Source organism: Jaculus jaculus, chromosome 7 (assembly GCF_020740685.1).
Source record: "Jaculus jaculus isolate mJacJac1 chromosome 7, mJacJac1.mat.Y.cur, whole genome shotgun sequence".
Lineage (NCBI taxonomy): Eukaryota > Metazoa > Chordata > Mammalia > Rodentia > Dipodidae > Jaculus > Jaculus jaculus.
Genome location: NC_059108.1, coordinates 131,608,915 through 131,681,003, shown reverse-complemented (window position 1 = coordinate 131,681,003; position 72,089 = coordinate 131,608,915).

Below are 72,089 nucleotides of genomic sequence, written 5' to 3'. Positions count from 1 at the left end.
CTAAGATCTTCCATTTATCTCTATTGTTCCCAATTCCAATGCTTCTAAAGTTAAGAAATGATAAGTATGTCTTGTGGGGGTGGTCCAAACATATTGCCTGTCACCTAAGAGAAAGAATCTATTTGTAATCCATTTGTTTATCTGGAGCATTAGTCACAGTGCTTGGCAGAGAAACTACTGAATACAATGAGAATGAAATGTGCCTCACATTGCTGATCTCCCTCTCCAACCTACTAAGACTATGGCACCCTGGACAAGCACTACACCTTAGATATTTAGAAAAATCTTGTCTTTTTAATTTCACATGTTTAAATATGACTTTCTGTGGCAGGCGCCACAGACAAGAATTCCAAAGATGAAGGATGAGTAACTGCTAAAAATGTGCGTGTGTGTGTTTTATTTAAAGAAGCAGGAGAGTAGACAATAGTTTAAAAAAAAAATCTTCCCCATAATAGCTGGCAATTTCAATTTTTTGAAGTTACTACTATGCATTGTGCCATAAAGTTAATTTTCTTAAGATTTTATTTGTATTTATTTATTAGAGACAGAGAGTGTGTGTGTATATGTGTGAGAATGGGCATGCCAGGACTTCCGGCCACTGCAAATGAAAGCCAGACACAGGTGCCACCATGTACAACTGGCTTACATGGGACCTAGAGAATCAAACCTGGATCTTCAGGCTTCACAGGCATGTGCCTTAGCTGCTAAGCCATCTCTCCAGCCCCATAAATTTAATTTTAATTCATAGGTATATTACTTAGATCATGAACATAGATCAAGGAGTATATATAAACATGCAAAGTATCTGAAAGGGACTTATGGGAATTATGAAAAGGAATGTATAATTTTAGTGAATACCTTAAATATTGAGTATGGAATGTTCATCAATTTCCCTAGTAGTAATTATAATAACAGCAATTATTATACAAGTCAAAAATTCTTAGGACCTGCCTCATTCCAGGCTCTATTCTAAGCAATATACTTGTGTCAGCTCATTTAATCTTTTCATGGACGCTAACGAATTGATTATTTACCCCTTGGGAAGTGGTGGAAATTGGAGGTCAGCTGGGTAATTTGCTCAAGGTCATCCAGCTCATATCTGCAATCTACAAGCTCAAAACAGCCAAATACTGAGAAACAAAAATAACTCATTACACAACCAGAAGACATCAGTTCTTAGAGTCACAAGCAGCTGCTCTCAGTGTCTACATATGCAATATGAAAACATTTGGACTGGAAGGAAATGCTTCTAAGCCTAAAAATCAAACATACAACTCAAGATTGAGTGGTTATCTGCCCTGGTCTTGAGAATTCCTGAAGGAAAAAAATGGAAAATTTCCTCTGGATTTCCCAGTTATTATATTTATGATTATTATAATCTTTAGATTTTTTAAGGCAGTAGTGTTTTATATTATAATCATTAGATTTGTAAGGTGGTAGTGTTTCTTTTTCTCTAAAGTTTCTCCCTTCTTCAAATAACAACGGATGAAATGTCTATTGTAACAGGTGGCTCTTTGTAGAAAAACCAAAACAGAAGCAGCAGCAGCTGGGGTGAGAGTGTTTCAAGCCACAAATTCAAATGAAGCTTCATTTGTTTTTATAAAGAGATGTTTATTTTGTGATAATGGATACGATTAATAGCAACATATGCTGCAGGGTAATACCCACCAGTAATTAATGTAGCATCAATTTAGATGCTTTTTAAAGAAAAATGTAATAACTTTGAAAACGAAACAGAGCTTCTGGTCTCCCCTCCAACACACACAGGCTTTGTTGTGTTAACAAAGCCTCCATCTTATTTCTACATCTTGTATTCCATGCAAGTTCTTCTACCTGAGCCTGCTTCTGATAACAATGATGAAGAAATGTACTTTATGCATGTAATTGAATATTGAGGGCATTTCAGACAGAGGTTCAGGGGAGTGAGCAGTAATTATTTAACTTAAGAACAGCTGTTAACTGACACCATTAATGTTCACCAACTTCATTAACACTCACAACAATATGGCTGTTTTCAGCAAAATTTAAATTAAAGAAAACTGAATTTAAATATGAAAGCAAAGATCATCTCGTGAAAAATGATACCATCACTGGTCACAGACAGCACATCTGAGACAGAGCAACTGAACTTTAAAAGTGGAACTCCATAATTCAGAGGTGGTGAGACACATAAATAAATCAGGGGTTGACAGAGATCCCGGTCACCCTATAAGAACTAAGAACAAGAACTTGGTCTAATATCTGGGGTGTGTATCAGTCAACGCCTTTCCACTTCTCTTTCTCCTTTCCCACTTAAGTTTATTAATTACTTCTGATGCAATTTTTTTTCCTCTTCAAATACGACCAAGTGGCAGTTTGTCCCAGGATAATATGAAGTTGAATAAGCTCTAGGATAGAAACATCTCATGTGTGCTGACATTAAAGTACTTGAGTCTGTTCACTGTTGAACTCACATGTTCCCAAATGATGCATGGTAGAAAATTTGGGGTGTAGCCAGAAAGCACTGGATTATTAACAGGGACACATTGGGCTCTATCATTCTTTATGTCAGCTCCCATCCTCAGCTGTTCAGTTTCTACAGCAATGTACCATAAACTGGGTAATGAATAAGCAACAGAAATTTGTGTAAAAAGCTCTAGAGATGGGGAAGCCCAAGGTCAAGGCACTAGTGGCTTGGGTGTGTCATAGGGTCAACATTTTAATTTGTATTTGGCTATCATTTCACGGTAGCCTCACTTGGGAGATGAAGGGAGAAGAATCACTCTGGAACCTTTCATTCAAGAGACTTATTTCAGAACAGTTTATAATTTTAAATATTTGCTTATTGAACATTTAGACATGCATATAATATAATTTGATTGCACATACCCCATTACCATCCATTGCCATTCTCTAACTCCTGAACACCTTCTTCTTAACTAGTCCCCCTTCCAGTGTATGTGTGTGTGTGTTTTCTACTGAGTTGAATTAGGGATGCTCTCATGTGCACAGATGAGATCTCTCAAGTGTGTGTGCTAATCCATCATGAAGGCACCATCCTCACGGCTGAATTACTCTGGAAAGGCTCCGTGCCCCATGTCATCACTGCAGAGACTGTGTCAATATACGAATACTGGAGATAAATGTTCAGACTATCTCAGCTCAGTTGTGGAAAAAAATGGGGGCTCCTAAGAGCTCACACTGAAGTAGATTTAAAACTCACCCACCATAGCTCATGAAATTTTGCAGAAGAGGGGTCAGAAGATTGTAAGAGTCACAGGTTGAGACATCATTCCCAGAGGCATTCCAAAATAACTGATTGCTTCTTCCACAATGCATAAACCACAACCCCATGGGGAATACCTGCAACCCCACTGAGGAGCATCCCCAGTGGAATGGGGACATGGATGAGGGAAAAGAGGGTACCAACACATAGTGTATCCATATTAAATATGTTTAATAATAATAATAATAAACAAAAAAGAAAAAATAGAATATCGATCCCTAGTTCTACTTGTAAGATCTGAAAAAGCCTATCATCTGGGATCCTACTACAAAATATCTCACTTGGATTTACTCACAGTTTCAGGTCCAAATTCAATATGAATTGGTGAAATGAACACTGAGCAAAGAGGAAAACTCCAATTTCTAGTTCTTTGATACTCAAAGTACTTCCCAACATCAGCAGCCACATTACATTATTTGAAATGAGAATCCAGCCACCATCAGCAGCATAAGTCAGAATATGCCAGGTCCCCCAAAGGAGCTCAATTAATTGATAGAAGCATGAGCATCCCTGCAGCCATTCTTTTCCTACCTTGCCTCAGGATACCCAGGATATTGGCCACTTCTCAAGTACCATTCCTATTATTAGAGAGAAGCCAGTACCCAAGAAGGCACTTGGCTAATGAGGCAATACCTATGCGAGTCTCTGAAAAGGCTGTCAGAGTGCTAGTCTGACCTGGAATATTCTCAAATTTTTCAAATGAAAATGAACTATTATGCTTGAAGTTATTTTTCAAATTCAGATGTGAACCCTTCAAATATAATGTGGTCCCCTAGTTCTCAAACCGACATTGTTGGTTGCATATGAATGAGCTGAATCTTCCCATTTCTTACAGAAATCTGGACAGGTCATCCCAAGCTCCCGAATCCAGTATCAAACTGCCTTTCTGAGAGGGAGAATGGAGCAGATAGTGAGTCACACACAACCTTAAGCAATAGTTTCAAAATATGAGAAAAGCAGCTGGTGAAGAGGAAGACTGAGGCCGGACAAACCTGACCCCTGCTCAGATGCTGCTCCTCTAGAGTGTCCAAAAGTGGGTGAAAGAAGACTCATTTTAATACTAAATGCACATCTTTGTGTTGAGGTTTATGGTACTGAGGATGTGTACATGAATGGACTGGTGTATGTAAAGCTACATATAAGAGTATGCACAAGAAAGCCCATGCTAAGGAAATGACCCCCAAAGCCCCTTATCATTTGTTCAGGGGCCTTTGACCTGCTCCATTTTCTTTTTGCTCCAGCCAAATTCTTGTCCTTGTAATCTATCCCTGTTTCTGCTACAGTTTGTGTCTCTGTTTAACTCTCTTTATTTAGGAACACTAGAAATTGGAACTCCTTCGGAAATTCCGCTTAAAAACTCCAACATCAATCAACACAATGGTGAAGGGCTGACAGGTTTTCCCCTGGCCACCTCAGGCTTCAAATGCCCTCCGAGAAACCTGTCTACATCCAGCCCCACAGCTTCCCCAGCCCCTGCCTCAGCAAACATCCCATCTGCTACCTACTTGATCAAGCCAGAAGCATTGCATCCATCACCACAAAATCTCCAGTTTTTAATCATGTGTGAGTGAGTGTGTGTGTGTTTGTATGATAGTGATGATGAGTATGATCGTGAGTGTGCCAGTGAAGGTGCCAGGTGCACGTGTGGTGCATGTGTGTAGCTCAAAGGTCAACTTCAGGGGTGAGTCTTCACCTTCTCCCTTGATTGAGACTGGACCTCTTTTTATTCTCCAATGCACACACCAGGCTGGCTGACCCACAAGCTTCCAGGCCTTTTCCTATCTCCACCACCCATATCATTGTAGGAGCCCTGGGACAGCTGCATGCTGCTCCATCTGGCTCCACTTGGGTCCTGCAGATATGAACTCAAGGCTTTGTGCTTGTGGAAAAAAAGCACTTTATCCACTAAGCCATTTCTCCAACCCCACATTTGTTTTTGCTTTGCTTCCCAACATTGCTTCTTTTCACCCACCTTCATATGCAACTTACTGTTTCCTCATCCCAGGAAAGACTATATCTACTCTGCCATCTCAGTCTGAGCCCACAAGCCACAACAATCGTTTCCAGCAAAGCTCTGACACTGTTACTACTTTGTAGAGGAGCCCGAGCCAAGTCACTTGCAGTCCTCTGAAGCAAGCCAAGCTCCCCTGCTTTAAATTCACCCTGGGGCTTCTTCTGTGGCTGGTATTGTCTTTTGTCTTTTCTCACTGCTATTATCTTCCACCAAATCTTCACCTTGCCTGACACTATCCAACCTTCAGGATTCAGTGCAAATGTCCTCTCTGAAATTTGAAGCCTTTCTCTGACTCCTCACTCCCCAAGTCACCCATTTTCATTGTGATTGCAGTCTTTTGAATTCGCCCTGCCTGACCTTTGGAAGCAAGGTAGTTAGAGAGCCATTATCAGACTTAGCCACTGAGGATGAGCATCTCCCTCATGATCAGCTTCGGCCCTCACCTACCTTTTACCTGGTAAAGGGAGGCGGATGGAGCCATCAGTGCTTTGTAGAGCTGGAAAGTGACTTCCTCCTGGTCAAAAGAACAGAAGTTGACTTTTATCTCTCATTCAGAATGGGTCTATCTCCAGACGTTGACAGTACTCTTCACCAGCTATGTGAACAACCACTTGGTGACGCAGTTTCCTTATCAGGATATTTAGAATTATGACAGTAGTCCCGTTCTCCAGTTCTCCAAGGGAGTGATTATGTGGAGGAATGAAACCAAACATATAAATACTTGTCTTGGTACTCAGACACATGGTACAAAAGAAGCACCAGTATCTTTTATCCATCTAATCATGCATTTTTCTTTATTTCTTTTCTTTTTCTCTCTTTCTCTCCTTTTTTTTTTTTTTTTTTTTTTTGGAGATAGGTTTCATGTATCTCAGGCTGGCCTCAAATTTGCTATGTGGCTGAGGATGACCTTGAACTTTGGATCCTCCTGCCTCTACCTTTTGAGTACTGGGGTTACAGGCAGTGTGTGCCATGAGGCCAGTTTCTTGGGGTGCACAGAATTTAACTCAGGGTTTGGTGCATGCTAGGCAAGCTCTCTCTTTCATGAAGGCCCAGCCATTACGAGATCTGGAAGGTGAACAGTAAGAGAGATCCAGATGACCTGGTTCTCATTTCTTTAGAATTTTCTAGCTATGTGACAGTAGACAAGTTACTTCACATATCTGAACACATTGGTATAGAAATAATACTTACTTTTAAAGTTATCAAAATTAATCCTAACCTTAGATCATTCCCTCAAACTTAGCAAGTGTTGAGTGGAAAGGATTTTGCTACTAATACTGCTTTCACTGTTGTTGGTAAAGTTCTTTTTTTTTCCTTTGGTTTTTGTGTTCTCGAGGTCCTATAAAGTTAATAAAGATGTTCAAAGATGCCTTATGAATAAATGATTTAAACATTCCAAACTAACAGCAACTCAGGATGAAGTCTGAAACTGATGCAGCTGGGGGACATTCAGCTTCTTCCCGACTGCAGCAGACAGTGGGCAATACCGAGACAGAAGACTTCTCCTGCCTCAAAGCAGTCAGACAGAACTGTCCCTCGGGAATCAGACTTTAAGGAAAACCACTGATCCATAAATCCTTGGAGGTGGCTGTTCCCTCAGGGCCAGCACTAACATACAATGTCTAGTTTCCATGAAGACATTATGCTCTGAACAACATCTTTTTTTAAAAATTTTTTTATTTATTTATTTGAGAGAGCGACAGACACAGAGAGAAAGACTGATAGAGGGAGAGAGAGAGATTGGGCGTGCCAGGGCTTCCAGCCACTGCAAACGAACTCCAGACACGTGTGCCCCCTTGTGCATCTGGCTAACGTGGGACCTGGGGAACCGAGCCTCGTACCGGGGTCCTTAGGCTTCACAAGCAAGCGCTTAACCGCTAACCCATCTCTCCAGCCCTGAGCAACATCTTTTTTAAAGGCTTCAATAAATACTTAAGTCAAATCCATTGCAATCGAAACCATACAGTTTGATGTATGAAAATAAACCCACAGGAAACTTGGAAAACTACCTTGGAAAGGTACAAGAAGGTGCTGATTTTTGCATAAAAATTATGCTCTCATTCATCTGACGCCTCATTTAATTTCACACCATAGGGAGTGCTGCATACTGCCAAAGGGGGGAATGGGAATTTCTTACATGCTAGTATGTTAGTGGGTATGCATGCACATATGTGTATATGTAAGCATGTGACTGCCTGTGTATGTTGACATGCTGTGAAAATGAGAGAAAATTGTCTGTGGTCAAGTATTATCGTCCTCCTGCTAGAATGTACATTATATCCTTTATATTATCCTGCATTTGATTTTATTTATACCTCTTTAAATGCACCACAAGACAAAGAAAATCTTTAGTTCCTTTACTGTACCCACTTCTTCTCTAACTTTTGGCTTCTGTGAAAGCTTCTGGAAAATTCTCACCATCTCCTACTAACTCATTATAGCATCCCCATTCCTCCTTCCTAGGTTAGCTCTCGTGTCCCATTTACTCTTTTGCTTCACACCATTCTCCACTGTTAATACTGTGTATCTATGAAGCGTTTGTGTGTGAGTGCAGGCGTCTTTGTGCCTAGACGTGCACAGAGGTCGGAGGACAACTTCAGGGGCTAGTCTTTAGCTTCCAGCTTCTGTTGAGCCAGGGCCTCTTCTTTACCACTACATATGCTAGGCTGGCCAGACTGTGAGCTTCGTGGAATAGTCCTATCTCCGCCTCCCGTCTTTCTGTAGGTACACTGGGATTACAGGCACTTGCTACCATGTCTAGCTGTGCGTGATCTGAACTCAGGTCCTCATGTTTGTGTAGCAAGTGCTTGACCCACTGAGCCATCGCCTCAGCCCCTTTACCTCTTGTTTAAACCATTCACAAATGGCTCACAATTCACATGTCACTGCTCTCATTTATATTTCTGTGATTACATATTGCTCAGGCCCAGAGCCAGTGGTTCTTACAGCAGGAGCTCGAGCACCAGCCCTGTACCATTTGGGAATGAATGAACTCACCTATGTGCCTTCACGATAACCTCAAAGTCAGTGAAGGAGAATCGGGATAAAGTCAGCTTTTTTTAGGTAGTTTCAGTTAGGGAGAGGATCCCGCAGGCAGAACTAAAAGATGCCACCTTGCCTTTGTAGGAATGGAACTCATAGCTGATCCAGTTTCAGCCACAATGGCTGAAGTGCCTCCTTCTGCACCCACATTCTAGTACACGACTCAGGTGGGCTAACCTGTGGGGTCAGCTCCCTTGTATCTGAAAACCAATCAAGGTCTTCCCCTTACATGCCTGAATAAGATGCAAGAATGCATTTTCCTTTGACTATAAGGACGTGTACATACTAGTTCTATCTCTCTCTGGCCTGTTATCTCTGTCTGGAGATGTATAAGTCTGTTTTTCCCCAATCCAGTCTGGCAGGGTAGGAGGGAACACTGTTTCTTGGCCTGAGTAGTTTTTGGCTTGCCTTCTGTCTGTTTTATGTGTTGAGGTAACCTCTCACTTTCAATACATTTATGATTTTTCTTCAGCCTCTGAGTCTACCATGTGAGTATTTCCTTTATACACTAGATCCACCACGTGGGTTTACCTCTAAACTCTGGGCCTGGTACCTGTGGATTTTCTCCAAACTTGGGGTAACCAAAGGTATAATTCTCCCTCCTACTAGCTTTGCATCGGAATCTCCTGGACTCTACTCTGGTACTTTCCCTCTGCTATTCTTCTTAAATCCATCACCGTTTTCTCCCTTAACTTTCTTCCATGGAGATCAGGAGAGATGCTGTGCCTTCCACATGTGTGTCTCTTCTACATCTCCCTACATAAGCTCCTAGTTCCTATCTTCCATATGTCTGTGGCTCCTCTCCAGCATCTTCCTAGACCTCTATTTCTCTTAAGTGAATCTCATGGACTGTGCTGTGCCTTCCACACCAGTGTGTGTCTTATAATCTCCCACGTACTCCAATCTGTTCCTAGACCACAATTTCCCTTAAGTAAACCCCACAGTTGTGATTGATTCTTAAATAAACTCAATGATTCATAATTCATCTTTCTTGTGTCCATTTTCATCAACATTTTTAGACCTCATAATTTTTAAGGACCCAGAATTGGGGTTCATAAGTTTGAAAGTTGTTACCTAACACTTAAACCCTGCATCAGCAGGGCATGGGTGTATGCTGTGTACTTGCACTTGTAGCAGACATGGTAGTTAGTGCCACCAGGACCCAAAAAAATGTCTGGCCTCAAATGTGGTTCATGGAGGACACCATATAGGACATGAGATTCTAGATGAGCCTAGAACTCCCAAGTATCTAACGTCATTTTTAAACGTGTTTGATTGGTGTTTGCCAGTACAGAATAGGTAGGGTCAGTATTGTATGCATAAATCCTATACTCTTCCCACTACAGTATTAGTTGCCCAACTTCTACTTCCTCAGCATCTCTCTAGTTTGTCCTGAAGTCACATTATATACATAGATAATGAATATATGTATATATTCATAAGACAAGAGTATGGTACAATTAATTCCAAAAACTGATGGGAGATGTTTAAATACTCCTAACCCCTTGTCACTCAAAACATGCTGGTGTATGCATTCTCTACTGGCTCTCAGATTTGCTCAGCAATCTTAGACCCTATGCCAGTCTCTGGAACTGGTGGTGTCTGGACCAGGTAAACTGCAACATATGTAAGAAAGCACAAGACTATGGACTGCTACCTTAGAACCCGAAACCTTGTGGGAGTGATAAACACACAAATAGAGAATTTTAGGTGGGATACAGAGTAGCAAAGACAATGGTAAAGGTATGGGCAGAAGGCTTGAACTTACAGTAGATTCCTGCGGAATGTCTCACTAGCAGCCACCCTGGCATCGCTAAGTTCATAGAAAATAAATCTTTAAGATCTGCATCTGCTTCTACAGGCAAAAATCACCTGGTACCATCTGACAAAGAGTCCACGATGGGGAAAGAATAGAGCAGGGTTAGTATTCAATGATGCTGAGGAAAGACTTGAAAAATGCTAGTTTCAAAGTTCCCTGGGGTATGAGAGGTTCTTTTGAAAAGCAGAGAACAAGTGAGTTTTTTTTTATTATACAATATGAACTATCTGCTTAGTTCCCCTGCCTACTCCATTGAGACAGCTCATATAATGCTTTCTTTTTCCCCTCAGTCAGATCAAGGCATTTAACTCATCTTGAAATCGCACTTCTATGATCAAAAAATTTTAGAGTCTATAAAAGGCTTTATGTGGCTTCAAAATTCAATGACAAACCTAATTCAATATTGAGCAAATTAAATTTCTACTGAGAGATTTTGAAAACATGAAATGTTGTAACTTACAGCTCTGCATAACATAAGCTCTATATAAATAGAATACAAAGGGATTTTTTTCCTGATTCAAACTACATGAAATGCTTTTAAAGTTATTTCGACATGTTGTAATTATTTCTAGATTTCATTAAATTTCTGGGCACTGAGTTTTATTCTCTTGTTAAGCATTTGTCAGAGTGTAAAAATGGGGATAAAGATATTGATTGGAATAGGGTGTGAGGGGTATATTATTTTCCTGTGGCTGCTATAGAAAATGGGTTTCAACAATAGAAGGTTATTGACTCTCCATTTTAAAGGTTGGAAGTCAGAGGTTGCTGTCAACAAGTTGGTTCCCTCTGATGACTCTGACACAGGATCCAATCCAAGCCTCTTCCTTGACTTCTGAGGGTTTCCTGGTGATCTTTGGTGTTCTTTGATATAAAAAAATAAAAGCACCACCCAGATGTATGCTTTGGAGTTGACATGGCATCTCCCTGTGTGTTGACTGTCTCTGAGTCCCCACCAGTCATAAGTATGGGAGCCCAATCTAAATGACCCCTTTTAGTTTGATTACCTAACCAAACAGCCTAAATCAGAGTAAGGCTGTGACTTCAGCATAGAATTTGCAGAATGTGCACACTATATGTAGTGTGGTGGTGGTGGTGTTGTGTGTGTTATTGTGTATGCACATTTATGCACTGATGCGGGGCCCCATGGGCTCAAATGCCAGAGCAAAACATCAGGTGTCCTCCTATATAACTCACTGCCTGTTTTGTCCTTACCTACCATGGAATCTCAGACTGTTTCTGCACCTTGCCATTCAGGAATCCCAGCAATCCTTCAGTTTCCACCTCCAACACGACTGGGGCTGCAGGCACGCATGACCATCTTCAACTGTTTATGTGCATCTGGAGAGTCAGTCTCAGGTCCATGCAGGCACCTGTGCTGGAATATAAAGCTTGCTTAACTAATAAGCCATCTCTCCAGCCTTATTGGTATATTCTGAACATTGGTATCCTCTGCTAAATTTCAAATGTTTCCATTTTGACAGACTGAACACAGAGCTATGGAGTGCTCTTTATTCAGTCCCACACTTGAGTTTCTTTAGAAAATGGCAGTAATGAAACTCCAAATTAACAAATAAAACGGAACACTTAACTGGCTGATAAAAAGTAAAATATGCTTCTTGAATTCTATTCATTGGTATTTTATTCATTTGTACCATGGAAATATTAGTAGTATTAAATAGACTATATATTTTTTAAATGTCTTAAATGGGTTATATCAGAGATTAGACCAGTCCAGCCCCAATGTCTATGGTAGCTTTTTTATGTAGATATTTAATATAAATGTTGAATCTCAAGGCTGATGAGTTTTTCATTTGTTTCTAATGAACATGATGTGCTTAACATTTCACCACACTATAGCCCAGAGTTTTATAAAATATGATTAAATGATTCAACTACAGAGAATTAGACTAGAAGGTCAGACACCAATCTTTTGAATCTACCTCCAGCTATTTAATAAAAAGTCTTGGCAGATTATTATGCCTAAATGTGCAACCATTCACCTTCTCAACAAGTATTTTAAATATACACTTGCTATTATAAACCATATGCCTAATAATTAGTCTTGTGTTAAAATCTTAGAATTTGTTTCCCCAGCAAAAGACAGAAGTCTCATATTATGTAAATTTGTCTCCCTGAATGGAAGATACCACATATCCAATGTGATGATGAAGGGGGAGGGTAAAAAGTCATCTATCAATCCATAAGATGAAGAAAGCTTCAGAGTCTCTGTATATATAATGGTCAACTACTATGTGCATTTTAATCAGTTTTTGTACTTAGAAAAACATTAAGGGTTATGTTTCATGATACAAACAGTGACAATATTTCCACAACTTAGATAGATTTCTAATTGGTGATATTTTTATGACTGAGAGATATGGGGCTGATAAAGATAATGAGTGTCTTGTAATTACAGGGGCCTTTATTACTACACACTTCTTTTTTCCTTTCCCTGAAATATGTTAGAACAATTATTTATACGTGAAGGGAAATAAATGGTTATTAAACCTTTATTAAAGAGGTTTAGGACAGGTTATTCTTCCAATAAAAAGTTTAATGGTTTTTAAACCAAGCAACCTTTAAAGTCTAGTGACAAATTGGTAGACTAATGAGACATTGTAAGATAACTTATAGGCTAGTTACAAATGGTGTGACGCAGCAACCTTACATGAATTACTCTTTAGATTCAAGCCCTCTAACCTGAAAAATTCATTTGAAACCAATACTTTTCTGCATAGTTTCTTACTAATTGGTTTCCTATACATGCCTAGCATCATCACCTTCAGAGAAGACAGCAAATTGTATTACTTTGGTTTAAACACTCTAGACATTGTTTGGGAATAAACAACATTCTGATACTATAAGCTCCTCATACCAAAAATATGACATGAAGGGGTATAGCCTTTCTACAGATATCCCTCATGATTTTAGGCTCTTTTCATGCATTTCAATTCCATTGTCCTCTTCTGCATAAATATTATAATAACTAATAAACCCTTGAACTATAACTAAACTGCTTCATTCATCAATGAGTGTTATACTCCAATTACTGTGTTTTTGAGGCCTATAATTCTTACTAATTCCTTTGACATCTCCTGGGTAATTTTTGATAATTTTTATCCATTTTTAATCTATTTACATATCATATATTTAAAGGAATGTCACACATGATTATTTTGTATATGTCAAAACTGTAGAAAATAAAACAACCTTTGCTTTCTTGGTCCTCCTGTTTTACAATTTTTTTTTCTATTTTTCTCCCTTAACACTTTGAAATTTTCATTGGTAAACCATTTTTTAGTTGATTTTCTTAAGAAGACTTTTTTTCTGACTCTCTAATGACTAAAGATAGCATTGTGGTTTGAATATGAACCACCCCACCCACCCATAGGCTCATGGGTTTGAACAATTGGTCCCCACCTGGTGGCTCTGTTTGGAAATCTTTCAGAACATTTAGGAGGTGGAGTATTTCCGAAGGAAGTGAATCACTGATGGTGGGGGCCTTCCGGTTACCTATACTGATCCCACTTCCTGTTAGTCATTTGTACTGCCTGAAATGGCTGAAACTTATAAACTGGCATCCTACTCCTGCTACCATACCTTCTCTGTAATAATGGGAAGAACCTCCTCAAAACTTCAAGCCAGGCATGGAGAGACAGCTTAACAGTTAAGGCACATGCTTGCAAAGCCAAAGGACTCAGGTTCAATTACCCAGTACCCACATAAAGCAGATGCACAAGGTGACTCATGCATCTGGAGTTCCTTTGCAGTGGCTAAAGGCCCTGGTATACTCTCTCTCTCTCTCTCTCTCTCTCTCTCTCTCTCTCTCTCCCTCTCTCTCTCTCTCTCTCTCTCCCTTCCTCTCCTAAATAAAGAAATAAATAAAACTGCAAGACAGAGTAAACCCTTTCCTTCCTTGAATTTCTTGTTGTCAGGTCACAGCAACAAGAAAGTCACTGAATATTTAAGGTTTAATTTTTTTACTTTAAACCACCATTAACTATAGCAGAGATTTACAAGAAAACAGCTCTGCCTATGCTTTCCCCCAATGTCTGTGGCTGCTTTCATAGAGCTCAGCTGAGTTCCAGAGTTACATGGCAATTTTAAGACCTTCTGATACTAAATTATATACTCTAATATAAGTAAAATGTCTTTGGATTCTGGATCTACAGAATCAATCCAACCTTAAAATTTAGATGTCCAATGATTTCAAGAAGACTTTCTTTTTTTGTCCTGCTCTTTACTAATACAACAAAAACTTCAATCAAATTTCTTAACTAATAACACAGAAATCTAGGTTTTCTATGTGAAATATGCTCCCGTTTGCAACTCCCATCCTATCCATTTTTCTAAAATTTGACAAGTCCTCCAGGGCTCTGTGTATATCTATTTTCACAGATAGAGCCTTTTAACAACCATCTCAGCCCGTAGCTTAATTCACATTATAACTCCCAAAGTATTAGGCCAGGCACTGTTACATCTTGACATCGTGCTACTGATGATTTCCCTAACAAAGCTACAGCTCAAAGCCTTTGACTGCTCAGCACCTGGGACAGCGCCCTCTTCACAAAATGAAAATACTAGGGGTAGAACCTAAATATTTTGAATTCAGATAGAGCTGGGGACTGAAAGCAGTTTCTATCACTTACAGGTTTCCTAGCTTACCATGTCCCAGCTTCCTCATTTATAAAATGTTGACATGATTATACATCTTTGGCTCTCAGCATTTCTCTTCCCTTTTAAATTACTGATTTACCATGATTCATTCAATACCTACCATCAGTCCAAAGAAGGAACCAAGCCTGATTTGTTCACTGTAGTGTCCTTAACTGTGGCACAGAGGTCAGAAGTTGTTAATACTAGAAGGTTTTCAATCATTACTTGCTCTTTTACCAATTTCCTTTTCCTTTCCTATACATTACATAGTACAAACAAAATAACTAGCAATTCTCTGTTGGCAAGGATGTACAGGAAATGAAACACAATTGAATTTCTTATAAGTAAATTTAAAAATGTACATACTATGACAATATTTGAACACATTACATGTGTGGAACTCATGTATAGTCATATGAGAACTTAATGAGGTTAATTCTGACTTTTTAATGCAGTTACCATTAGTGAGTTTATTTTTGTTGCAAGCACTATAGAGTGTACTTAGACAAAGAGGGATGGCCATGGTGTCACTGGGTACTATACTCTTATGAAACCACAGTATTCTTACAGTGTTACATCAACTGAGATGTTCTTAGGAAGCATATTAATTCCTTCAGATCAACAGAAGACAGGATAATGTCATTCATAAAAAATGATCATTTGGGCTGGTGAGATGGCTTAGCAGTTAAGCACTTGCCTGTGAAGCCTAAGGACCCCAGTTCGAGGCTCAACTCCCCAGGACCCACGTTAGCCAGATGCACAAGGGGGCACAAACATCTGAAGTTTGTTTACAGTGGCTGGAGGCCCTGGCGTGCCCATTCTCTCCCTCTCTTTTCTCTCTCTCTCTCTCTCTCTCTCTCTCTCTCTCTCTCTCTCTCTCTCTCCCTCCCTCTCTCTCTCTCTGCCTCTCTCTCTGTCTGTCACTTTCAAATAAATAAATAAAAATAAACAATTTTTTAAAAAATGATCATTTAACTGATATTATGCTTTGGATATCATGAAAACTGCACCCCTAGCCTTAAAAAGTAGCCAGAGTTTCATAAATTCTTAGTATGTCTAGGAAAAATGTTCATAAGTTCAAAATGATTTATCTATAAATGTTCAGAACCTCCCTAGGAAGTTTTAATGCTTTGGGGCTATTTCTCTGAAGTTTTTCACCTTATTTTTCTTTTACTTTTCATTTTTTGTATTTTCAAAGATTTTATATGCCAAAAAGATAGAATTTTTCCATTAACTCAATACTCTTTTGATTTTGATTTGATAAACTACAAGGGCTACCTTTATTAGATGTCAAAAACATATACATAAAAACATCATATTTTTCCAGCTATAACATTTTAGGGAAACTTTTAAAAATAATTATATTTTAGTAAATGTATAATGAGTGTATATGCATTGATTTGGCATAAATTTAAGTTATTAGCACTTTCAATACTCTTTTTTAATATTATATTTATTTATTTGAGGGAAAGAGAGAGAGAAAGAAGCAGACACAGAAAGAGAGAGAATATGAATATGGGTGTACCAGGACTTCCTGCCACTGAGAATAACCTCCAAATATATGTGACACTTTTTGCATCTGCTATATATGGACACTAAGTAATTGAACCCAGGCCAGCAGGCTTTGTTAACAAACACCTTCAACCACTGAGTAATCTCTCCAGCCCCCATATTTTGTCATGCTATCCTTATGAGTCATTTGGGTGGAAGGTGTGAGTTATAAGATTAAATAGGATGTTTGTAGGACCAAGTATTGAAGGAGGCTCAGCACAGTTCAGCATTAAAGGAACACCATATAAAGGGACTGGGGAGATGGCTCAGTAATCATTATCTCTATCTTGAAAAACACTTGTTTCTCAAGCCTCAGCACCCGAGTTTGACCCTTAGACCCCTACATACAAATCTGAAAGCCAAGGTAGGCTTCTGCAGCCCCAGAACACTGACTGCACTATGGGAAGTAGAGACATGAGCATTTTTCAGAAGCTCTCAGAAAGCACAGGCCAAAAAAAAAAAAAAAAAAAACAGCAGCAGATGAGATAGAGAGAAACCATTTCATTTCTTAAATGAGGTAGAAGGGTAGGATGAATACAAAAGTTATCTATCCTCTGTCTTCACAAGCATGCCACAGCACATGCAGAGCTATATTCATATGGACACTTATACACAGGCACACTCACACAAAAAATATTGAACAAAAGAAATACTATCTTTGGAGTCAAAAACTAACACCTTACCCTAGCTGCATGACCACAAGTTGTCATTTAATCTTTTTGTATTCTTTTCCTGAAAAGTAAATGGATCATTTCTACTTGATCTCTAATACTAATTACAGTGCCAGACAAACCCATCAGTCTTTGCAAATGCCCAGAGCAATTTGGATTCAGGAACCATTTCAGCCATATGTTTCAAAAATGTTCTTCCTTCCACAAGAAACCAGAAAACATTTTTCAGTAAAGAAAATCCAAGAATGCAATGGATTGCTTCCAGACAGATTTATTGAAGATGAAAAATCCCAAAACACACACAGACATCAAGAAAAATCAATGTTGCAACCTTCTAAGATTTTAAAGAACAATATCTTTCTCATATTTGGGCAAGAAGAATTTATATTAAAAATGTGCACTAATAATATTGAACAATAAAGAAAATCCTTCTCAAATGATTTGTTTTCCCTGTACTTTTCCACATGTTTTTATAGGGAACCATTTTTCTGTGAGTATTTCTACCTATTGACAAATTCTTCCCTTGAATTTTTTGTCAGCAACTTATTCGAAATTTCTACATTTTCAATGCACTGTGGTCACGGTCGCCTCTTGTATCTCTTTTCCTCATTCCTAGCTTTGTCAGAAGTTCTATTGCACTTTCAAATGAATGAAGCAATATTATTCATAAATGCCTACAGCTTCCTCCTTTTTCTCCATCCCTCACTCTTCACATGATGATACTGGGGCTGGGAGGAGAGGAAGTCAGGTAGAGCACAAAATAATTTATTGTACTTTATAATTCCTCAAAGTGCATTTTATCTATGCTTTCCTCCCACACACATTGTATACACACCACTGCCCTGTGGGTCACTTCAGACACTCGCAGCTGAGTCAGACAAAACATATATTAAGTGCAACTTATCTCTGTAAACCATGTGAATCAGATAGCTCAAAGGCAAAGGCCACATCTAACCAAAAGGCTGAGCCCTGTGATTAATGAATGGGAGAAGCAGGAGACAAATAAAACAGATGATTTTAATGAATGTCTGACCCACCTCCAAGGTAGGTGAAGAGAGGGCAGCCTGAGACAGTTTTGGAGGAAAACAAGAACCAGGTAAAAGAGAAAGTACCTTTATGGATTTAAGCACTGATCAGGGTTCAGGGAGTTAGAAGTAAAGCTACCTTTATCTTTGATGCTATTGATTATAAAGGTTATAATCTAGAGGTTTACCAGTCTGTGGACACAGATGACCTCTGAACAGCAATGATAATTCAAATTTTACTTGATCATTGTCCCTGCCTACTGATGCATAAAGTCTAACATTTAAAAAAAAAAAAAAAAACATTCTCTCTTAATATACTTAGGTGTTTTTATGTACCACAGAGGATGTTTGAAGTGTTTTCATAAGTAAAAAAGGCCACTAAATTTCTTCTCCCACTACTTTCCTACACCCAGCCAACCATTACACTGATCTCACCTGCTCCTTAATCTGCCCTGCCTTTCCCTGACAGTGACCAGATTTCAACAATTACCACTACCCACCGGTGCTCTTTAATACCCCATAATAAGATGTGGCATCCTTATACCTATGCTCTGAAATTTCAATCCTCTTATCATCCCTCATCCATTCATTCATTCTAATAATGCTTAGATCTTACTGTGGCCAAACAACTTGTTGCTCAAGATACAATATAAACAAGTCAGATTAAATTCTTGTGGGGTAAAAAGAATTTTTTAAAGGAAACTATAACTTAAGATTGGCATGGTGGCTTGTGCTTATAATCTCATCAATTCAAAAGCTGAAGTTGGAGGATTGCTGTGAATTTTAGACCAGTTTGAGTTACCAAATTATTTTCAGTAAAAATGCTATTCTCATCAATTGTTAAATAGAACAAAAATATAACTATGTGTAAGTGTAGTGATCATGCATGTCTGAACAACACTAGAGAATGAGCTCATATCCTGACATCAAATATTGAACTATCTATTCCTCTGACTGGCTGCCACTGAACTTTAATACAGACATCCCCATGCCATACCATTCTAGTCAATAGGATAAGGAAAATCTCATATGTTTAAAATAATATCCTGAACAAAAATTAATGCCCTTTAGAAGACATATTCTGGAGCTGGAGATTGCTCATTCATTAAGACATTTGCCTGCAAAGCCTGAAGACCCGAGTTTGATTCACTAGATCCCATCCATGCACAAATGCACATATGCCAGATGCACAAAGAGGCACATGCATCTGGAGTTTGTTTGCCATGGCTGAAAACTCTGGCACACTCACTCTCACTATCACTCACCTCTCAATTTCTCTCTGCTTGCAAATAAATAAATAAAATTATTTTTACAAAATGATACACAGAGACATTTCCTACTACCCATAACTGTGGGCTAGCTCCACAATGCATGACCCATATACCTCAACAAGGAGGGGCCGGGGCAAGGGGGTAGGACATGGAGGAGGCTAACAATGGTACCAACTTGGCTGTATTCACTGCACACAAAATTAATTAATAAAAAAAAATTTTTAAATCCTGAAAGTAGTATGAATTTACCACTTCTTACTTTCTGCTGATCAAAACCTAACCACTGGTCACACATAACTACAAGGGAAGCTGGAAAATGTGGTCTTATTACATTAGGGTACATGACTAGCAAAAAATATGAAGTATTCTATAGGAAATCCAATCAAGTACTCTAGAGGAAATAGATGAATAATTGGAACAAGCAGTCCTTTATATGTCTTTGTTCTGTCTTCTGGAATCCATGTGTTTGGAGCATCTCTAAAGTCATGTATTAATATTAGAGGTGTAATTTTTGACAGATGATTAGATCATGAGAGTTCTGCTTTCATAACTGAGTTCCTTTATTTCTGGACTTAAAGAAAAAAATATATTTTATTTATTTATTTATTTATTTAAGAAGGAGAAAGAGAGAGAGATTGAGAGAGAGAGAGAGAGAGAGAATGGGTATTCCAGGGCCTCCAGCCACTGCAAATGAACTCCAGATGCATGTGCCCCCTTGTGCATCTGGCTTACGTGGGTCATGGAGAATCAAATCGGGATCCTTTGGCTTCGCAGGCAAGCATCTTAACCTCTAAGCCATCTCTCCCAGCCCTATTTCTGGACTTTTAGAAGGAATTCTTTTTTGAGAGAGAGAGGGTAAGAGCAAGAATAAGAGAGTGAGAGAGAGGCAATTGGTGCACCAGGGCCTCTAGCTACTGCAATCAAATGTCAGATGTGTGTGCCACTTTGTGTGCATGTGTCTCCTTCTATGTCTAGCTTACATGTGTTCTAGAGAGTCAAACTTGGATTCTTAGGCTTTGCAGGCAAGCACCTTAACTGCTAAACCATCTCCCCTGCCCCGGATTAATTTGATACTTGATACGTGTCAAGGGGGATTAGCTTTGTGATTAAAGCAAGCTCTCTCCATGAATGTTTGATAAATGTATGATGCCCTCTCCCCGGCATCCTGTCAGCATGAGACCTTCATCAGACGTTGAACAGCTGCTGGCTCTGTGCTCTCTTAGACTCCCCAGTGTACAGAGCCATGAGTGACACAACCCTCTGCTCTTTATAGATCACTTAGTATGAGGTATTGTTGTAACAACAGAAAATGTGTAAGACATACATCAGTACGTACACAGAGAAAATTTGGGATTCGTGCTCAACAAATGTGGGAGCTATATTACATAGTTTATCCTAAATTACAGCTTATTTGCTGGGCAACCAGGATTTGAACCAATGAAAATTGGTCTTCTCTTTGGAACAATGGGATTAACAAAGCTGAATAAATGTGGAGGGAACCAGAGAAAAAAGATGGACGGTAGCATTAGGAAGGAAAAATGACCACTCCTGGAGACTTTCTCAACTGTGTACCTTGAACTTAGGTGACATATGTTAATTTCTGAGAAAAACTTTTAGCTTCAGAGTAAATATTATATTATTCCTCTTCCTGCCTCTTTGAAGATTAACTGGCCTCACTGAGACACCACAAATGCACACAAGATTAGTCTGACAACAGTGACAGAATGCAATCTTGAAAATCATTTAGGTATAAGGAGAAGGTACTGTACAGGGAGGGACAAATATGCATTGTGAGTTTTCCCATTACCCTTAGCAGTAAAACACTATGTTGTTGATAAGCTACAAGTATTTCAGTTGTGTTCTCCATAAAAAACATAGTAAATCTAAAAACATAAGGAATTAAGTGGAGCGGAATTTGCATTTAAGCAAACTTGTCCTGCACTTAGTATAAATTATGATATCTACTAATTTCTTTTCAAATTATATTTTGAAGACATCAAAGGGCACAAAATGCTCGTGGGTTGAAGTGCCTTATCAGCTTTCACCTTTTAATTGGTACAAGAATTATCATTCTCAAGAACATACAAGCATGCCTCAGCATGATAGTATACCTCTGTAATCCTAGCACTCAAAATGATATGGTAGGTATATTGAGTATGACACCGACATGGTTTATACAGAGAGATACTATCTCAAAACAAACAACAAAAATAATACAAAAGTATCAAGATATGTAATCAAGGGCATTGGACTGTATTTTCCAAGGGTTGGAGGGTGACATGGGGGTGAGGCAGGTTTGGGGGACATCATTGAAAGTAGGTGACATAGAAAGATGTCTACAGGGGCAGCTCTAAAGGATAGTAGTCACATAGGAGGAGTCACAATGTCACCTCTCATTTCTCTCTGTCTTACCACAGCTACCATGTTAAGCCTGTGCTCTCAAGGTGATACTGAGGCAAGCAAAGCGTTATGGCCAGAATTTACACAAATAATCCTCAAGAGAACTCAACAATGGGATACATTGTATTGCAGTCAGGTTAGCGTTACTGGCAGAAATCACCCGACCAAGAGCAGCTTTTGGGAAACAAAAGGGTTTATGTTGGCTTACAGACTTGAAGGGAAGCTCCAAAATGGCATGAGCAGAGGGTTGACATCACCCCCTAACAACATAAACCGGACCATAACAACAGGAAAGTGGGCCAAACACTGGCATGGGGAAACTGGCTACAACACCCATAAGCCTGCCCCCAACAATACACCGCCTCCAAGAGGCTTTCATTTCTAGTTGCCATCTTCTGGGGCAACTAGCATTCAGAATCCCTAAGTTTACGGGGGACACCTGAATCAAACCACCACACCTGATAAATTTTCATCTCAAAACATCTGTCACGGGCTGGAGAGATGGCTTAGCGGTTAAGTGCTTGCCTGTGAAGCCTAAGGACCCTGGTTTGAGGCTTGACTCCCCAGGACCCACGTTAGCCAGATTAACAAGGGGGCCCACACGTCTGGAATTCGTTTGAAGTGGCTGAAGGCCCTGGCATGCCCATTCTCTTTCCCTCTATCTGCCTCTTTCTCTGTCTGTCGCTCTCAAATAAATAAATGAAAATATTTTTAAAAAATCTGTCAGGTTTCTAATCAAGAATACTTAAACCTCTGAGATGAACAGAAAGTACCCAAATTACTTTGGCAATCACATTAGGAAGCAAAATATGAGTCTATATTGACAATATGACCCACCACTTTTATATATGTTTAGATACACATCTTAGTAACTACTAGAAACTATGTTTGAGATAGTTGAACAGATGAACAGAAAGTACCCAAATTACTTGGAAATTACATTAGGAAGCAAAAAGGAGTCTAGATTGATAATACGCTCCATCACTTTGATATGTGTTTAGATATACATCTTAGTAACTACTAGAAACAATGTTTAAGAATGAAGAGCATGGGTGGGAGGGATGACTCAGTGGTTGAGGCACTTGCTGTCAAAGCTTACAGACCCAGGATCAATTCCCAAGTACCTTCATAGGCCAGATGCACAAAGTGGTACAGGCATCTAGAGTTCATTTGCAGTGGCTAAAGGTCCTGATGTGCCCAGTCTCTCTCTCTTCTCTCTCTCTCTCTCTCTCTCTCTCTCTCTCTCTCTCTCTCTCTCTCTCTCTCTCTTTCTCTCCCTCTTAAATAAAAAAAGGAATGAAGAGCAAGTGCAAGAAAAATAATGTAGGTGAAGAATAAAGACATCACTGATGTCACTTACTACCTATGATGTGCAATCTGAGTGCATCCTCTATGTTTTTTCTCTAGTTCCCATTAACTCTAGTTATTTTAAGGCAGTCATTATCACAATGCAGAAATATCAAAACCAAGAACTCACAGAAGGTATGACACCAGGTATCACCTTGCTTGGGATAGAGGAGCTCTTTAAAAGGAATACATTGTCATGCCTGATTCAAGGTTACAAGAGGTCTTTAGAAACTTGCTCACTTTCCAGGGTGCTTGGCCGTCACTGGATGTCAGAAATTCATCCCAGGTGATTGAATCTCCACAATGGTGTCATAAATCAGACAGTAGATCTAACTCCCTCATAAATTGTTCCTCTTTCATCCAACTCAAGGAGATTCAACCTTCTGACACAAAAACTTGGAAGAAGGTGCTCAAACTTGAGACTTCCAAGATTGTCTTCATGGAGTCCTTTCTGAAAGGAGGGAAAGTGGAACCATGGTGGCAGCACAGGGGGTGGAGAGATGGCTCCGAGGTGACAAGTGCTTGTTTGCAAACCTCATGACCTGGGTTCGAGATGCCCGAAGTGGTGCATTTGTATGGAATTCATTTGCAATGGCATACTCATTCTCTCTCCCTCTCTCTCTCTCTCTCTCTCTCTCTCTCTCTTTCTCTCTCTCTCTCTCTTCCTCTCCCTCTTTCTCTCTGTATCTTTCTCACCCTTTTTCTCAAAAACAGGTAATAGCATGGCACCAGATTACCCATGGAGCTTCAGCATACACATGTCCAGACATTCCCTCTCAAAATTTGGGCTTATTAGGTTGATGCACACCAGGAAATATGAATTTCCACAAAGCGTCCCAGGCTCTGCCCATTATGGTTCCAATGTAAGTAAGTAACACTGTTAAACCCTGCTTCATAAGTACAAGCTAAGTGTCTAGAAAAAAACAACTAAGTTAGTGAAGAGCTGCTTCAAAAATTTATTATAGAATTAGGCTCATTCCTATGATGATTGGAAAGGTTGGGGCCATAGAGAGAAGCTCCATCTCTACCACTAAGCCAGAAAGAGCAATCCTTGTGGGGAGGTGACCACTTCCAAATAAGGAAGTTTCTCCATATAAAAGTGGCTTAGGAGAGAGCACATTGTCACATATGATGTCTCCATTGCCAGGCTATCAATAGGCCTCCTGACCCGGACAGTGTGTCTGCCACTGTGACTCTTCACCTTGGGCAGCTCTTGGAGGTTATGGATTTCCCAACACCTCTGTGAACCACATAGACACATTCACATTTCACATTCTACTGGCTCCTTCTCCACTCTCATTGCCCAGTTTATCTGATGATATCCTTTCAAATGTGTGTGCTTCCTTATCATCTCACATTTCTAGTGATATTAGTGGCTGAACCCCTTACAAATGTTACTTACATATATATATATATGGACAAATATATGTTAAAAACTCTGTAAAGATATGCAGTGGTAACACCAATGATAAACTTACTTGTTTCGTCATCATCATCATTAATTAAAGTTTAATGCTCACCAAGAAATTTAAAATCTTTGTAAATAATGACTCACTAAATCTTCACAACAAACCTATGAGGTAAATATTCTTCCCCTTCTTCATCTCACCAGTGCAGAAACCACAGCACGGAGAAATTGAGTTGGGAAATTTCCCAGATCTAGGAGATGGAAAGGTGAGGTTCGAGTTCAACAACAGTGCATTAGAATCCGCTCTTCCTGTTGCAGTCTTAACAGCTGGTTCATAATTCTGTATGTTACCTCATCTTAGCATACCTCCTAAGCTTCTGATGAAATAGTAGAACCACCCTCATATTCCATTTTCCACCATTGTGGAGACTTAGTCACCTGGGATGAATTTCTGACCTCCAGTGAAGGCCACGCACCCTGGAAAGTGAGCAAGTTTCTAAAGACCTCTTGTAACCTACCGCTGGCAGATCCATAGAGGAGATGGTTCCCTGTACTCATGAGCCCCAACCACAGGAAAGCCAATAATGTCACTGCAAAATACACAAATCAAATGAAGATCAAATAAGAGCACCTATTATGATACATGAATATTAACACACAGTCATGTTCAACAGAGACCCTGTACTCACTACTGGCTTTTGCCTATCAGTAAGTACTTAGTACTTTTCCCATCATCATAGCATGGGTCAAGGGCTGAGTAGAAAAGGTCTGGACCCAAACCACGAATGTTCAAACACCAGCCCTAGAAATTACTGGACACATGACCTAATCACTGGTTTTGGCAAGTGGTCTAGCCTCCAACGTTTTTGTTTCCTCCTTGGGAACAATAGTAAGACCTATTTTGGCAAGACCCCCACTCTGGATGCTTTTCATGTATTCACACATCTTATCTTTTCTTCAAACTCAGTCAGAAAGAAAGGTGACACATTGGTTTTGAGGTAACAAGTGTTCAACTGAATGCATAATATAAGCTTACATGCATATGTATCCATATACAAGAGCATGCATTAAATAATTTAAACTATACCATCGTTGTCTAAAGGGGTCTGCACTTATTTTTAAGAACATGATATTTTCAAGTGAAACTTGAGATTTCACAGTTGGGAGAAGAGAATGGCATGGTGGTCTCTCTCAGGAGGCTATGTTGTCAGTGGAAGAACTTCTCATTATAGCTCTAAGAACTGATTGTCAAGAGGTAGTGTAAAGATTGAAGGCCAGTAATGATTTTTAATGCAAAAATAGTTTTACAGAATGAAATACAAACTTATAGTTTTATAAAATATTTTTGTGATCAGAGGGACTACATCTGAAGAGCAGTTGTCAAGCTTGATATGAAGTGAGGCCCTAATTTTGTCTGCCGGATAGGAGGAAGCTTGCCGCCTTTCTTGCTATTGAAGATTTCTATTTATTCTTCACACAATGGCTGCCTGTCTGTAATTTTGTATCTGTGGAACTGATTCTTCTCTTCTCATTGATCATTGCTATTCCATTGACATGTATAGATGATGTGTTTTTATGTAGGAACCCAACTACAGTAACTACAGAGAGTGCAAAGGCATTATTACTGTGCAAGTAAACCACCATCTTTTAAGCTTGCATTCTTGTTCATTTAACAATTTCTGAGTAGACAGTATAAAGTACATTTTCTCAGATCTTTATCTTGATTATTGAAAATATAAATTATTCATGATAGGTTAAATAATATTAAATACATTATACAGCCATAGAAATTGCAAATCTGTATGATGTGAAAGAATACCATCTGGGAAAAAAACACCAGAAATTTCATAATCATGTAAAACAATGATCTTTATACCAATCCCATTCTCTCTCATTCAGATGTGCTACATTCTGAAAATGTAAAGCAAGCAAAAAGTAGTGTGGTGAAGAAGCATAGGCCTTGGGAAAAATAGTGATGTATAACTGGAGCAGAACAGGAGCAGAAAGAGGGAAGTAAAAGTGGGCTTGGGAGGTAGCTCAATGGGTAAAGTGCTTGCCACACAAGCATGAGGGCTAAGAACTCAGACCTCCAGGAACCAAGTAAATGCCAGGTAGACATGGTGGCCTGTTTGTAATCCTAGGAATCAGGAGGCAGAGACACAGATCCCCAGGGATCAGCTGGTGCCTATATTTGTTGAATTAGGGTGCTCTGGGCTCAAAAATTTGCAGTAAGATGAAATGGAGAGCAACTGAGGAGACATTTGATGTCAACCTCTGGCCCTTACATACATGTGCATATGAACCTGCACATACGTGAGCTCACTCCCCACATCCCACAAGCATATACACATTCATTCCACTCACATAGACCTCTACACACAAAAAGGAAAGAATAAAAGGATATTAAAGAGGAGGGAAATTAGCATCACTTACTTTTGAGGTACCCACAATTGAAATCCTAACAGAAGTCTGAACAATTATTTACGAATGCACAATGATTTCATTGAGTTAAAATGCTGGCTTGTAAATTTTAAGTTTGTGAGTAAAGGCCAGGAAACTTAAAATAGGCCCATGTGGCTGAAGAAAGGAGTCTGTGAGTGAGAATCTTGGGAGAACAATAGAACACATAAGATATTAAAGCAGGAAGGGGGAATACTGCTAACAAAACAGAACAACTGTAGAAGAGGCTCCAGCATTAGGGAGCGGGGGAGAATGAATTGAAGCAGTATATGCAAGAAAATTCTGCAAAGACACTTGATACTTTGTAAATTAAATTAATAATGATAGTAGTAATGATAGTAATAATAATAATAAATTTAAAAATTGTTGGCAACCCTCTACCTTATCTAACTGGTCAGGAAGATTACTTTTGTCAGAGAATTCAGTGGTTCTTATTTATTGCTAACTTGACTGGATTTGGAATCACCTACAAGATGGGGCCATGCCTCAGTTCATGTGTGAACTGTCTAGAGAAAGGATGAATAGGGATAGCCAACCCTAAATGTGCATGACACTGTCTCCATGGGCTGGAGGCCTGAATGGGATGAAAGGGTGCCGGAGACGGCAAGCATGCCATTTCAGGATCATGAGGAATCGAGCGCTGAAGAGCTGCTTGACACAGTTCCAGCCCAGCTGTCTCTTCCTTGAAGTCCGATGTGGCCCCCCTATAGAAAAATCTTTGGCTCTCTACGCCACAGCAATATGTGGTTTTCTGTATAATGTTTGTCTTTCTCTGTCTTTCACTTGGTGTCCCAATCTCTAAGTTTACTTTTCCAGTAAAAATTGTTGTCGGTAAAGTGTTGGTCAATGTACCTGAAAGAGGCTCTGGCATAGAATTGGAAAAACAAGAAAATGGGTCAAAGATAATTGTTTTCTTTAAAGGCCTTAAAGAAAGTCAGGCGTGGAGTACAGTAAACTTAGGAGGAAACAATGAACCTCCTGGAACAACGTAAACATTGTTATATGACTAATTTTTCTAAATGGTGGCAATTGCAATTGACTCTTTACCAGGAATCCTTACAGAAAAACAACCAAAGTCAGAAATAGTTCAAGGGGGGACCAAAGTCTAAGTATTGGAGGGACATAAAAAGGAAACTTCAAAATAAATAATTAAAGGATAAATGGATCTGCTGGATCAGTGATTAATGATGGGAAGCCCCATTTGTGGTTGTTTTGCCTCTCACCTTTAATAAAGTAATTGAAAGTAAAAGTCCAGGAAATCACAAGTGCTTGACCGCACATACATGGGGAAAATGTAAAAACAGTTAATCATTACAGGGGCCTGACAACTTTACTTGAGGTAAATAATTATGGGATTGTTTGATGATAAGGAATAACAAAAAGTTTCTATGAATTCTGTGAAATTGTACCTTTCTTAAAGTCTGTTCTTGCATGACGTGATCAGAAAATAAAAGACTAAGGCTAAGAGCTGTGGCAGGAAGAGAGAAAAAGAGAGAAAGAAAAAGATAGAAAAACTCAGCTGCCTTCAGCATTAGCCTGTCAGCTTGCACCAGAACTTGACTTCGAGTCGTTATTTCGCCGCTCCCTTTCACACCTCTCTTCGGGGACCCTCCTTCAAGAAGAAAGGAGAAAGCAGGCCAAGTGTCAGCATTTCCTTCTTATGCCTCCTGACCTACCTAAGCTGCGTGGCCATGCTATTCCCACCATGATGGCCTGACCCTTACAGGACCATGAGCGAAAGCAATTCTTTCCTCCAGTAACTTTTGTCACAGCGATGTACACTACCTAATATAGGGAAGTTGAAGGTAGCAACTATCCTAAGTACTTTTCTGACAATGCACTGAAGGAACAGTTACTATAAAGTACATTATTGGTTTAAGCATGCACATATGTCAGACCACTTTCTCTCTTTGCATTTTTATTTTTTAATTTTTTTTTATATTTTTATTTATTCATTTGAAAGTGACAGACAGAGAAAGATAGAGAGATAGAATGAGAGAGAGAGAGAGATTGAATAGGTTTGCCAGGGTCTCCAGCCACTGCAAACAAACTCCAGATGTGTGCGCCCCCTTGTGCATCTCACTAACGTGGGTCTTGGGGAATCGAGCCTTGAACCTGGGTCCTTAGGCTTCACAGGCAAGCGCTTAACCACTAAGCCATCTCTCCAGCCCCTCTCTTTGCATTTTTGATGTCTTTGCATGTAAGTTATTTTCTGATATTTTCATATGCAAAACCCTGCATGAAATGAGCATGGTCTCTGCTCTTAAAACCGAAATATGCCTTATGTTTGTTTCTTAGTTTAATAGATGAACTCACTGGCAGGACATCCTTTAACATTGCTCACAATATACACTGGAAGATGACATTAACAACTAACCCGTTTCAATACAGGTAACGTGGGAAACAGAATATCCCAGCAGTGGATATGTCATGTGTGATTTCTTCCCCACATTAATGTGAATGAAAGAATAAAAGTTCCAGATGATATTTCCAAATAATCATGCATATTTATAAATACCTATGTGCATAAATATGTCTATACTTACGTGTATATATAGTAGATGTATATCTGTATATCTTTATGTCTATTACTAGCAACCTGCTTTACTCAATCTGTCAATTCAAATGGTAACATTATCCAAAAGCATCTTCACAGTGTCTCCCAATACCCTTAAATCTCAAGTTGTTTAAATTTATAATGCAGAAAATCAGAATAGTCACATGATAAAATGGCTGTGTGTTGAATTTTAAAACATGAGTACTGCCAGTCATGGTAGACCATGCCTTCAATTCCAGAATTCAGGAAGAAGAAGTGGGAGGATCATTGTTTGAGGCCACCCTGAGACTACATAGTGAATTCCAGGTCAGCCTGGGCTAGAGTGAGACCCTACCTCAAAAAGCTAAAAGAAAAAGAAAAAAAAAAGCACTAAGCAGTCATCAAAATTCCCATGTCATGGGCTGGAGAGATGGCTTAGTGGCTAAGCGCTTGCCTATGAAGCCTAAGGACCCCGGTTCGAGGCTCGGTTCCCCAGGTCCCACATTAGCCAAATGCACAAGGGGGCGCACGCATCTGGAGTTCGTTTGCAGAGGCTGGAAACCCTGGTGCGCCCATTCTCTCTCTCTCCCTCTATCTGTCTTTCTCTCTGTGTCTGTCGCTCTCAAATAAATAAATAAATAAAAATTTAAAAAATTTAAAAAAAAATTCCCATGTCATGATGTGATGTCAATGACAGAGCCATGGTCAAGGGCAGTGGTTTGCATGACGGGTTCTCACATTGGACTTCTTCATTCTGCCCTTTGCTGGATATGCATTTTATTTTCTTTTATTTATTTACCAGAGATAGAGAAAGAAAGAAGCAAACAAACAACAGAGGAAAAATGAGCATGCCACTGTAAGTGAACTCCAGACACATGTGCCGCTTTGTGCATCTGGCATTCTGTGGATACTGAGGAATTGACCTTTGCAATCAAGCACCTTTAGCCACTGAGCCATATCTCCAGCCCTGTAATTTTGAACAAGTAACAAAATGTAGCCCAGCCTCAATTTCCTCAACTCTAAGATGCAAGGTTGTGGTTAGGAGCAATTAAGCTGAAAGTTCTATATTAATTTAGCACAATGTGAGTATATATTAGGCAAACAGATATTATCCTGTTATCACAAAAGCAAACATACTGTACTTTCACAAAGAGATGTTAATTTTCCTCTTATTTAATCTTAAGTATAAATCACGGAGACAGCCACTATTAGTATCACAATGTTCAAAAAAATTTCAGAACTGAGTGATTTCCAGTAACCATCAGTTATCAAAATTCTTCCATCATCTCGCTGATTTGCTTTATTCTTTAGTACATGGACTGCTCCCCGGGGTGATAAGAAATATTCAGAAGAGCTTTGTAGAGCATCCTGACTGGAAATTCAAGTGCTTAGAGTGTGTGGGGGAGCGGGGTCTCTTCACTGAGGAACTGTAGTCTTTCTAAGTCTGTGTTGGAGGAAAATGATAGGAATGGGATTATTATGTCCTTCCCACCTTCCACTTATGCTGACACTCTATGCTCAATGCATATACCCAGTGGATACAGAGTCTGAAAAGATTAACGCTTTTCCTCTGAATATTATTTAGTGATTTTTTTGCGGGGGAGGGGGAATTTCCAGGTGGGTCTCACTCTGTCTCAAGCTGACCAGGAATTAACTATGTAGCCTGAGAATGACCTCGAACTCACAATAATCTTCCTACCTCTGCCTCCTGAGTGCTGGGATTGGGATTAAAAAAAAAAAAAAAAAAACAACCAAGATTGAGGGTAAATGCCTTTAATCCCAGCACTCGGGAGGCAGAGGTAGGAGGATCACTGTGGGCTCAAAGTCAGCCTGTGACTACATAGTGAATTCCAGGTCAATTAGGCTAGAGTAAAACCCTAACTTGAAAAACAAAACAATTAAAAACCCAGCAGGATAGTATGGTGCAGGCTTTGTGTGCTTGAGGGTGAAAGCTATGCTTTAGTAGTTGTGATAGTTAGGGTGTTGTCAACTTGATCTGTTTAGTAATCCACAGAAATCCCTTTCGGGTGAGTCTAGTAGGTTGCTACTAGGAAGGATCAACTAAAGGAGGAAGTCCTTCCCCCAGAGTGGGCTGCCCTGCTCAAAGGGGGACTTGATATAAAAAGCTCTGGGTAAAAAGAACCCCTTCCTCCCTTCCTTCCTCCACTTGGCTGCCAGAGCTGCTCGCTACCTTCCAGCGTGTAATGAAGACCTGCCCGGACTGAAGACCAGCATCAACTGCAGACCCGCTTGGATCGAAACCCAGTGGCTCCTCAGGAAGCCTCCAGGCCTTTGGGTGCCATCTGCAGTGTCAGGTGGGGACTGCTGAGTCACCTGGCCACATGGACTGAGAAGCTACCAGGTCCCATGATTCTCGGGCCTGCAACTGCTATTGGACTACCATAAAATAATCCAATAAATTCCCTTTTTAAAATAATTCATTCTAACAGTTCTGTTCCTCTAGAGAACCCTGACTAATACAGTAGTGAAGGAAACCCATGATATATCACAGGAAGAGAACCAGCCACTTGCAATTTGCTGCTAGAACACAAGGATAGAGGATAACAAGGGTCCATATGGCAGAGCAGTATGAAAGTCTCCATGATGAAATTCTGGTGGTCTAGACTGAAGAAGAGAACCAGAACTGACCAACACAGAGATTCCACATGGACTGTGAAAGCTGACTGGACGGGACTTGTGATGAATGGAACATATGACTGAAGATTGCTTGAAGGAATCAAAAGTTTATTCTGATATTCCTGTAGTTCAAGAGCACCTCCAAAGGCACTCAGAGAAGGTCTTCCTGGTCTTATCATCACTTGATTAGTGCATTTTATCATAATACTTGGCAATTTTGTATACTTCTCATGTTTATCTGGATGAGTTCATTGTTGCCTCAGTCTTAGACACCTTTGTGATGACACGAATTCTGACCATCTCCCAAACAGACACCTGATAGTGGAAAGCACACCCAGTAAGAAACATGGATCCCTCCTTTGACTTTCTGTTTGCCATCAGTGTGATCCTTTCACAGTAGAAGGCCATGCTTCGTGGTGGTTGCTGTGTCACGTAGGTGATACAGACATCAAAGTTCCACCATTTCAAAAGCAAACCATCAACTTTCAAGATGCACATGAACCTCTGGTCCTTGTTTCTACTCATTACACAGGTAAGCTACTAATTTCGCATTTCACGAAGAACATTCTTCATACCCATAAAGGCAAATGTAGACCAGACTTCAATTTTCAAGGAAATGAAATGTACAAAAGCAAAACTAAATGAAAGCCAACAAATGTGGTTTAATATTTCTGTTCATTAAAAAGAACAAAAAGATGGGCTGGAGAGATGGCTTAGTGGTTAAGCGCTCGCCTGTGAAGCCTAAGGACCCCAGTTCGAGGCTCGGTTCCCCAGGTCCCACGTTAGCCAGATGCACAAGGGGGCGCACGCGTCTGGAGTTCATTTGCAGAGGCTGGAAGCCCTGGCGCGCCCATTCTCTCTCTCTCCCTCTATCTAGCTTTCTCTCTGTCTCTGTCGCTCTCAAATAAATAAATAAAAATATATATATATAAAAAAAAGAACAAAAAGAAATAAAAACCACTTTCTTTTTAAATAGATTTAAACATTCTGAAAACAAATAACAGACATTTTGCCTTGTGTTTTCAAAACATTTTGTCTTGCTTTGGTGCCATGACTAGTGTAGCCACAGCCTGTTACGGTGGCTTGAGGTTTAGAAAGAAAGACAGACACACATAGCAAAGTAAACGCTGGGAATGGGTGGTCTGCAGGCCCTGATAGAGACACTTCAGCCCCACCTAACAAGTTCTGGTTTATTTTATAGACAACTGAGAATGCTTTATACATCATCAGCTGAGTTTGAGTTTTCTACCAAACTTGGAAAAATTCAGACAATGGGGAGTGGGAAGGGGAATGGCCAGGCAATATAGAAATGAAGCAGCTGGGGTCTAATGCTTCACATGCAGTGTTCTCTGCACAAGGTCAGACTAGCATAAACAACTTGTAAGGAGGAAGCAAGGAGGGGATGTGCCCAGCTCCCCTCTCTGCAGGTTTAGATGGAAGTAGCCATGGCTGTGCCTATGCCAATGGCTCCTACATCATGAATTTAGTATCTCATCACATGTAGCTTTCTATACTTAGGAAGATAAAGAATAGAAAATATATATTCCTCTTATATATGTTGGAAGGAGTGAAATCAAATGAACAGTATCATGAATCATAACTATTATTATTATTATTATTATTATTATTAAAACCTCAGTATTTGATCATAACCACTAGCCACTATAAACTTTGGAAAATATGTGCTTGCTTCTGGTTGGTCTTATTTGAAAGATAGCACATAAAAATGACTTTGCAAGCTGGAGAAATTGGTCAGAGGTTAAGGAGCTTACCTACTAAGCTAGAGGACCCAGTTTTGATTCCCTAGTACCCACGTAAAACCAGATGCACTAGGTGGCGCATGCATCTGGAGTGCTTTTGCAGTGGCTAGAGGCCCTGGCCTGACCATTCTCCCTACTTCCCTCTTTCCCTTAAATAAATAAATATTTTTTTTTAAAAAATGACTTTGCATAGGAACTGAGTATGGGAATTAAAATGTAAGAACATTCTTTTCGTGTCTCTTATCTGTTAATAAGTTCATCCAAATTGACCTTTTCTACAGGATTTGGTAATGACCATGATGCATTATGTGGATTATTGCTTTATGTGTACATCTACCATATGCTTGTACAACCTACTATTGATTTAGCATTTGCTTAAATGTAAGCAATAAAACACTGTATATCATTATAGACTTAGGAAAATCAATAACTAATCCCCAAAGAAGAATATCCATTCTACTGTCTGAAAGCAATACATTGTCTATAAAATGTGTTTATGTTAGCAAACTAAAACGTGGGAAGAATCCATCTCGTCAATGCTGCCTGGAAACTGAATGTGCTGAATTCTTACCCACAGTTTCCAGCACACAGAGATGCCCACACACATACAAATAAACATACAAAAGCCCTATAAGGAAAGGAAACTCATTTCAAAATCAGAGCAGGAAGATTTGTAGATTCCAGGATATATACTACCTGGCTCAGATTTGCGATTCATTAAAATAGCTATGATTTCACTAAGAAATAAGCATACATTCGGGTCACTCTTCAGAACAACTGATAGAAAGTTAAAATTTCCTGAGATATGAAGTGACTCACAGGCCGTTCATATATCCATGTCATTTTGCTACTAGTCAAATCAGCATGAAAATCCATGGGGTCATTCTATCCATGGGTGACCTAGAATAATACTTTCCACCTGCCAACCATCAGGTTGAGGGAATAGTTGTAGAAACAAATATAAGAACAGACTAAGAAAGGATGCTTCCATTCCTATGGCTCATACTAAGAAAAACATGTGCTTTCCTATTTTGCTCATTTTCATATATTTAATAAAGTTGCTAACAATATTTTTATGGATGTTTCTATAGGAAATCCAAGTCATTTTATATCCCTTTGAATGAAGTATGTAAACTCACATGAATACCTGGGTGCCAGGGGCTGGGGGCTTGACATCTTGTTGGAATGAATAATATTACAACTACTAAGTGTTGTTGTCAATTTTTTTCCCCTGAAAAATGTTAGAAGTTCACAATAGGCATTGTTCAAGAGGGTACTTGCTTCAAATTCTATGGAAATGATCCCTTTACTTTCTATTAAAGATGTGTAGTGGAAAAAAAAAAGATATGGTGGTATAGTAACCCCTGGAAGGAGAGCCTAATGCTATGGTCAGTCATCAGTTCTCTGCACAGCAAATAGGAAACTCATAGCGCATAGCTTGCTAAACACCTGTAAAAATTACACCTCGTGCTATTGTTATTTTATAATATAACATAATATGATAATATATTAATATATAATTTATATATTATATTAAATTTACACCAGATATGATCATTAAAAGTAGCACACAGGAGCTTTTATGTTGCTTGTCTTCACTGTTCTGAGCATTCTAAAAGAAAATTTTAAAAAATTATAATGCTTTAGGAATGAACTATTTAGTAGCTACTTATCAACCATATCTTCCTTCAATTTCCAAAAGGCATATCTTCTTTTTTCATTCTGAGAAAATGCCATGTTTCATATGTTTACGAATGGAAATTGACTAGAAAACTCAAATGCCATTATCAATTCCAAGTTTTATTTCTAATCTTAGCTTATAAAGCTAGAATTAAACTCCCATTAAGCAGTGAAATTAATTAATCCTTCTCTGTTCTTCTTAAATGCAATTGTAGCTATAATGTGGAAAAATATTTCTGAGGATTTCCTATAGCAGTTTTAAATTTTCCTAAAATAGACATTGTGGTTTTGTTAAAGTCACAGTAGCAGATTGAAAATTAAAATTTTGTACATTTTTCCTCAGGGAAGATGGAGGTCAGTATTATTTTGATTCAAAAAGCTTCTGCATTCAAACTCAATGCTAAACTAGAAAGCTCTGTATACAAGGTCAATTTGCCTACCACTCTGTGAATTTTGCAATAAGCCAATAAAGCCCAAACTAACTTTCAAAAGGCAGTTGTTAAAACTAAAACACAGAAAGGTCTAATTTCTAAACCCTCCATATAGGTGAAGTCATACTTACATATGGAATCATACATCACTTAATGAGGTCACTTTTTTAAGAAATGCACTGCTAAGTGAGTTTTTATATTTTATCTATTTATTTGAGAGAAACAGGCAAAGAAAGAAGGAGAGAGAATGACATGTGAGGGCCTGTAACCACTGCAAATACCAGACACATGTGCCACTTCTTACATCTGGCTTTACATGAGTACTGGGAAATAAACCTGGGCTCCTCAGGCTTTGCAGGCAAGTACCTTAACCCAGTGAGCCATATCCCCAGCCCTGCTAAGTGATTTTTATCATTTCACAAGTATCACAAAACAAACTTACACAAATCTACATGGTGCAGGTGACAAGGCCCCTTGATACAATCCAAAGATACAGTAAACACAAGGTGTAAGAAGATGATGCCTGTATAATACAGCATGGCGTTCCACAGTAAACTTCTTATATAAGTATAAGGAGTATGCTCTGAGGTAACCATAAAAGTATAGTATAATAAGTGCAGAAAGCAGAAACACAATCTTTCTACCTAACTGTCAAGTACTATGAGTAGTATTAGTACATAATTGGATGTGACATACAGTTACATGACTTGAAGCACAGCATGCTTGCTTATGTCAATGTTACCACAAACATGTATATAAAATATGATGGCTATGATATCTGTAGGCCAATAATAATTTTATGGAATCGCCCATTGTATATACAGTGCATAACCAGCCAATGTGTATGTGGTATATTACTATAACTATATGCTTTACGTATTTGTAAACATCCACTCGTATTTATCTACATGTTGCAAATAAATACACAGACATGTTATGAATATTATTTTAGTCATTCATTTCTTTATTAACACAAAAATTTTGCATGATAAAGTACTCAAAGCACAGTGTCTTAATAGGACAGATCCTGTGTCTGTAAGCCACTGAGAAGTCTACTGATATAGACTACTCGTCTATCCTCCATATATGTAGCTAAAATCCCAAAGTTCATGACAACAGAGAACGTACCAGAAGGGAGATAGGGACATGGAGAAGCTTTTTTAGGTGTCTGCTTCACAGGAACATGTGGTCACTTCTGCCACATTCTATGGGCTATTCACACGGAGTGAGGAATTTTATCCCACGCCTCTTCAGAAAAGAATGGCAACATATTACAGAGCACGAAGTGTGGATACAGAGGCATACAAAGAATTCAGACCCCAGATGCAATGTAAGCCAAATACTAATATTCCCTCAGATGTGTAAGTCCTCTATAGAAGTCAAAAGAAACACAATGGTAATCTTGGGGACATGGTGCTTTTCATCTTTTGTTTTTCTATTTAGCTGTCAAGACACCTATTTTCTGATCTAACACAGTTGTCAAATGCTCTTCTGTTTAAGGGTGAAGCGAATGTTCTCTTCATGCACATCAGCACAGAAAGGAACGAGGTCCTTTCCTTGCTTGTCTATGAACTCTGCCAGACGACAGCACAAGACAGGCTGTTGGGAAAGAGAAAACATGTGTTCAAGAATGCTTCCCCTCCTCGTACTTGTTGGTTATATCCTTTTGGGTTGATAGAAATATTTCCTGAAACTCACACCAAGCCAGACACAAAGTGTCACTGTTGTTTTCTCTAAATTTGCCAAGTTCTGATCCTACACAAGCACATGGATAACTACAAGGATCTTTATCCATTTCACTAACTTTACAGCTGAAATAACAGAATGCAAATCCAAATTTTTCTAGCATGAAATCCATGACACTTCAAGTCCTCATTTCTCTCCTTCTGTTTAAACACAGCTCTACAAGGGAACGTCTCTGGGGACCACCAGTTCCTGACTCATTCACTTTAGATGGAAAACTGCCAGATGCCACCAGGATACCGCATTCAGCTACTGCCATAAAACCTTGCTTTGTACAACTCAATTTCAAATGAGGCATGAAGTATGACATACTTGGAAAGCAGATCTCTAGCTGGCATTATCAGCAGCTTGAAGTCACAGAAGAAATAGCAGAAGAGGTCATAATGGATTTGGGGCTATGTTTATAATTTAGAAGCAAATGTCACTTTGTGTATTGAGTATTGCTCCAGAGTATGAAAGCTGAATATTAACATGTCGGACAGTGAGATGCCCTCATAGGAATGAGCAAGTTAGTTTCTGACCAAAGCCAAAAGTGTGTTCAAAGGATCAAAGCTATGTGCCATGCAATGGGCAGAGTTGTTTAATTGATGTTTGAGTGATTGTGAACTGGCCAAAACTGGGTCTTCTGTTTGCTCTGCTATTTAATCTTCCCAGCCTTGTGTATGATGTGTGTGTGTGTGTGTGTGTGTGTTGAAATTTAAATATACACATGCTATTTAACTCACAGTGGAAAATGCTTTCCAGCTGGCCCTCACCATCAAATGGAAATATAAAAAGTCAGCTCTCAGCACACTTCTGATAGAATAACTGGTGCGTATGGAAAATGAATTCCAATATGAAGTTATCTTCTGTGGCTTCAACAGAAGCTGATAAAATTCTTAATAGACTTTTAATAGAGCTCTTCTGCCCTAAATTACAAAAAGCAAGCTATGCTGTGCAATCCATTCCCTAACTTTCCACTGGCAGTATGAGGCTTGCCCAAGAAAAAGACTTAAAAAGCTTTTTTTTTTTTTTTCCTACTGTGGACTCTACTGATAAATTAGATGAATGGATCTCACAGCTGGTGGATTTTGTTAATAACTTTCCTTCATAGGGTAGTAGGGTCTCTACACAGAGCAAGAGAGAACCTTGTTAAAAAAAAAAAAAAGGAAGCAAGATACTAATAGTGCACTGTTGTGGAAAGCTCCTTAATGCTAAAAATGTGTCTTAAATCATTTCGGATTCTATTAAAAAAAAAAAGGAACAAGGTAAATTTTAATTAAAATATGCACTCTAGATTTATGAAATGAGAAAATGCGAGGTAAAGTTAAGCTTTTATATTACATGATGGTTCTCACTGCAGTGGTCTTTGTCAATGCTGACAAAATTAACACTTCATTTCTCAAATACTGCTTGAACCACAAGCTATAGCATCTTAAGGATGCTATATCTTGTTTGGCAGAATAATGTCCCTTCATCCTTGAAGATGGATGTCCCATGCCCTAACCCACAGAGCCTGTGAACATGCTGTCTCACACGGCAGAAGGACATTTACGCCTGCACTTGGTGTCACATGTCTCTTCAGTGACAGGTCTGGGGAGGAGCAACCTAATTGTATGAGTCTCAAAGCAGAGAACCTTTTTTTACTTGAAAGATGTGTGAAAGAAGAATAGTTACAGACAAAAATATCAATGAGATAGTTTTAAAAATCATTTCACTTTGCTAGGGTATACATAACAAAGTATTATACACGAGGTGTCTCAAACAATAGGATTTTACTTCTTGGAGGCTGGGGAGATGGCTCAGCATTTTAAGGTGCTTGCTTGCAAGCCAGTCATTCCATAATCACCCCCCTATCACCAACATCAAGCCAGACACAAAGTGGCACACACACATTGTTCTGGTTCCCACATGCCTTTGGCAATGGGCGGTATCATCTGCAGAATCCTGAAGCTCACAGACCAGCTAGATGAGTGCACAAGGAACAGCAAAACCAAAACCACAACAGAATATACGATCTCAAGCAAAATTGAAGGTGAGGAAAAATACCCCAAGGTTTTCCTGAGACAATTACATGTGTGCCATGGCATGTACCAGTGTGCCCATGTACACACACACACCAAAATATAGAAATTTACTTCTCCTGGTTCTAGATGCCATGTGTTTGGGAAGGCTACCCGAAGTCCAAGATGAAGATGCAGGTTCAGGTTTCTCCTGAGAAATCTTTGCAGATTATTCAATCCACTCTGTATCTTCACATGTTCTTGCCTGCAAAGCCTAACAACCTGGGTTTGATTGCTCAGTACCCATGGAAAGCCACATGCACAAAGTGGTGCATGCATCTGGAGTTCACTTGCAGTGAATAGAGGCCCTGGCATGCCTATTCTCTCCCTCTCTCTCTCTCCCTGTCTCTCTCTGCATGCAAATAAATAAATGAAAACTAAATAAATGAAAAATATTAAAAATTATATCTAAATATAATTACATTCAGAGGTGTTTGGGAGTTGTGAGTTTGGGGAAATATAGTCCAGCATGTAAGATATTTTCAAGAAGGGCCATCAGCTAAAGGAAGAAGAAAACCTCCAGAAGTTGGAGAGTAGTGTAGTTCTGCTCTAGGAACCAATTAAAAGTTGAACGGCTTTGTTAATCAGAACAAACTGATAGACCACTTTGGGAAATGAGGTCATGTTACAGGCAAGGGAGAGAATACCTTGGATTCAAACCCTCAACATTCTCATCCCCAACTTGCAGACTAAGACATCACAAAATGGGGTATCACTCATGTGAGCTGTTTCATAATTGCATCTGCATGAACTTTCTGATAATACTCACCATAACAGTATATATAATGTTCTTGCTGTGTGTCTGGAAGGATGCTAATGATGGGCCTGTATCATCTCATCTAATCTAAATAAGAATTCATGAATACACATATTTTATAGATGAAGACATTTTGTAAGGTTAGAACCTTACTTAGTCTACCTGACAATTAACTACACACAGAATCTACGTCCCTGAGTAAAACAACGTATGAGCATAAATATCCTTCTATTTGTCAAATGTGTAGATTTTACTGTGGTACATATAATGCACATATAATGCAGAGGTAGTCTACTAAAACTCCTGGTCATGAGTATTTAAACTTTTTTTTTGAGATTAAAATGTAATTTCATATTCAAATAACTTACAGTTCAATTATACATCTCATATTAATATTTAAGCCAGATAACTTAAATTCACTAATTCATATGATCATATATCTATCTAGTAGAGAAATTTATATAAATTTACATTTATAGGCATAGATATTTTTATAGATAATTTATAGATAATTAAATTTTCCCCTCCCAATACTGCAAGGATTTGGTTATCTCAAAACATGTTAATTAAACAACATAAATAGTCAAGAGCTTTAAAATAAATTCTGATATGTAATAATACCTTTTGTGTGTTGACTGTGAAACACTTGAATGGACCATGACCAATACTCAGCATTTTAAATGTGACATCACCTATGTCTCTCCAAACAACTCACAAGGCTTATAAGAATCTCATTTTACTAATGAGAAAATTAAGTCACCAAAAAGTGGTCACATCTTCATAAGAGACAGAATGTAGAGAAAAACCCAGAAATTGAATACCACATTTCTCACTCAAATATTACTTCTGTTTTTTTATACCTAGTATAGTGCATGAAAACTCAGGTTATATTTGTTATTAGAACTTGTTAGTAGAATATTTTTGGACAATTTTTATATTATTCTACTATTTTCACGCTTATGTAGGTAAATTTTTTTGGAAAAATAGTAAAAGAAGAAGAACTTATAAGCATATAGTACAGCTTAGTTGTATTTTGAGTCTTTCTTTTAGGTGTGAAATCTCTGTTTCAATGTTGGAAAAATATGCTAGGACTCTTCTAGATATCTGTGGGTATATTACTATCCCAAATAAAATGTCCCACAGCATCTACAGTGCTTTTGAAGATTGCGTCTTACTTCTGTGGGTTTTTTTTCACATGCATGTTCACCCCATTTTTATTATCTACTCAGAATTCCCTTGTCAAGCATTTCACAACCTGCTTAATGCTTTTGTAGGTATCCCTACCTGTAGCGATCTCACACCTCCTCTCAACCTTGTTACAGAATAGAGCAAGAAGAAGATGGAATGAGGTCAATTCAATTGAGATAATCTTTTGGCTTTTAAAAAAGTGCATCAGTATCCTTTGCATTTTAAAATCATGAACTATATGCTAATATTATAATTGCATCATTGTTGTGTTTATTTTTTATTAGTTATGTATACACTGTATACAGCAATGTTGGTACCATGGTTAGCCTCCTCCCTGTCTTCCCCCCCCCACCACCTCTGCAAGGACCCTCCTCATTGGGGAATGTGGGTTGTACATTGTGGGGTTAGCCATCAGTTATGGGTAAGAGGCAACGCATCTGTATATAATGTCCCAACATGTGGCCCTAACAATATTTCTGGCCCCTCTTCCGCAGATTTCCCTGAGCCATGATGGGTTTATTTTGGGTCTACTTCATTGACGAGGTCGTGTGAGCCTCTATATCTCTGGATATGTGGTGTGGTAGGAGTTCAGTGTTCTTTGTGTCTATCTCATTAACCCTCGTGCTGGTACCAGGTTCACCAAGAAAGTAGAACTCTTGCTCATTTCCCAAATTACTCTGGTTTCAGCTGGGGCCATGGTGAGGTGTGATGGGCTGATTGTCTCCTCAGGATGTGTGCCCATCTGAAAATGAGAAGCAAATTCTCTAAAGGAGAGTGAAGTCAGCACCAGATAAATGGAACAACCATTTTTATTTTAGAGAGAATCTAATAGAGGCAGGTCCTCTTGTAGCCCTCAAGCGATGGAAGCTTGATAGTGGAGAGCAGGCTCATTTTTTGAATATGGTTCTGACTTGTTTCCTAGTTCCAGCTATGGAGTGGATCAGTTAGCCAAATAAAGGGCAGTTGGTTATCCCAATTGCTGTGTGCCACTATTGCACTTGTGTGAACAACATGTCAGGTTGTTTGCTGCTAAGCAGCTTAGACCATGAGTTGCTTGGACAGATGTTGGTCATTTCCCCCCAGTCACTCATGTAGCACCTTCTGGCACTAGACGAGCTAACTGTCTGGGGACTGAGTATCTTCTAGATTCCTGCCAGGTCATTCCATGTTCTGTACCAATAGCATATAGTGTCTTTGGCACTACGGTCTTACCACTAATCTTTGGTGGGTCATCAAGTACTCTGACAGAAATCTGTCTTCTTTTGGTAAACCTTGTAGCTCTCTCTGATCAACAGCTCATTGTGGATGTTAAACACATGTGGGTACTGGGAATTACAGGCCAATGCCAAGGAAAAGAAGGAAGAAAAAAGTAATATAAAAGAGATAGAGAGAAGAGGGAGAGAGAGAGAGAGAGAAAAAAAGAGAAGATTAAGGTTAGTTTTCATCATAATTTCTCCAGGGCCCTGTGATTCAAGTATTCCTTCTAAGGACCATTCAACCATTTAGTCTGTCTTTTTGGATGTCAAATATTATGGTACCATTGCCATTTGGATCCAGCTTCATGTCCCCCACCCCTGCCCTTAATCTCCCCTCCCACCTCCCCTCCCTAATATCTGATTCTCAAGATGCTTTAGGTATGTCAGCATCTTGGGCAGATTCATGATAGGAGCCACAGATGAGTGAGGCCATGCAAAATTTATCTTCCTGTGATTAAGTTTCCGAAAATGATCTCTTCCAAGTTCGACCATTTTTCTTCAAATTTCATTGCATCATTTTTCCTTACTGCTGTGTAGAATTCTACTGCATAGATATACCACATCTTGGTTATCCATTTATCTAATGATGGGCATCTGGGTTGATTCCAGCACTTAGCTATTGTGAATTGAACAGCTATAAACATGGATGAGCAAATTCTGTGCACTGAGGCATGGTGCTTTTATGGTAAATTCCCAGTAAGGGAATAACTAGGTCTGTTGGTAACTCTATAGTCAGCCTTTTTAGGAGTCTCCATATTGCTTTCCTTAGTGGTTGTACCAGTTTACAATCCCAACAACAGTGAATGAGGGTTCCATTTCCCCACACCCTCACCAGCATTTGTTGTCATTTGATTTTTTAATGTTTGCTATCCTTACTGGGGCAAGGTGGAATATCATAGTTGTTTTAATTTGCATTTCCCTGATGATTAGGAATGACAAACATTTTCTTAAGTGTGTTTACATTTATATTTCTTCCTCTGAGAACTGCCTGTCCAGTTCTTTGCCCAATTTTGTGAGTGGGTCATTTAAGTTTATATTGTTTAGGTTTTTGAGTTCTTTGTAGTTCCTATAAATTAGGCCTCTGTCAGTTGTATAGCAAATATTTCCTCCCATTCTGCAGGTAATCTATTGGCTTTGTTTATTGTATGTTTGCCTGTGAAGAAACTTTTCAGCTTCATGAGATTCCAATGGTTGAGTGAATGTTTAAGTTCCTTAGCTACTGGGCTTTTGTTCAGGAAGTCTTTTCTCATTCCTATAGCATGGAAAGATGCATCTATTTTTTTCTTCCAATAGTAGCTGTGTTTACAGTCTTATATTGAGGTCTTTGATCCATTTGGAATTAATTTTTGTGCATGGCGAGATGTGTGGATCAAGTTTGATTTTCCTGCATGTGCTTATCCAATTTGTCCACCATTTGTTGAAGATGCTCTCTTTTTTACAGCTACATTGTCAGGGCCTTTGTCAAATATCAAGTAGCTGTAGTTACTTGACCCAAAGTCTGGGTCCTAAATTCTGTTCCATTGATCTATAATCCTGTTTATATACCAGTATCTTTTTTTTTTATTACTATGGCTATGTAACATAGCTTTAGATCAGGTATGGTGATGCCTCCAGAGGTGTTTCTTTTGCTGAGGATATGCTTGGATATCCAAGGCCTTCTCCTATTCCATGTGAATATGAATTTGGAGGTCATTTCTTCTATCTCTGTGAAGAAAAATGTTGGGATTTTTATTGATTTTGTATTAAATGTATGTATTGCCTTTGGTTAATTGCCATTTTTACAATGTTAATTCTGTCTATCCAGGAGAATGGGAAGTCTTTCCATTTTCTCAAGTCCTCCTCAATTTCTTTCTTGAGTGTTTTTATGTTTACCTGTATAGGTCATTCACATCCTTGGTTAATGTTATTCCAAGGTATTTTATTTTTTTGTTGCTATTTAAAATATGCAATGTTGCATATTTCTTTCTCTGTATCCTTATCTTTTGCATATAGAAAGGGTGCTGATTTTTGTGCATTAATTTTGTAACCTGTTACTCTCTCAAAGGTGTTAATCACCTTTAAGAGTTTTGAGATGGAGGTTCTCAGGTCTCTTATGTATGAAATCCTGTCGTCTGCTAATAGATCTAACTTAACATCTTCCTTTCCAATTTTTTCCCTTCTAATTCTTTCCCCTGTCTTATTGCTTGAGCTATGACTTCCAATACTATGTTGAAGAGCAGAAGTGGGAGTGGACACCCTTGTCTTGTTCCTGATCTAGATGGGAAGTCCTTCAGTCTCTCCCCATTATTATTTGGGATTTATATAAAGCCTTTACTATGTTGAGATATAAACTTCCCATGCCTATTCTCATCATGAAGTGATGTTGTTTTTTGTCAAAGGCCTTTTCTACATCTATAGAAATGATCACGTGGTTTTTGTGTTTTTATGTAGTATATTACACTGACAGAGTCCCATATGTTGAACCAGCCCTTCATTCCTAGGATGAAGCCTACTTGGTGGAAAATGCTTTTGATGTGTTGTTGAATTCAGTTTGTGAGGATTTTGTTCAGGATCTTTGTGTCTAAGTTCATCAGGGAAATAGGCCTATAGCTTTCTTTTCTTGTGGGATTTCTGCCTGGCTTTGGTAATACCAACCCTATTGCTAGAAATTAACAATAAAAGATACACCATGTCTAGCCTACTTAGCAGCAAACAACCTGATATAACACTCACACAAGTGTGATAGTGGCACGCAGCCATGGTGCTCTTGATTTGGATAACTGATCTGCTCAGGGGAACGGAATCCATACCTGGAGCTGGGAAACAAGTCAGAACCATATTCAAAAATAACCCCACTCTCCATTATCAAGTTCCCACCAATCATTCTTTCTAAAAACATAATGGTTATCCCATTTATGTTGTGCTAACTTTACTCTCCATCAGAGAATCTGCTTCTCTTTTTCAGATACACATAGATCCTAAGGAGAGAATCACCCCATCAAAAGTATGCCACACAATTGGAGAACAGGGAAAGGTCCCCAAGTCCTATGAAGCTACTATCACTGTGGTATTTATTAAAGTCACTTTATTAATTCTAGCATGCAACTTCTGGCTGGTGATAAAAGCTTTATAGCTAAGGGGAGCAAACAAAAATGTCTCAAGAGTAAAGTTTTATCTATATAAGTTGGTACAATTGGACTGATAGGCTTTGTCCTCTACCCCAGGTGTTTCAAAATAACTTTTCTTCCCCATGTGATCTCCATACAATCTTCTTCCTGATTTGTTCTGAGTGATGGGCTGCAGAATATTCAAACTGATGAATGGCTCTCTTTTTCCATGTCATCACTACAGGAACTGGCCAAACATGACAGCTTTGAGAAATTGATATATATATAATTTCTCAGATAAAATGGGATCTTCTTGTCAAATTCTTCTGCCATAGCAATTCTTTCCAAGATGAGATCATTGTCTATTTATTTTAATCAGTCCTCTACCCTCGTACATAAATACAATAGTATATTAAATATAATGACAGGATTCTGCAGCCCATAATGTGTCCTTTATAATCAAAAGTGCTTACGAGAATAAATATCTACAATATACAAAGAGTTTTAGGATTCTTTCTTTTTTAAAAAAAATCTTTATTTTTAAAAATTTTTTTGAGAGAAAGAGGCAGAGAGGGAAAGAGAATGGGCAAGCCAGGGCCACCAGCCATTGCAACTGAACTCAAGACACATATGCCCCCTTGTACATCTGGCTTACATCATTTTGGGGACTTGAACAGAGGTACTTTGGCTTTGCAGGCAAATGCCTTAGCCGCTAAGCCATCTCTCCAGCCACCGAGGTTTAAGATTCTTGTAAGTTATAGCCTATTACAGGGAATCATTCATATTATTAAAATGTCTTGTTGCACTCGATACAAAACACACTCTGTTGTTCTGCTTGAAAACAAGCTCAAGTTTCCCCTTGCCTAAAAAAAAATGAATCTTACTAACTCTCATATGCCTCCAGAGAGTCTATTTCTACTTTCCTTCATGGATCAAAATAAATGAAGGAATGACACACCCTGTTTAAAAAACCACCTGGCTGATATCTCTATTCCTATGCTCAATTCTATTCCAAAGTATTCCCAACAGTAAACAATTTACTTGTCTATAGCAAATGTTTCCTCTTTTCTGGAGACAGCAGCCAAAAGCCACTGTGGTCAAGCGGGGGTTGCATGACAGCAGAAAGTCTGGAGCAAAGCCTAGGTCCTGTGTGAAGAAATTCCAGTTCTCAACCACAGGTTGCTAGGTGGGCACTGGAGAAAAGCATGAAAAAATAGATGCTAATTTTTTTAAGAAAGACCATGATTTTTTTTTTTTTGGCATGTGGCTTAAAATTGTAGACATTCTGTAATCCAGACACATACTGAAAAATGTCTGTGGCCTAAATGTGCTACCTGTGTTTGACGTGTGCTGTATGTCTCATTTTCTGACTACCTCTCCTCAGTGGATTGTATTTCACTCCCTGTACTGAATTCTCATAGCACTTAATACCTCTCCTTTTGCTTCTCATACTCTACCGTACTATTGTAGTGAGGTTAACCTTTCCACTATGTCCCTACAAGCAGTCAGCCAGTAGTTGACATATATATCAGGATATGTTTATTTGGCACCTTCACCAACATACCATCATAGGATACCTATAATTTGAGTTATTTGCACAACTTAAGGTAAGCATCAAAAAGCCAGATTTTTCCATTTTTTTGTTACTCTATTAGCATAAATAAAGGCAGAGACAATAAATCTGGTAATTTCAGGCACTAAATCAAAACATGAAATAGTCTGAATTCCTATGTGTTTCTTTATAACGATGAAGAACTTTTCTCTAGAGATTTCTGTAGTAATTTCCCCTTGTGGGTCCTTTCCAAACCTTGAATCATATAACTTACACAAAACAGTCTCTGTCTTGGCTAATTGCAATCCTACCTGAGTCACATGGATTACTTATTGTAGCATATCTGTGACCACAGTACATAACAGAAATGACATGAGAATGGAAAGATTTACTTTGGATGATGACCTCAGAGGGATTCAGCCCATCATGGCCAAGAAGGCACTGCAGAGGCTGTTCATGTCATAGCAAAACAGAAGGCAGACTATGAGGTCCTGACTATAACCTTCAAAGGGCTGCCCTTATTAACTTATTTCTGTCTACCTTTAAAAGGTTCCACAGCTTTTCAAAATAATGCTACCATCTGGACTTAAGCATTGAAAACCTGTGGGTGATATTTCTGGTTCAAACCATCATATAATAGAGAAGACTCCAACAGAGATGAAGAGGTGCTTCACCTTTTAACTGTAGTCCCTAAAAAAATATCTCCTACTACACTATAAATTTCTTGGGAGTAATAACTACATTCCTTAGTGTACTATGCAGGAAAGAGCTGATGAAAGCATGATGTAAAGCAGTTGGAAGATAAGTAAGTCAATACCTTGTTAATATACTGTAGCACAGAACTAGATATCTAATAAGAAGTGAATAAATATTTGATTGAAGAGATTTGAGAAGTCTCTGTACATGGGGCACATCCAGAACACTATGAGAGAAGAATGGAAGGAAAGAGAAACCTTACTGAGCCAGACAAGTCTTTGGCTCAGACTGACAGTTATCAAGATGGAAATCTAGATTAAGTACCTCTCTTTCCCTACCATCTCAGTGATAGGATTAATGTATGTCAAGCCCACTGCATAACATACCCATAATTTACCATTTACCCATTGATATTCTTTACATGCATACAGTTTAAACATATCTCTTTAGCTTAAAATTCTTTATCAGGTCCTTATCAAGGCCCAGGAGAGGGTATGCTAAAGACAGACCTTAATTTTCTCATCTCTCTCTCTCTCTCTCCTGCTTCTCTCTCTTCTCTCTATCTCTTCTATATTACCTATCTTTTTCTTCCTTCTTTTCCTTGGCACTGGCCTGTAATTCCCAATACCCACATGTGTTTAACATCCAAATGAGCTGTTGATCAGAGAGAGCTACAAGGTTTACCAAAAGAAGACAGATTTCTGTCAGAGTACTTGATGACCCACCAAAGGTTAGTGGTAAGACCGTAGTGCCAAAGACACTATATGCTATTGGTACAGAACATGGAATGACCTGGCAGGAATCTAGAAGATACTCAGTCCCCAGACAGTTAGCTCGTCTAGTGCCAGAAGGTGCTACATGAGTGACTGGGGGGAAATGACCAACATCTGTCCAAGCAACTCATGGTCTAAGCTGCTCAGCAGCAAACAACCTGACATGCTATTCACACAAGTGCAATAGTGGCACACAGCAATGCTGGGTAACCAACTGCTCTTGATTTGGATAACTGATATCTGCTCAGTGGAACACATAGCTGGAGCTGGGAAACAAGTCAGAACCATATCCAAAAATGAGCCCACCCTCCATTATCAAGCTGTCACCAATCAATGACTACAAGAGGGCCTACTCTAAAACAACAATGGTTATTCCATTTATCTGGTGCCTACTTCACTCTCCTTTGGAGAACTTGCTTCTTTTTTTTCAAATGGATGCAGATTCTAAGGAGAGAACCAGCCCCATCACACCTCAAAAGGGCCCCAGCTGAAACTAAGAGTAATTGGGGAAATGAGCAAGAGTGCTGCTTTCTTGGTGAACCTGGTGCCAGCACAAGGGTGAAGGAGATAGACACAGAGAACACTCAACTCCTACCAAACAAGATATCCAGAGACAGAGAAGCTCCCAAGACCTCATCACTGAAGCCGACCTAAAATGAACCTCACATAGCTTGGGGAAATTTACAGAAGAGGGGGCAGAAAAAACGTTAGAGTCACATGTTGTGTCACGATGCACAGAGACATTGCCTCTTACCAATAACTAATGGTTAACTCCACAATGCATGACCCATATTCCCCAATGAGGAGGGCCCCTGTGAAGTGGGGAGGGCAGGGAGGAAGCTAACAATGATATTAACAGGACTGTATACACACTGTGTATATCACTAATAAAAAAAATCAGATAATTACTGACAAAAGAAAACCCACCTCCTACCTGTCTTTCCTGATATTAAAGGCTTGATATATTTGCACTGGTACAAAAAGATAAATCAATAAATTTACAATATTCTTAATATTTTCTAAGTACCTGTCCTTTCTGTTTCTATAAAGGAATATATTGGAGTTCTAGGTATTTGAGGAGCCCCAGAGTGCAGAGATTTTCTCATTGTTCATTGCCTCAAGCTTCCCTTATTCCCCTCACAGACTGATGTGAATAAAGATAGCCACTCCGCATCAGCCCAGTTTCTTTTCTTCTGAATGATACTAGGATTAGGTAATCAGATCAATTTGTTGTTAATTCAAATGAATTTTCTTCCCAATGAGACTTGTCAGATACATTTGTGTCCTTTGAAATCACTGCAATTAACCTAGCCATGGTAAAATGAAGACTGGCACCTGCTTCCTCACAGAGCCAGTAGTCAAGGACAAAGCAGATGGGACTGCAAGCCAAAGGCATGGATCTGACTTCCTCTCAGAGCAAGCTAATGTGCTGGAAGCAGGGAGTGCCCTAGCCTCCCTAGATCAAGTGCCAACTAGAAAGTGTGCCCATGAAGCAGTGTCCAGAAAACCACCAACAAAAGCTCTCAGAGAAGAACCAACCCCAGCCAGCGAGCTCAGGGTAGCTGCTCACTGGCAGTGCCATTGACCACTGTCCACATGACAGAGGCTGTTTAGACGTTCCAGCCATCTCTAAGATCCTAGATGTCTATGGGAGACATTATGAGGATCTTGAGTGCAATACCCAAAATAGAAATTGAGTTATAAGACCCGCAGTGATCAGGATAGGCTCAGCTGTGCTTCCAATGGCAATGTTTCCTTCTCCTCACACTGTGGCTCATTGTCATCAGAATGAGCTGGGCTCATTCCAGTCACTCAGGAATTCCAGCCTTAAGAAAACCCAAACTTATATGTTTCATGATCGCAAAGGGAAGTGGGAAATGACAACCCACTTGTTACAGGCAGCCACATAGCACTTTATACACACACACACACACACACACACACACACACACATATATATATAATAGTTTTGTATTCAGTAATTACAGTCCATTTGGTACCATTATTAGGCTCATCGATGACCTACCCCCTCCCATTGGCCCCTCCTTGTTGAGGTATATGGGTCGTGCATTGTGGGGTTAGCCCACAGTTATGGGTAAGATAAATGTCTCTGCATATCATGACCCAACATGTGGCTCTTACATTCTTTCCACCCCCTCTTCTGCAAAATTTCCCTGAGCCCCGTTGGGTTCATTTTTGGTCTGTTTCATTGATGAGGTGTTGGGGGCCTCTGGGGCTCTGGCTCTCTGACTTGGTAGGAGTTGATTTTTCTCTATGTTGATCTCCCTCCCCCTTGTGTTAGTATCCAGTTTATCAGGAAAACGGCACTCTTGCTTGTTTGGCAAATTTTTCTTAGTTTCAGTCGGGGCCCTTTTGAGTTATGATGGGGTGACTCTCTTCTTAGGATCTGCATCTATCTGAAAAAGAGAAGCAGATTCTGCAATGGAGAGTAGGTTAGCACCAGGACAAATGATGCTTACATTGGGCTTGGAAAAGTAAATCATGTAGTGACACATGTAATGAGTAAGTGGGACACTATAGTCCTTCTGTAGGGAGAGATTCTACATAGAAAATATAGAAGACAAAAAACTACTAAAGAGTCCAATCTACAACCCTGGAAAGACTTCACACTTGTGAGAGGAGATAAGGTCCTTAGGACATTCTCAAGTTAAAGAGGAGTCATAGATGCAGCTGAATCTATGACACAGAGTTCATATAAAAGATGAAACATGTTAATGAAGCCAGTTATGAAAATAAATAATCATAACAGCTACCAATGACTGAATGTCCCTTATTGCTGAGCTAGACACATTATATATATTAATTTATTCTGCTCATATATCATGCATATATTGTTTTGTCTACAAATATTTTATTCTCACCAGAATTCTATGAGCTTCATGTTTCTGCTCCGATGTTCTAGAGGGAAGACTGACGGACGGGGGACGTCACAAAGACTACATTATTCAACCAGGCCCAATCGCAAAGTAGAATATCAAGTCACATGTGAGCTGATCTCTCAAGTGAGTGGCCTTAAATCTTCTACACAGATGTTCAAATCTGCATCTTCACAGTGAGTGTCAGTATTTGGAACAGAGAAGAGAGAGGATTAATCAGGTCTGTTCTCCTACATTAAACGCTACTCTCTGCTCCTTACAGGTACATCAAAATCTGCTCCCCCCACCCCAAAAAAAAAACACAGTATCTAAAGTGGTTATTTGTTGCACATCAGGATCACCCTTTTCTCTTTCATATGTTTTGGACAGTCAAGTGAGCTTTATAACAAAAGCACGTCCCCCAGTCAGACTGCAGTGTAGAGAGAGGAACAGCTGTGAAGGCTCCTGTCACACACAGATTAACATACTCACCACCTCCACTGCTGCACTTAGGGGACTGAAGCTTGCTGCACTGCTTAAGATTCACTCAGAGCTTCTCTCTGCTGAAGAGCACACCCATAATAAAGACTATTGCTCTCCTCCTTCATGTCTGCTGGTACTTGTTCACTCAATGGAGCCTCTTCTCTTATAGAGTTCAAATTAAAATGCCATTTGTCAGTAAGAATTAAAATTACCCCAGTGGTGAAAACTCATAGCTAATCTGGACATCATCCAGAGGCTTCCGAATGCCAGAATGAGGAAATAAGATACCTCAGAGAACAGGCACATCGCTCTGGCATGTGCCTCAGGATTTCTTGAACACATCTGAAGTGAGCACTTTTCATCGTATCATATAAGCAAAATAGTTAGAGAAAGACATTGGTCACCTTAGGATGCCTCTCTGAAAAATCAGGGGACTCTCAGGAAAACTCATCGTTTGAGTGATACAGAGATTTTCAGCACTAGAAACGATGTTTACTCAGCTTTTCATCCAAATCACATATTTAACTCAATAATACAAATATGGATTTGACATTATGCCTAACCTCAAAAACTGTTTTATCTTACTAACTACTCTCCTCTATAACCCATTTGACTTTCAGTAACAACAACAACAAAAAAAAATTGAAACACATACAATAAAGCAAAAGAAACAATGTAAAGAGATAAACCAATTGTCTGCCCCAGACTGGGATATGACAAACTTGCTGAAACCATATATAGAAAATTTAAAAATACTCATAAATGTACTATAATGTAAATGTAATATAACTGTAATATAATATAGCAGTGATGTAAACAGTAAACAACATGAATATTGAGTGGGTAATTTTGACAGCAGAATGAAATTTATCAAAAAGAATTAGATGTAAATGTGAGTAATTAAAAACACTGTACATGGAGATAAGAATGACTTTCACAGGCACCTTGGAAGACTCAACATAGCCAAGAGTGATTAAATGCTAATGGAAAATATAATTTGCAGGGGACTCATATGAAGAGAAAAACCAGTGGAGAAATGTCAAAAGTGACATCTATATGGGAACAACACATGTGCATGAGTCCAACCTTGGCTGGACTCCTCAAATGTGTTGTTCTCGTAATAGTTTATACTAAAGGGGAATGCCAAGGATGTTTTGGGGGCACTCTGATAGTTGTAAGGAATGACAAACCAAAATAAACCTTTCAACTTGATAAGTTCATTAGTGAAGGTACCTGTTATAGCAGTGGAAAGCTGGCTAGCTCAACTTCTTCATCACATATAGTTGGTCACATATATATTTGAATACATGTTACAGAATTTTAGATTGTCCTCCGTCCTGAAGAGGAGAAAATTTAGTAGTACAGTGAAGGATGCACATCACTCCATATTTGGAGTGGTCACCATTGGAAGACCAGACACAGCAAGAATCATGTGGCCCCTAGAAATATAACTAAACCCCTCAAGGGAAACACTGGCTTTAAATTGCTGCATGGGGAAGACTATCCCATTTAGGCCAGTTCACAGTGGACTAAGGTAAGAATTGAGTTTATTTTGTTAAAAGTCTTGATACTACTGTTTGGTAGAATTGGGCAAGAAGGAGAATCTAGGAATAATTGGCAGCTAGAATATTCTATGCTGGTGTGTTATAAACAATAATATTACATGCGCATATCTGTGGGGTTTTTAGTAAAAGGTAGGCTCTGGAACAGTATGTGTAATGGTCACAGGTTCTGAAACTAACAAGCTTCTGAACCAACAAGCTTCCAAATGGTGCTGACGCTGCCAGTGCCCAGACCACATTTTGACGTGCAAAGATCAGAAGTGGAGTATTACAAGATTAGGCACTAATGAAGAGACTTTGGGGAAAGGGCATCTTCTTCTACTCTCACTGTCACACAGTCACTCAACATGCCACTTCTAATACCACATGTGCATGGGAATTTCCCCAGGGATGAAGCAGGTCTCTGGCAGTGTCTATTTGAAGGCAGCACCGCATCCCAAGGTTGAGGAAACTGAGGTTTCTGTGACTTCTTCCTCAATGGGTTCAATTAATTTACTGGCATAGCTCATAGAATCCAGGCGAACGCTCTGTACGGTTCCTGGATTGTTATGAACATCACAGAGAGGAACAGCTGGGAAGAGGAGGTGTACATGAGGTGTGTGGGGAAGGGAATGGGGTTTCAAAAAGCTCTGTCCGGGAATGCTACAGTTGTTGTTTGATTATAATATGTTCCCACAGGCTCATGCATTTGAACACTTTATCCACAACTGTGGTGCTATTTGGGAAGGTTTGTGGAAGCATGAGAAGGTGGGGTCTTGCTGGAAGTGAGTAATGGTGAGGCTGCAATGGACTATATCCCCTCAATATGCAAACTGAAGTAAATCCTTCCTTCCTTAAGTTGTTTTTTACCAGTGGTTTGGACCCAACAATGAGTAAAATAACTAATGTAGTCACCTTTCAGGAACCTCCACGTGCCGAGCTCATCATGCTTTATCACACAGGCATGATAAAATCATTGAGAAATCATGGGCTATTGGGTCTTTAGCTCATATATTTCACAGTATCACAGACCCTCCTGCTCAGTACTTCATTTTGAAACTGAGTTCTATATATTTTTATTCTGCTAATGATGGTTCAAATGTCAGAGAAAATTTGTTGAATGATGAAATAATGTGCTATGTGTCTATTGATCAAATGGACTTGGATGTGGAAAATCTAAAATTTAAGAAGCATGATGGAAATAAATACCACCTTCTTTCTTGTTTATACTAACAAAATGTTTAATAAGCCTCACTTTGCAGCATACAAACTGAATAAGAACCTGAATTTAGGTACTTACAATATGTCAGGAAAAGGTTTCAAACTGTGTTCATCTTTAAGAAAGAAGAAAAGTTCAACTAGACTAGTTTCCATTATAAAACTACTTTGACAAAAGACAGGGTAAGAACCCACACACAACTATTAATGTTCAAAGCAACAAGAAAATGAAGTTGCTTTTTACACTTAGCTTTCTATTATTTCTTTTCCATTTCTACTTAGTCATTATATCTATTTTGAAATGAGTAGATGAAGAAAAGTAAAAATAAAAAGAGACAGAAAGAAAATCTTTGTGCAAGTAATTTCTAGGAAACTGGATATAATAGTTTTAAATTTGCATTATAATTACTTATACAGGGAAATTTAACTCATTTATTCTCATATAATTCATTTTTCAAATATGATTAAAATGACCCCAGGAAAAAAAGGTTAAAATAGCAGAGTCTATTTGTACAGACTAGATTCTAGACTTGTTAGTATTAAGTGCTTATGATTTCTATTTTGTTCCTATAATTTTCTTCCAAATAAGTATGTATTAGGTAATTTTTCCCAAAATTAGCACCTTAATCTATGTGAATGTGGATTTGATGCCATCTAAGTTGATAGAACCTTGTGTTATTACTTTGAGGAAAAGCCAAAGATGAGGATTTAATAATATGTTTCCATTCCCCCCTTAACTAACTTCTATAGGCATTTATTTTCTGGCTTCCTATGGAATTCTGGGTCTTTTTTTGGAAATCTAACCTGATCAGTCATTTTTACAGTATTGATAACTTTGACAAACTATTTTTCAGAACTAACTTTGATTAGGCAAAAGCTGTACTGATTCTGAAATTCAAGAGCAGGGACAGAGAAGAAGTGAATGAAAACTTCCACAGAAAAGAGTTTATAGGATGGTTAATGCACTCCCTAACTGTATCTCTGTCTTCCCCAGTGAATCCATATCCTCCGGGTAGCAATGATCAGCAGGAAGGGTAGACACCTGGGTTTAACAAGATGGCAAACCTGTGATTTCTCATGATGTCACCATAGACAGTATGATCTTAAAACAATTCATGCAGCTTCAATAATTCTTTAAAATCATGGTACCTCATTTTCAAAGTGGCTACAGAGCAAGATAATACCAAAAAAAAATCCCAGTTTTTCTATCCACCCTTTCAGAAATGTCTCCCAGGAGAGAAACTGCAAAGCACACTAGCATCTCTAGGGATTTTTAGTTAGCTGTGATTGCCAGGAGGACCAGGAAAATTTCTTCTCACTCAACTATTTAAAAGAAAAGCTGAAGAGTCTTCCTTGCCTGCCATCTGATATCCCAATGAACTAAGTTAGGAACAGAGCTTCCTAGATCTCATGGATGGTGATGACAGAGGTACCAGTCTCATCAACCAAGCCAGTGTTGTTCTGAGACTCCTCTGATCTAGCATCAGCCCTTACATGGAAGTTTGTAACCATTATGCCATTCACTCAGCCTATTAGACCTTACCTAGAAAGGACTGTTCAATTCCACTCTTTATTCTATTTTCTAGCCACACCCAAGATATTCAATGTTTTCCATGGTTTTATAAAATAGATATTACTCAGGGGGAAAAAAAAATTATCATAGCACCTAAGTGTCTTCTGTCTTTTCCCTGCTGTCCTTGATTTGATTTTCTGAACATTCTTTATTCTCCTAAATTTCCCACCATGCGATTTTCTTAAAGTTTGCTTTTTCTTTTAAAATCATCCCATTATTTAACTAATGAATGTATTCTACAAAACTTATTGAACATCTTAGTAGCTGATTAAATATTCATTCCTGAGTATTCAATACATTGAAAATGCACACCAAATAAGACATTGATTAGCAAATATGAATTCAAAACACATTCTCTGCCACAAAGGATGTAGAGCAGCCAGTGTTCTCAGCTAAAGAACAGCAAGAGCACACATCATATCATCAAACGGGATGTTTATAAGAGATACAGGACACTTACTGAACTGTGGAGTATCCCAATTAAAGGACATTATGAAGGATTTTGGATCATGCAATTTTGGGGAGTGGGAGTGATTAAAGAAATAGGTATTTCCCTCTAACTAGATGTTGTCAGAAATTGGGATAATTTTATCAGCTAGTATCTTAATAAAGTTCACCCCTTATAGCCAGAGGATATACTACAAGATCCTAGTCAATACCTAAAGCCTCAGAATGCACCAAACCATCATTCATATATTTATGTTTTCCCCTTTGCATGCCCTCCTTCCTGTCATAATATTAAATTCATAAATTAGGCACAGTAAGATAACGATAACTAATGATTACATAGAGCAATTGTAACTTTATACAGGAATAAATTATGGAAATGAGTTCTCTTTCATACACACAGAAACACACCTCCCCATAGGGACAAGATAATACGACGTTTATATGAGAAGACGAAGTGAGGTGAGTGCCATAGACATTGTGATGACATCTTATGCTTACTTGAGCACAAATGCCATAGCACTGGGACAACTGATGTGATGATTCAGATGGCGACTGAGTGACTAATGGGCAGACAGTGTGCACAACGTGAACACACGTAGCCAAGGGACAGTTCACCTCCCATGCAATCTCGGAGCAGTAAGCATGAGATTTCATCTTACTTCTTAAATCAGAGTGCAATTTAAAACTCATGAATGATATATTACCATAATGTCTCATCTGTTATCTTTGACCATGGTTGGTGATTGGTAACTGAAGTATCAAAAATCAAAAAAAAAAAAAAATTTTCAGTAATTCTTGCCCAGAAAAAGAAGAGACAAAATGCAAAACTAAGGCCACATTTGAGTAATAAAGTATCAGTCACTCATATTTTGCTAATATAGGGCTGTTTGGTCATTTTTCAGTAGTTTTCACAATGTTCGTATTTGGGCCTACCTATAAATGATTAGAGCTATGTAGTCATAACTTATTTTGATGCATCATAGAGGCCTTTTTTGATGTTGGCTAAAACTAAACAAGAAGGTGTTTGTAGGCTTGGAAATGGCTTAGCATTTAATATGCTTGCCTGAAAGCCAAAGGACCCAGATTCAATTTCCCATTACCCATATAAGCCAGATGTATAAGGTGGCACATGTATCTGGAGTTTATTTGCAACAGCTAGAGGCCCTAGCCTACCCATCCTCATTCTCCTTCTCATTTCCCTCTTTATTGTTCTCTCTCTCTCTCTCAAATAAGTAAATACATAAATATGTTTAAAAAATAAGGTGTTTGTTAAAGTAAAGCCAGTACCAAGAAGTATCCCAGGGAGGTAGATAATGTTATGTCAAGAAGTCATAGATTGTTACTAGAAAATTTCAGCTCTAGGGGTAGCATCCCTTCCCGTGAATTATTGATCAGGAAGGTCCCTAATACCCCCCAACCAGGCTCTTGGCTTCCCACAAGAACTACATGGTTAAGAGACTATTGCTGAAGACTGAGGCTGCAGGTCACGAAGAAATCAAGCTGGAGCTGCGCTGTAAGCTCCCTTCCTGTTGACTGGCTGTCATATGATGAGAAGAGCGATGCAGCCAGTTGGGAGAGAAAAGTCATCAATTATCTTAGCTACCAGTGGACACTGCACATTCTACAACTGGCCAGCCAGACTAAATGTACCAACCGGTACAATGGTGACATATCTGGTAAGAGGGAAACCAACTGCTCTCTGATTGGACTTGAGGCCCCCACTCTAAGGAAGGGCATTTCTGCCTGGTACTGAAAACCTAATCAAAAGCCTATGGCTGGAGAAGTCATAAGCCCTAGGTGGAAACTACTAATGTTGTCTGGATAAATGGTTATATTATGTCCATCAAACTGCTCTCTAAACACTGAGGTTTATACCCATGTACTGATGCTATGCTAAGTTTTGGTTACAGAAGCTTCTCATTTCAATGGTCACCACCAGTGCTTACAATACTGTTTTCCATACACAGAATGACCATGATATCTAAGGCCTCACAGTGGCTAATGTTGTGTGAACAAGACATGCATAATAGGAGGAAATAGTGATGACATCAAAATAGAAGGCAGACTAGCTGGAAAAAGGAAGGAATTTAGGAGGGGGAGATGCAGGAGAAGGGAAAGGGTGAGTAGAAGGAGGGGATTATGATCATGGCATATTGTCTGTCTATTTGGAAGTTGTCAATGAAAAGATAAAAATAATAAATTAAAAGAGACAAAATAAAGCCAGCACCAAGCTTCCAGGTCAACTCTTAGCAACACCACAGCCCACAGGGAGTGCCCATGTAGCCACAGACAACAAAAGATTCCTTCATTAGAAGTTTCCATGGCACTGATCCAGAATACTTCCATCTTCATAAATGAAGAAGAGAGTATTTACACCACCTGAGTGCTTCCAGCAGAGAGAGAAATTCCACTAGATTACCTGAGTGAGGTCAGTATGTAAGTGTGGAAGAGACAGACAAAACAGACCAGAGAAAAGTATGATGATGGACACAGCATGAAGAAAATGCTTCAGTGCTAGAACTGAAATTAGACAGAAATATATATTTTTTTTTTCTTAAAACCCTCAGAATTCAGCCCTGTTGCAAGCAAACAAGATTTTGACCTAATAAGACTTATTGCAGACTTCTGCTCCATAGGAATTCAAAATGATCTCTAGAGGTTTCTTCCCATTTTGATGTTGTAGGATCAGAGTGTGTTGTAGTCTATATGCAAACTACAAGATGCCTAAGCAAAGATCCTCCTGCAGTATCCTATGACACATTGGATCATGATACACAGAGATATTTCCTCCTGCCCATAACTGGTAGCTAACCCCACAATGCAAGACCCATATACCCCAACAAGGAGGGTCCCCATGGATTGGGAAGGACAGAGAAGAAACTAACAATGGTACCAACTTGACTGTATTCACTGAGTCTGGCTTTTTAATTAAGTGTCCCAGTTACTCTTCAGTCTTACTTAAAATTGTAAAATGTATAAAATACAAATTGTAAGCCAGGTGTGGTGGCGCATGCCTTTAATCCCAGCACTAGGGAGGCAGAGGTAGGAAGATTTCTGTGTGCTGAAGGGCACCCTGAGAATACACAGTAATTCCAGGTTAGCCAGAGCTAGAGTGAGACCCTACCATGAAAAACAAAACAAAACAAATTATATTGCCTATAAATATAAAAAAGCATCTTGTCAACCCAGAAAGATTTGAAGAGACTACACAGTGTACTAAAAATTTCAGAAACTTTGAAATTACATACCAGGCTTTGGTTGCTATTTCTTAGTGGTGGTAGCAATGAGGAAGTCATATCATCTTCTCTAATCTCATTTTACACACCTGGAAAATGGATTTAAGATATTCTATACCCATCTTCCTTTTTGAATCTTGAGCTTCAGGAGACAGTCAGAGCATAAAGTCTATTAAATAGAAATATGACTCTAAGAAACCATTCACTACAGTGAGCATCCATCTTTCAAAATATTCCTTTTCCATGCTCCTCAGGACAGCAACCTGAGAGCCTCTCTCTCACATTAGTGCCATGGAAAGCACCATGGAGCGCCAGTAGCAATGGCTGGTAAAATGTAGCTCTGGTGCTATGGTTCTGAGAGTAAAAGGCTATGCCACCTGTTTCAGCCACTGAAAACTTTCCCATCAAATATTACATACCATAAATAAAAGTTCATGCATAGAAATGTGAAAAAACGTTTCTCTATTAAACTGCTAATGAGTTTAATCTTTTGTGCTTCTTATAGTTTATAAGATTTTCAGAGCAAATGAAAGGAGATAGGAGTATTCTAAAGAATCTTAAAAGCTGGATGAGAGCTGAAAGCAGCCAGCTGTCAGGTGGTCATTTATAAATGAAAATGAAATGATCACTTCTGCATTCACAATGCAGTTTAAAGTGCCTTTAATTTTTTTTATAACAGAATAAGGGTGATATATTCTCCTTGCAAAACAAAAATTTTAAACCTTAGAGAGAAAACAATCTTGACCTTTTTCCCAATCCCCTACAGATACCAACTAGGCAACCAAAAGCATATGGTTTAGACCTTCCTCTACATTTGTATGCACACACTACAGATACCTACTCACTGAAACTGGACTGGTGGTCTATTCAAAAGTTGATTTTTAAAAAAAAGAAAAAGAAAATACATGGTATCATACTGAACACATCACTCTGACATGCGAGAATGTCCACTCTAAGTTCACACGTCTGTACATTGATAACGTGCCTCCACAGATAACTTGCATCCACAAGCATTTTGGGAAATGCTTAGGTTGTACCATTCTCAGTGATGTCATCTATAAGTTAGGAACCGCAGCACGGCCACTGCCTGGGGTTCCATGATGATTCAATGCCCTCACTTATAGAAAGCAGATAGCTCATTTCCTAGCACATCACTAGCATCCCAGACTTGCCATCACCTGACTCAAGCCGTCATTTTTTCCTACATAGGCAGTTCATGCTCATGCTCTCTTAAAACTCTGAACTATGTGTGCTGTATGTTGCAAACACTTCTCAGCCACAGCTTGTTTAATAGGTTGCTGTGAAAAATACTCCAGAATATGATACATGCTGAATACTTGGTAAGCATAATCGTAAAACAATGAAATTGTTGGACATACTACTAAAAAGTTCTTGAAGTAAAGGATTGTGGGGAAGCCATGATGATAAGACCCAAGACATGATACAAAAAAAAAAAAAAAAAGAATGGAAATCCTTTAGTGACAAGAGGAGATAAGCATGAGGCAATGTAGAGTAACAAAAGTATAAATGCTTAGAAACCACCATGGCTTGATCAAACTGGGATAGAAAGCAGACAAAAGGGCTGATGGGTAGTGACCAGAAACCATGGGCATGAGATTAGATATGAATCAGACACCAGACAAATCATAGTACAGAGCTTAGGTTGTCTTAAGGATAAGAGACTGTCACTAAAGACATTTAAACACAAGCTTTCCAGGATCTTACTCAGACGTTTAAAACTAATGCATGAATGACAATGGTGTGAAGGTGAGTAAGAGCTGGGAAAGCCAGACAAAAGTGCTCAGTAGTGGACTAGGTGATAAAGGTTGGTGCTGAGCTTCAAGAGAGAATTGAAGATAGCTAGGTCTGTACATATCTCAGGTATATTTTAAAGCTAGAAACAATTTGCTGATACACTGCATATGAGTAGCAAAATTAACGGATTTCCTTTTGGCTAAAGAAACTCAAGGAATAGAGTATCCATTTATCAAATAAAATTTTTCAAAAAAGGAAGAGCAACAGAAAGAAGGCCAACAAAATGGCCAAGGACAGAGTCCCATGGCAACTCCTCCTAAAGAAATTAACTAAAAAAGTACAGCAAGTATTAAGAAAACAAGGAGGGTGTCCACGTCTGGAAAATTTTGATAGCAAATGTAGATATGTATAAAACTATGGGTTGAAATAGCCAGTGGGTTCAAATAAGAAGACCATAGACTTGGTTACCTGGAGGTCAGTGGTGGCAGGAAAATGGTAGAAATTAAAGTTACAGTGGCAGGGAAAGGAAAAACAAAGAAAGCCAAGAAGAAAGAGATGCTTAGAAACATGAGATATTTTGAAGGCTTTCTGCTGTGAAATGGATTAATGAAATAAGATGGTCCCTGGAGGAAAATGTAGAGACGAAACTTTTTTTTTTTTATTTTGTTTATTTGAGGTAGGGTCTCACTTTAGCCCAGGCTGACCTGGAATTCACTATGGAATCTCATGGTGTCTCAAACTCATGGCAATCCTCCTACCTCTGCCTCCCAAGTGCTGGGATTAAAGGCATGTGCCACCACACCCAGCAAGAGATGAGACGTTTTTAATAGATAATTCTAGTGCCTCTTTGTGTACTAATGAGGAGGGCTCCATACAGCAGAAGAAACAGATGATGCATGCATGTTACTTTATCCTCCTAGAAAGTTCCTCCCCTTCACTGAGCACTCTTCAGTTGCAGGAAAGCTTTCCAAGTCCAGAATTAGAGACATGTTTATCAACCACTAAATGTGACATTTCTCCCCCAAAGCCTTAACTGTGCATTGCTTCAGATGGTGTAGTAGACAGCTTCAGGTTCACTGAGATAAACTTCCAGACAAGGCACAGTTATGGAGGAAGGGATATTTATTGGAGCTTATATATCCAGGAGAAGTTCCATAAATGGCAGAAGAAGATGGCCTGCCTTCACAGGCCCAAGAAGAGAGAGAGAAGTACAAGCCAAAAGCCACACAGCACAGCACACTTCAGGGACTCCTGCTAAATCTGATACCCACCACCACACCTTAAGATCCACCCAGTGACAATGCCTCCAGCCAGGTGGCTGCAGATGCAAACTATAAACAATAAAGAACTGAATATATTGGGGGCCACCTATTCAAACCACCACATTCCACCCCTGGCCCCCAATAGATATATAAGCATCACACATTGTAAATTGTACTCAGTTCAATTTCAAAGGTCCCCACAGTCATGACCAATTTAAGATATTAAGGCCTGTAAAATAAAACATGTTAAACATTTCTAACATATAAAAGAACAGAGTAAACAGTTTCAAATGGTATAAGGCATAGCAAGGAGAGACTAAAGCAATACAAACTCAACCACCATCAAACAAACATCAAACTTCTTCGGTTCAAGTCCAATACAACCAAAGACTAACAGTCTCCAGATTTTCCAATTCCACCTGTCCAGCTGGGCACAATAGCCAGGGAACACTTCCATCTCAGGCCAACAGTGCACTCTATAGTAGCCTTGCATTGTCCTGGTATATACAAAACATCTTCAGGTCTTCGTGCAAAGCACGGTCCATCTTCCAAAGGCTCCTTCAGCCTATCAGGGCATCAGGCCCTGCCTCATGCCACATCTCAGAAGCAGCTTCTGGGACCGTGTGCAATTCATGACCACTCCTCGCATTTTTCATGCTTCTGAAACAAATACCAGTTTTGCAGGTCACATACATATTCTTAATTCAGAGATGAAACAAATCATAGTATTGAAAAGCAGGTTCCTTCTCCAGTCAACTCTTTCCAAAAGTGTTTGCATTTCTATGATAGTCTTTCCTCAGGCATCCTTTCCATGGTAAAGCAATCTTCCTTAAGATTAATAATGTATTTGACAATAGGAGATTCAGTAACCTAAAACCAGTCTCAGTACCTATAATTTTAACTTGTTTGAGGTTTCCAGCTTAAAATCTTAAATCTCTCAGTCCAATATCTCTAGCCAAGCACATCAGTCTATTACCTTGTAATAGACTTTAACCTTGATCAAACTCTGTGGGCCTGGGCAGCAGGACACAGCGGGCTTTTATGCCAGTGGCCCAGGTCCTCTGCAGTCTTTTCTTCCCCTTAGAAAGCTCATAAGCCAAGCCTCGAAGTTCAATGCTGCCTGCACTTAGCATTCTCAGACTCTCATCAGAATAGTCCATAAAACTTGGCTTACAACTCCAGAAGACATCTTCAGTTGCAAGCACCAAATACATGCCTATTCCCCCAAAATAAAGGTTCCAAAAGATCAACATCCACATGGTCAGGTTCACTTCACCCCACTCCTGGTACCAAGTTTTATATAGACAGCTTCAGGTTCACTGAAATGAACTTCCAGATCAGGCACAGTTATGGAGGAAGGAATATTTATTGAAGCTCATAGATCCAGGGGAAGTTCCATAAATGACAGAAGAAGCTGGCCTGCCTTCACAGGTCCAAGCAGAGAGAGAGAAGTACAAGCCAAAAGCCACACAGCACAGCACACTTCAAGAATTCCAGCTAGGCACACTTTGCATATCTTTAGATTGAAATCTGAAACCCACCACCATACCTTAAGCTCCACCCAGTGACACTGCCTCCAGCCTGGTGGCTGCAGATGCAAACTACAAACAATAAAGAACAGAATATATTAGGAGCCATCTATTCAAACCACCATAGATGGCATTTCATACAAATCAGGCTGCATTGCCACTACCTGATGGTTTGATATGTTTTGTTGTTGTTGTTTGTGTGTGTTTTTTTCTGGAGGAATGTCAGCTCAAGGCTGGACTAGATACTGCATAGTATCAAACCCCGAAACCGAGAGCGAGCAGAGAGCAAATGCTTCCTAAACTTTGAAAAGATGAACGTCCTTATGAGAAAACAAATTATAAACCATGATATGCATATGTATTCTACTTTATTAATTAGGTATTATACTTATATAAACACTGGAAGAACATTGAGTAAAATTACTACAAGAGGTTAACTTACAAGAGGAATGGAATGTGGATATAATTTCTTTTCAATTTTTTTCTTTTTATTTTAAATCCCAGAACTTTGGAGGCAGAGGTAAGAGGATTGATGTGGGTACCAGTGAATTAACCTAGCTGGCAGGCTTCACAAGCTAGTGCTTTTAACTATCGAGCCATCTCCCCAGCCCTCTTTTCAATTTTTCTAGAGAAAGCTAGTTTCATTTTTATAGCTAGTAATAACAAATAAGTTAAAATATGTCATATCCACTTTGTTCACCTCATCTGCCTTCTTTGTATCTGTCCAGATATTCTCAATCCCAGCATGTTGCTTTCTCTTGCTTCAGCCTAACTTCTAATCACATTTCCTTTGTGGGGTCATCACAGAGCTTTTCCAGGCTTTTATTCTTAATCTTTGTGGTCTCCCTCTCAGATTCCAGAGTCCACCTTGGAGTAGACCCTCATCCTCACAAAGTTCTCATCTCCTAGATCTGTCAACCAACAAAGGCCAGAGGCTCTCTCTGACACAGAACTTTGTAACACACTAGAGAATCTATTTGTACATATACAGTGAGCTATTAATCTTCAAAAATCTCAGTATTTACCTAAAGAACAAGTAGGATCTCATATGTATCTACTCAATTAAACTACAAAATTCTTTTTAGCAAATACACTGTAGAAAGGACATTCAATTTAGTTACAAAATGTACATGAACTAACTAAAAAGTCCCAATGTCAAGGAAGAACATAAGTAATTGTATACATCATCCATCCTGGGAAAGTTTTCTCATGCATACATATGACTTATAGTCAACATAGTGGTAGAAAGCCTAAGGTATCTGAATTTAAAATGCTATTTCATGTTTACAAATAATTATCTTAATGTGTTTGTAGCATTTTATTTTACATTTTGATCCATCTATTGTGTCAGTGCTGGTATTGTTAATATCTATTTTAAAGTTACAATTTTGGCTTAAGTAAATATTTTTGCTTGAAAACATAACCAAAAGTTAAACATCTAAAGTTTTGGCAGCACTAAAAGAAACCACTCTCTTCATCACTACATTTTTACAAAGCACTGTGTGAGTCTAAGGGACATATTGCATGGAGACTCTCCTGCTTCCCCCGGAACTGCACATTTTCTCCCTTGGCATCCTCAGGAAGGTAGAGGATGTGGATAACGGTGCTGACATTGGATGGGGCTCTGGAACACATGGTGAAAAGAAGAGCTCAAGAGCTTTACTCTTCCTTCTGATTGTAGCTTCACTGTCTCAAAAACGGTGTACTCATTACACACTAAATACAACCCCATTGCCCCTTGGGGGAAAAAAAAAGACTCACATTACAGAATGGCTATTATCACTTGTTGCTTCATGTCTGTGAACATATGGGAGGGACATCTTAATTTTATCCTCAATAATTTCTAAACTAAAAGACATATAGCCTACTTATCTCACTCATCATACCATTTCTTATCTCAACTAATGTTTCCAGGAGCATATTTTAAGTAAAATAAAATTCTTCAAAGAATTTCCAGGAAAAAATTAGATCATTACAATATCACCTCCATACAAATTTCTATACTCCACCTGCAAATTTGATTCCCAAGCCACGACAGCTGAAATTTCCTTATTTAGAGAGTAATGTGTATAAATTATTTTATCTGATTTTTATTCACAGCAGTCTGGTAACTTTAAAAAATAAAGAATATATTTTTATGTATGTATTTCAGAGAATAAAGATAGAGAGTATGGGCATGCCAGGGCCTCCCGCCACTGTAAACAAACTCCAGATACATGCACCACTTTGTGCATCTGGATTTACGTGGGAAATGCAAACTCAAACACAGGTCATCAGGCTTTGCAAGCAAGTTCCTTTAGCCACTAAGACACCTCACCAGCTCAATCTAGTGACTTTTAACTGGGTTGGCTATCACAGCTGGAGAGGATTCTCAGATTACCAAAGAAAACAAACAGGGAGCAAGGCAGAACAAGCTACTTCCTTTCCACACACCCTGCTGGCATCCAACATATGGTGGTAAGAAGCACACAGCAGAGCCCCGTGGGGTGCTCCCACTGCTCAGAGCCCATGTCAGTAGCTTCCTTGAGCAGGGTTCAAGGAGCAACTCAGCCATAGGGCTTTCTCACCGGCTAGGCACTTACTTAATTTTTGCCTTACACTGCCACCAGCTCCCTGTTGATCAATGCTAGGATCATCCCCTTGGCTGGCATATGACCATTAGAGAAAGAGTTTTCAACATTCAATGCACAACACCACTACAATAGCAAACTCTATTTTTTGCTACCATCAACTCCTGTTCACCCAACCTGGTTTATCATCTTCCAATTGCATCCTGTCTTTGTAATTTAACATTTCACTTCAGACCCATTTTCCTTGAAGCCTACTCCTAGAAAGGTACAGTACTGTAATTGCTAAGTTTTCCATGAGAGTCTGGATATGTCTATGCCCTTCCATTCCCACCTGCTAATACCGAGATAAAATGGGACAATCACGTCTTACTGTGCTACTGGAGACAAGAGTTGAACATATGAAAGACATTAAGAAACATTTACTAAGGTCTCAGAAGTGTGGAAAACATGCTTTCCATTTTCATGACACCAGAGAGGTAATTGCTAAATATCTTCTGCTCTTCCATTTCCCACAAGTCTCCCCAACAGCTGCTTGAATTCTTTTCTCCCTCAGAGCTTGGCTTTTCCAGATCTGGTTTGTCTGCCCTTCCTAAGTATAGATAAATCTAGCATGACTCAGTCACTCCAACTCAGCAGCTTTACAAGGCCATTAACAAAGCAGCAAAAGCTGCACCCCATTAAAAAGCAGAGGGGCAATTTTGAATATTGATAAGTGAAGACTGCTGACTCTGTCTCAAGCAGATAAGAGGTACTCAAGTAACTTGAATCTTTCTGATTCTTTTGAATTTCCTTTCCCACTCTTTTGTTTCACTTCATTTCCCATCTCCCTCCTCTACCCGTCTCCCACCTCTACGTTCATAAATCAGCATATATTACCTCTACGTTTTCTTGAAAACGTTCTAGTACAACTCCTCCACTTGCTGAAAAAAGGCTTGATGTCCAAGGAGGGTCATCTGCCCCACGTCCAGCAAACACTCATCTTTTGCAGAGCAGGGATGAGACACTCAGCCCCATCCTGCACTCAGTCCCTTCCTGTTCTTGGAGATCGCATAAACATAAAGAATAGAGCTGACAGTGTCAGAAATTATTTATAATCCAAGTGTCCAGGGATATCCTGAGATTTGTAGACATCCTGCTATTTATCCCTAACCTTCAACAACTGTATTACCTGATAATAAAAATCAAGTTCAGAATGGTGGTCTTTGTGCAACATTAAATTTCCAGGACAAAAAGAAGGGCTACATCCATCAAAATCTCTCTAAATTGGCGGTGCTTATCTCATTCAGCCTATGCTGACCTCATTTTCTGTTGGAGAATCTGTTTTCCTTTTTCAGAACTGAGGAGATTAACCAACCCTCGCACATCAGCCAGGGCTCAGGTGAAACCACAGAGGAGTTGGTGAGATGAACAAGAGTGTGGCTTCAATGACGAGCTGGACAATCTGCACCAAGATGAGGACACAGACAGTGGGGATAGTCAACACATACCAATAAGAGATCCAGAAATCCCTGAGATCTCAACACTGAAGTAGACTTAAAACACACCCAATTGGCTCAGTGATTTTTGCAGAAGAGGGGTACAGAAACATTGTAAAAGTCACAGGTCAGGAGGACATATCCAGAGGCATTGCACCACTCCCCAGCAATGCCTGACTGCGGCCCTTGCAACTCATAACCCACATCCCCATGGGGAATACCAGAAACTCCCCTGAGGAGGCCTCTCATTGGAATGGGGGCAGGGAGGAGGGAAATGATGGAACCAACACATGTGTCCGTACAAAGTATATACTTATTAAAATTTTTAAGCTAGAAAACAAACTTTCTTCCAAAAAATATCAATAGTGGCTTCTACAAAAGAATGAAAATAAATGTGGGACTGAAGAGATGGCTTAGTGGTCAAGGCTCTTGCCTGCAAAGCCAAACAACCTCAGTTCAATTCTCCAAGACCCACGTAAGCCAGATGCAAAGGTGGCACATGTATTTTGTTTGCAGTGGCTGGAGACCCTGGCACCAATTCCCTCTCTCTCTCTCTCTGTCTCTATCTCTCTCACCCTGCCTCCTGTTCCCTCTCAAATAAATTAATTAAATTAAATATTTAATAAATGTGGATCAGTTGTGGTAGCATATTTAAGTATTCTATACTATATTGAGCATTTTTCTTTTACCTATGCAAATTTAAATATAAAAGCTAATTAAAATGAAATTTATAATCTTTGGAATGTCTGCTAATGTACTTAAATATGAGCATGGTTAATGCTTCAGAAAAAAACAGGAAAAAAATTTTCATGGCATAACAAAAATATGTTTATAGTTCCTATTCTGGAATAAAATTTTGATTGTCAGTATTGGTTGAAATAATATAGCTTTCTGCTTAAATTTGTGAAAAGTAGAAAAGCTAATTGACAAGAATATTCTTTCCATGAGTATCTCTGTCTTTATGAACTAGTTCTCCACATCCACTTCTGGGAGTTACACAGCAGTCATGCCTTCTGGATGCCTCATCCTAACTCATGGAGAATGCAAGTATCCAACAGCATGCAATATTAAGACTTTAAGCAGAGGAGACTGGACCTACCCTTTGTCTCTGCCCTCCCTCCCTCTACACAATCAATCACGTAGCCACACTATTTCCTTCAAGAGAAGGCATCGAATGGCCTTATTAGAGCAACTTTAGTTATCTACCACCTCGAATGCCCACATTGTCCACATTAGCACCTGTCTCCTGCTGGGAAAAAAACAAAATATACAAAGCCTGAACTTCAGGCACTTATTGCTAAAAATAAATAAAAACAAAGATTTGGAAATAATTACTTTTTAGATGAGAAAGATGACCCACAATCTAAAAGAAATGAGAAGTATATTTGATTTACTAAAACTCTGATCCTCAGGGCTGCATTGAGTGTTGCTTAGAATGTGACAGGCAATTTGGTGTCTACTTTTTAGTAGCATGGTACTGTAAGCACATTGCTGAGTAAATCTCAGTCCACATTGGCAGGAGACACAGGAATCTGGTTGAACATCTGAAGGCTTCCATATCAGTTACATTTGTGTTGCTGTGAGCATCATGCCTGACAGAAACAAGGCAGGGGAGATTTATCTGGGCTCATGGTTTCAGAGGGTGTCAGCCCAGCGAGATGAGGAAAGCCTGGCATGCTGGAGAGCTCAGTTCATGCTGTCAACATCCTCTACCAAGCGAACATGAGGTCGGCCTCCTTGACCTTCCTGAGCTCAGCAGTAACCTTCAGAATTCCATTCAGGCCAACTTAAAGCATAACCTGTCATAGTGCCAGTAAGATTTCCAAGGTCCCTTCTCATCCTCCCAGAATTCAGCTGCAACTTGTAGCTTGTGAGGATGTACCACCATCGGATAGTCTCCAGGTTTTTTGTTTGTTTGCTTGTTTGTGTTTGTTTGTTTGTTTGAAGGCAGCACCACTGCTGGATCCAGGGTTCCTCATCTGGATTTGTGTCTTTCCTTTCTTCGAGATAGGGTCTCACTCTAGCCCAAGCTGCCCTTGTACTTACTCTGTAGTTCCACCTTGACCTCAAACCCACAGCGATCCTCTCATCTGAGCTTCCTGAGTGCTGGGGTTAAAGGTAGGCACCACAATGCTTGGCCTCATCTGGATTTGTAATGACATTTAGAATCTTAAGAAATTGTGGAATTAGCTTCTACTTTTGCATCATGGGAATACAAATGTGGTTATCCCAAGAAAGGTCTGTTAGTCATGAGTAGAATGGAGAAGAAAACGTGTTAGGTCAGGACCCTGGGAACTGAGGTAGTCAGACACACACCTGAAAGGGTCAAGAGAAAGTAGGTTTGTGAAGTCAGTTGAACAAATCAAGCAGACTTAGGGCACCAGCTGAATGATGCAGAGGCTTTGCCCTGAGTGACACATGCTAGTTGTGACATTAGTCCGGAGTTATAAAGACAAGGGTCCAGATTACCAAATTCTCTTTTCACTGCCAATGCAGGCTCTGATAAGAAAAACAGGGCAATGATATTGAAAACTTCAACAACACTGATGAAAATGTGGAATAAGCACTACCTTTATGGTATGTCTGGGAGAGTCGGGGTTTGATGTCTAGTTATTGTTACTGCCTCTGTACACCAGCACTGCTCTGGTTTAATCAGATTTCTGACACTGTGACAAAATACCAGAGAAAATTAGTTCAAAGGAGGAAAGATTTGTTTGGGCCCATAGTTTCTGAGGTTTCAGTCCATGCCTATCCAGTCACTTCTGGGCTTTCAGTGTGGCAGTATTTCAACAGTGCCTGAAGCAAGTGTAGAGGTAATTCACCTCATGATGTCCAAGAAGCACGTAGAGATAAGGCAAGGGGGCAGTATACCAATTTCTCCTTGGGTGTGGGGGATACCTGTAATGTTCCAAACTTATTTCTTAATGACTCCACCTTAGTCCAAAAGTAACACAGGCTGGTGACCAAGATTTTGCCATATGGGCCTTTGGGGAACCATCCCATAACATATCATTTTAAGGAAGATACCGAGCTTGGTACATGGATCATACAAAAA